General features: G+C 48.1%; 3 protein-coding genes and 1 pseudogene across 7 annotated transcripts; 1 reads left to right on the forward strand and 3 right to left on the reverse strand.

Moving 5' to 3' along the window:
• Positions 1 to 22996: 22996 nt before the first annotated feature.
• LOC125537187 (cysteine-rich receptor-like protein kinase 19) lies at positions 22997 to 28328 on the reverse strand. Its single transcript, XM_087543648.1, is given in 8 exon segments — positions 22997 to 23470; positions 23590 to 23743; positions 23899 to 24136; positions 24229 to 24442; positions 24669 to 24850; positions 24953 to 25070; positions 25907 to 25920; positions 27284 to 28328. Coding segments are annotated over 8 exon segments (1971 nt in total). The 5' UTR covers positions 28059 to 28328; the 3' UTR covers positions 22997 to 23194.
• On the forward strand, positions 28120 to 35407 carry LOC125537188 (uncharacterized). 4 transcript variants are annotated; one of them, XM_087543646.1, is made up of 4 exons: positions 28120 to 28167; positions 28250 to 28340; positions 30268 to 30306; positions 31117 to 35407. In XM_087543646.1, the coding sequence occupies exon 4, from the start codon at positions 32558 to 32560 to the stop codon at positions 35405 to 35407; it is 2850 nt and encodes a 949-aa protein (XP_087399772.1). In that variant the 5' UTR covers positions 28120 to 28167; positions 28250 to 28340; positions 30268 to 30306; positions 31117 to 32557. The 4 variants fall into 4 exon arrangements, with proteins under 4 accessions (XP_087399772.1, XP_087399771.1, XP_087399770.1 ...); XM_087543645.1 differs by lacking the exon at positions 28120 to 28167 and having other exon boundaries at positions 28248 to 28370; XM_087543644.1 differs by lacking the exons at positions 28120 to 28167; positions 28250 to 28340 and adding an exon at positions 29624 to 29761.
• On the reverse strand, positions 28380 to 42621 carry LOC125535768 (uncharacterized; annotated as a pseudogene). Its single transcript, XR_015616122.1, has 9 exons — positions 41713 to 42621; positions 41484 to 41620; positions 41230 to 41403; positions 31089 to 31199; positions 30767 to 30942; positions 30467 to 30675; positions 30146 to 30383; positions 29905 to 30061; positions 28380 to 29730 (listed from the first exon to the last, which is right to left on the reverse strand). The product of XR_015616122.1 is annotated as an uncharacterized LOC125535768 (transcript).
• A 1974-nt stretch (positions 42622 to 44595) lies between these two features.
• LOC125536803 (antimicrobial ginkbilobin-2-like protein) lies at positions 44596 to 45978 on the reverse strand. The gene is made up of 2 exons (XM_048700072.2): positions 44841 to 45978; positions 44596 to 44731 (listed from the first exon to the last, which is right to left on the reverse strand). Exons 1-2 carry the CDS (start codon positions 45808 to 45810, stop codon positions 44700 to 44702), a joined length of 1002 nt encoding a protein of 333 aa, XP_048556029.2. The 5' UTR covers positions 45811 to 45978; the 3' UTR covers positions 44596 to 44699.
• Positions 45979 to 71697: the final 25719 nt, after the last annotated feature.

Genomic DNA, 71697 nt, shown 5'->3' on the forward strand with positions numbered 1-71697 from the left:
ATAATCAAGTGATTCCAAAAGCCCATCAGCATGGAGTTTCTTCATGCGCTTCACACCAATATGACCTAAACGGTAGTGCCACAAATAAGTTGCACTATCATTATTAACTTTGCATCTTTTGGCTTCAATATTATGAATATGTGTATCACTACGATCGAGATCCAACGAACCATTTTCATTGGGTGTATGACCATAGAAGGTTTTGTTCATGTAAACAGAACAACAATTATTCTCTAACTTAAATGAATAACCGTTTTGCAATAAACATGATCAAATCATATTCATGCTCAATGCAAACACCAAATAACATTTATTTAGGTTTAACACTAATCCCGAAAGTATAAGGAGTGTGCGATGATGATCATATCAATCTTGGAACCACTTCCATCACACATCGTCACTTCACCCTTAACTAGTCTCTGTTCATTCTGCAACTCCTGTTTCGAGTTACTACTCTTAGCAACTGAACCAGTATCAAATACCGAGGGGTTGCTATAAACACTAGTAAAGTACACATCAATTACATGTATATCAAATATAGCATTGTTCACTTTGCCATCCTTCTTATCCGCTAAATACTTGGGGCAGTTCCGCTTTTATTGACCAGTCCCTTTGCAGTAGAAGCACTTAGTCTCAGGCTTAGGTCCAGACTTGGGCTTCTTCATTTGAGCAGCAACTTGCTTGCCGTTCTTCTTGAAGTTCCCTTTCTTTCCCTTTGCCCTTTTTTGAAACTAGTGGTCTTGTTAATCATCAACACTTGATGCTCTTTCTTGATTTCTACCTTCATCGATTTCATCATCATGAAAAGCTCGGGAATCGTTTTCGTCATCCCTTGCATACTATAGTTCATCATGAAGTTCTACTAACTTGGTGATGGTGACTAGAGAATTCTGTTAATCACTATTTTATCTGGAAGATTAACTCCCACTTGATTCAAGTGATTGTAGTACCCAGACAATCTGAACGCATGCTCACTGCTTGAGCTATTCTCCTCCATCTTTTAGCTATAGAACTTGTTGGAGACTTCATATCTCTCAACTCGGGTATTTTCTTGAAATATTAACTTCAACTCCTGGAACATCCATATGATCCATGACGTTCAAAACGTCTTTGAAGTCCCGATTCTAAGTTGTTAAGCATGGTGCACTAAACTATCAAGTAGTCATCATATTGAGCTAGCCAAACGTTCATGACATCTGCATCTGCTCCTGCAATAGGTCTGTCACCTAGCGGTGCATCAAGGACATAATTCTTCTGTGCAGCAATGAGGATAAACCTCAGATCACGGATCCAATCCACATCATTGCTACTTACATCTTTCAACTTAGTTTTCTCTAGGAACATATCAAAAATAAAACAGGGGAGCTAAACGCGAGCTATTGATCTACAACAAAGATATGCTAATACTACCAGGACTAAGTTCATGATAAATTTAAGTTCAATTAATCATATTACTTAAGAACTCCCACTTAGATAGACATCCTTCTAATCCTCCAAGTGATCACGTGATCCAAATCAACTAAACCATAACCGATCATCACGTGAAATGGAGTAGCTTTCAATGGTGAACATCACTTATGTTGATCATATCTACTATATGATTCACGCTCGACCTTTCGATCTCAGTGTTCCGAGGCCATATCTGCATATGCTAGGCTCGTCAAGTTTAACCTGAGTATTCTGCGTGTGCAAAACTGGCTTGCACCCGTTGTAGATGGACGTAGAGCTTATCACACCCGATCATCACGTGGTGTTTGGGCACGACGAACTTTGGCAACGGTGCATACTCAGGGAGAATACTTTTATCTTGAAATTTAGTGAGAGATCATCTTATAATGCTACCGTCAATCAAAGCAAGATAAGATGCATAAAAGATAAACATCACATGCAATCAAAATATGTGACATGATATGGCCATCATCATCTTGTGCCTTTGATCTCCATCTCCAAAACATCATCATGATTTCCATCGTCACTGGCATGACACCATGATCTCCATCATCTTGATCTATATCAATGTGTCGTCACATGGTCGTCTCGCCAACTATTGCTCTTGCAACTATTGCTATCGCATAGCGATAAAGTAAAGCAATTATTTGGCGCTTGCATCTTATGCAATAAAGAGACAACCATAAGGCTTCTGCCAGTTGCCGATAACTTCAACAAAACATGATCATCTTATACAACAACTTATATCTCATCACGTCTTGACCATATCACATCACAACATGCCCTGCAAAAACAAGTTAGACGTCCTCTACTTTGTTGTTGCAAGTTTTTACGTGGCTGCTACGGGCTGAGCAAGAACTGTTCTTACATACGCATTAAAACCACAACGATAGTTTGTCAAGTTCGTGCTATTTTAACCTTCTCAAGGACCGGGCGTAGCCACACTCGGTTCAACTAAAGTTGGAGAAACTGTCACCCGCTAGTCACCTGTGTGCATAGCACGACGGTAAAACCAGTCTTGCGTAAGCGTACGCGTAATGTCGGCCCGGGCCGCTTCATCCAACAATACCGCCGAACCAAAGTGTGACATGCTGGTAAGCAGTATGACTTATATCGCCCACAACTCACTTGTGTTCTACTCGTGCATATTACATCAACGCATAAAACCTGGCTCGGATGCCACTTTTGGGGAACGTAGTAATGTCAAAAAAATTCCTACGCACACGCAAGATCATGGTGATGCATAGCAACGAGAGGGGAGAGTGTTGTCCACGTACCCTCGTAGACCGAAAGCGGAAGCGTTATAACAACGCGGTTGATGTAGTCGTACGTCTTCACGGCCCGACCGATCAAGCACCGAAACTACGGCACCTCCGAGTTCTAGCACACGTTCAGCTCGATGACGATCCCCGGATTCCGATCCAGCAGAATGTCAGGGAAGAGTTCTGTCAGCACGACGGCGTGGTGACGATCTTGATGTTCTACCGTCGCAGGGCTTCGCCTAAGCACCGCTACAATATTATCGAGGATTATGGTGGAGGGGGGCACCGCACACGGCTAAGAGATCAATGATCTATTTTTGTGTCTCTGGGGTGCCCCCTGCCCCCGTATATAAAGGAGCAAGGGGGAGGAGGTGCGACCAGGCAAGGGGCGTGCCAGGAGGAGTCCTACTCCTACCGGGAGTAGGACTCCCCCCTTTTCCATGTTGGACTAGGACTTGGGGGGAAAGAGAGAGAGAGGGGAAAGGAAATGGGGGGCGCCGCCCCCCTCCTTGTCCAATTCAGACTTGGGGGGCAGGGGCGCGCGGCTGCCCCTTGGCCTCCTCTCCTCTTCCTCCACTAGGCCCATTAAGGCCCATTAGGTTACCGGGGGGTTCCGGTAACCTCCCGGTGCTCCGGTAAAATGCCGATTTCACCCGAAACACTTTCGATGTCCAAACATAGGCTTCCAATATATCAATCTTCATGTCTTGACCATTTTGAGACTCCTAGTCATGTCCGTGATCACATCCGGGACTCCGAACAACCTTCGGTACATCAAAACATATAAACTCATAATGAAACTGTCATCGTAACGTTAAGCGTGCGGACCCTACGGGTTCGAGAACAATGTAGACATGACCGAGACACGTCTCCGGTCAATAACCAATAGCGGAACCTGGATGCTCATATTGGCTCCTACATATTCTACGAAGATCTTTATCGGTCAGACCGCATAACAACATACGTTGTTCCCTTTGTCATCGGTATGTTACTTGCCCGAGATTCGATCGTCGGTATCTTAATACCTAGTTTAATCTCGTTTCCGGTAAGTCTCTTTACTCGTTCCGTAATACATCATCCCACAACTAACTCATTAGTTCAATGCTTGCAAGGCTTAAGTGATGTGCATTACCGAGAGGGCCCAGAGATACCTCTCCGACAATCGGAGTGACAAATCCTAATCTCGAAATACGCCAACCCAACAAGTACCTTCGGAGACACCTGTAGAGCACCTTTATAATCACCCAGTTACGTTGTGATGTTTGGTGGCACACAAAGTGTTCCTCTGGTAAACGGGAGTTGCATAATCTCATAGTCATAGGAACATGTATAAGTCATGAAGAAAGCAATAACAACAAACTAAACGATCAAGTGCTAAGCTAACAGAATGGGTCAAGTCAATCACATCATTCTCCTAATGATGTGATACCGTTAATCAAATGACAACTCATGTCTATGGTTAGGAAACATAACCATCTTTGATCAACGAGCTAGTCAAGTGGATGCATACTAGTGACACTTTGTTTGTCTATGTATTCACACATGTATTATGTTTTTGGTTAATACAATTATAGCATGAATAATAAACATTTATCATGATGTAAGGAAATAAATAATAACTTTATTATTGCCTCTAGGGCATATTTCCTTCAGCTATGGTGGGTTGTAGCGCTTGCAACACCCCAGCATGTGCTCCCTGGCAACGTTGGCCTTAATCATTGATGCGGTAGGCCAAAAACTCTTGCTGCTTCAAGTGGAGCTTGGCGGGCTATAGGGAGAAAGGATTTGCGAGAGAAGGGAATGCCTAAGAAGGCAGAAGATGGATAACGTCGCTTGGGTGAAATTCATGTGGACTAACACGTTCAGTTGGGGATAAAGGTGGAGAGAGTGGAGCATGTTTTCTCTGCAAAAGACCTCGTCCCCCTGTCGCACTCGGTAAGATTGCAACAAGACCTAAATTGCAAAAGCTAAACTATGGGCAGGGTTCTGCGGGTCATTCGATCAAACGAAGATCTAATGGGCGAGGAGGTGGTCGACGTGCGCAAGGTGGTCCGTCGGGTGAGCGCAGTGTTCATTTTTTTTATTCCATTCACATGTTAGAGCACAAACCTCGCCATATGGGTCATGCCCCGCGGCAAGCCGGTGGGCATGGATTTTTGGGCCTAGCATGGGCCCAACACTACACACGAATAAAATGGGTCAGGCCGACCTTCACCTACCACATAACCAGGCCGATCCTCTAAACCAAATCTTATTCATGAGCCAACATGGCCTAGGCCAGCGCGGCACACGAGCAAGGAGGGGGACAAAGGGTTCATGCCCGGCATGTGAGGCATGTGAGAGAGATTGGTGGCCAGGAGGGGCATCCCCAGCGCATGGCATGCGAACGGAAACAAGGGACTGCCAGGCTGTGCCCGGCACATGAGGTATGTGGCCCAAGTCAACCTTTTTAGGGCTGCTTGGACTTTTTAGCAATGTTTGGCCTTTTAAACTTTGAATTTCAAATTTGGAGGGGTTAAATGGTCTGAAAATTGTTGAATTTTTACAATAAGTGCCCCCACCTCATTTCCCACACACAAACACCACATCTCATATGGCATTCACCAACCTTCTCATGGGTGATCCCAACCCGTTCCCTAGCTTTGAGCCACACGATGGGATTAACATACCCGAGAATCTCGATCTACATAGTTTTTCTCCTATCCCCCGGTCACAACAATAACTGGAATTTATCTAATAACAATAACTTGTTTGGCTCTCTATCGTGGTACACATCCTTGGGGAAAAGGTACGGGAATCTTCTACTACCCAAACCGGATCTCAAAGGGCATCATAGGTTTAACCTGGTTGCGGGAATCTGCATGTCTTACCGAAAAAGGCTTTCGCCCCGCTTTATATATAAAGAAAATCGCCCGAGCCAAGCATCCAACAAGGTTCACACCAACACAAGCACACACGAACACACACAAGTTCCACCCACCACAAAGTCTCACATAGGGTTAATGCTGAGGGCATAGCTCAACAAGCCCTGAAAACAAAAGAACACACGCACACGCAAAGCCGCGCATGGCAATAAGCCTAGTCGGGCTCTGGAGGAGTGGGCGGAAGCGGAGACGCCACACGGAAGGCCATCGAGCGAAGGCCAGTGAGGAGGTTGTTGATGGCGTCCCGGTCCTGGGTGCGGCTAAGCGGCCGCCAAAGCTGCAGGTAACCACACATTTAAAAGATTGCGCCAGTCGCACGTCGCAGAGGCACCCTTTGAATAACATGCTTGTTGCGGATGGTCCAAAGTGTCTAGGCTAGGACCCTAACGCACAGCCACCTAATATGGCGGTGTTGTAGGGCCGAGGCTTGAAGTTCGGCGAACAGGTCCGGGAAAATGGTGTTACACCAATGTCCCCCAACCGTCTCGCGGAAGCAAGCCCAAAGGAATTGTGCCGTAGAGCAGGAGAAGAATATGTGGTTAGCATCCTCCACGGTTCCGTAGATAGGGCACATCCCATCGCCAGGGCCATTGCGCTTGAGAACCTCCACCCCAAATGGGAGGCGTGAATCCACTGCCATAAGAAGATCCGGATCTTCAGGGGGAGCCGTATGTCCCAAAGTAGGCTAAACGGCTCAGGGGCCGATGAGGGGGCGATGGCCGAGTATAGGGATTTTGTGGAGAAGCTACCGGAGGACTCCAGCCGCCAAGACAAGGAGTCAGGGCCACCGTCCATATCGATCGGAAGAAGGGCGATGTCCTAGAGGAGGGAGTCCCAGGCAGTCACCTCGTGGGGGCCAAAGGGGCGCCGGAAAGCGAGTCGCCCTGAGTCAATAAGGGCTGTCTCGACGGAGACCCGAGGGTCTACCGCAATGGAAAATAATTCCAGGAATCGCGCGGCCGGGGGGGAGTCCCCTAGACACCGATCGAACCAGAACAGCGTCGCGGAACCGAAGCCCACCGAAATGGACGTGCCAATTCGGAGGACGGGCATCGGCTAGATCACAGCCTGCGAGAACTGGGAGCCACTGGAGCGCTGGCAGAAGGCTAGAGGTTGGCCTCGTAGGTATTTATTCTGGATGATGGATAGCCAGAGTCCCCATCCCCATTGGCAATTCTCCAGAGCCAGCGGGTCAGGAGGGTGATGTTCATGCAGCGAGAAATCTGCATGTCTTCACAAACATCTCTTCTTCGTTGTGCTGTTGTTCCCAGGGTTTTGATCAAAGGCATATTTTTTTGGGTACTATAGTACCCAACACCTAGTGGCTGCAATGTATCATATTGCAATTATGTTAAAGAGTGGTGACCTTACTTAGGGTTACACACCTTCACTCGACATACCTCACATGTGGCATAGTTGGAGCTCTATCAAGATTTGTTTATACTTTCCACTGCATTGAACTATTGGTACGTACTATATTTGGTAATAAAATACTTCACTTAGAGTTGTAATTAATTATGTTATTTCTGGTCATTTCAATGTAATAGAATGATGCGTTGTGTTTGGTATTACATCGATATTGTGTATTCTGACAAATCGATCTATGGACTAGTATGATAAGCACGAAGACTTAAGCCTTATTGGCATTACTTAACACATACCCTAGCCCTACCCTTAGTTCTTGCTATAAACTATGAGTAAAATGCCTACCGCACATCATAAAACTCATACAACCATTCCACCATTTTTGCAATGAATTTAAGAGAAATCACCAAAACTAGAGGTTGCTTAAAATGAACAATGCTATGAAATAAGATGATTCCAACCAATCAAAATGGTGAGCGATGGCAGAGGCCACATCAAAGGATGAAACATTCGATTCACCGAACAAATAGAACCAATTTGTCTGTGTGTGTGTGTGTGAGAGAGAGAGAGAGAGAGAGAGAGAGAGAGAGATGGCCAAGGTTTGGCTATGAGAAAAGGAAGAAGATTGAGGGTTGAATGGATTGGTTGGTGCGCCCGAACTACTTACCCTTTAGAAGTATATCGCTGAAACCCCCAACGATAAGGTATGTGCGCTATCGTTGATTACTGTAGTTATCACGTTAGAGGTGACTAGACGTTAACCAGAACCCTACCGCTGAAGAGCCAGTAGTAGAAAAAATCATCTTGCTTTAATGTTGAGCAGTAAAAAAAAAGCTAAATTTTATTTTTGAGAAAAAAGCTAAACTTTTAAAGTGGGACAAAAAAAAAAGTCAAAACAGCGATTTTGGCCCAACGAGGGGCCGACCCTGCGTTCCAGCCCACCGGAGCGCCGCAGGTTCCTTCCCGATGATAGACGCACTTGCGCCGGCGGAGCACCCTACTGGCGGTGACGGCGAGGGCTGCAGCGTGCGGACCGACAAGTCTCAGCCATCCTTTCCCGGGATCCTTTCCCGGGCGACCTGACTTCGCTTACCTGAGCAAACGGGAGCCCAGATTCGTCTCTACAACTCTATACCCGATCTAGTTTTCCTATGTAGAATCGGCATCGCAATTCCACTTTTAAATTCGCTTCATAGGGTTGCTGCGTACTGTTGTCCGCTCTTCATATGGATGGGGTGGGGGTGAGATAGAATAATACTAGGAGAAAATGTGGTTCTTAATGCTTGGAGTGCCGGGAAACAGCTTTGCGGCTATCTGGAGTTCCTTGTCAGTTCTGTAGTATTAGTAATTTCATTTTGCTGGCGTACTTGAATTGTCAACTGGGACTGCAGTGTTAGCAATTACTGTGCTTCCAAGAGCATATAGGTTTCGCTTGAATTAGTACTCTTAATTTTGCGGAGTCCTGTGCTTCACCTCTATTGTTCTACGTATATACTTTATTATGGCAGGAGTGTGTAAGAGCATCTCCAGACGCGTCCCCAACAGGCCTCCCAGGCCACTTTTTTGGCGCCGGCGCGAAAAAAACGGCTCAGCCGCGTCCCCGGGACGCCGAAAATCGCCGGCTCGGCCTTTTTTCCGCCCGGCGGTCACAGGCCGAAACCGGCGCACCGGGGAGCAGTTGGAGGCTCCGGCGCAAGGGAAAAGCGCGGCTGGCCCACGCCGTCAGGGGAAAAGTCAAGGTTTTCTTCCCCGACTTGCCTCCCACCCCCCGCGCCCTCGGCCACCACTAGCTATATCCCGGCGCCGCCCGCCGCCCTTCACCGCTAGATAACCATTCCCCGCCGGAAAAATAGCAGCGCTTCGCCGCGGCAGCCCCTCCAACAGCAATTGGGCGTTTCCGGCCGCCGTTCCCGGCCGCGGAGGAACAGTTTAACGGCGGGTACACGCCTAGCGGGCGCAAGGTGTTCAGCGATTTGCCTGCCTCGGCGATGGACTCGGATGACGAGGAAGCGCTCGCCGCGCTGCTGGAGGAGGAAGCCGAGACCGACGTCCAGGAAGAAGAGCATCTCATGGTGCTCGCCGCCCTCGCCCAGTTGCTGGCGAGCAATGAAAAGCCGCGGCGAGGCGGCTCGGCGCCTGGGCGGGTGAAAGCAAAGAACCAACATCGTCTCGAAGGCTACTGCATGCTCTACTCTGACTACTTCGCCGATGCTCCACTTCACGGCGAGAAAACATTTCGGCGCCGTTATCGGATGAGCCGAAAGCTCTTCCTCAGGATTGTGAATTCCATCCGAGAGTTCGACAACTACTTCAAGTGCAAGATGGATTGCACCGGCGCTCTTGGATTCACCTCCATCCAGAAGTGCACGACAGCGATGAGGATGCTTGCATACGGAGCTCCCGGTGATTCACTCGACGACTATGTGCGCATGGCCGACTCCACCAGCTTAGAGTGTTTCTACAAGTTCTGTCGGGCAGTGGTGGCAGTGTTTGGACCACAATACTTGAGAACACCCAATGCGGAAGACACTGCTTGGATCCTAGCACAAAATGCAGCAAGAGGATTTCCTGGGATGCTTGGAAGCATCGACTGCATGCATTGGAAATGGAAGAATTGCCCATTTGCTTGGCAGGGGATGTACAAAGGCGCCAAAGGCGGTTGCAGTGTGGTGCTTGAGGTGGTGGCCACACAGGACCTCTGGATTTGGCACTCCTTTGGTATGCCAGGAACTCACAATGACATCAACGTGCTGCAGTGCTCTCCTGTCTTTGCCAAGCTTGTTGAAGGTCATTCTCCTCCGGTGAACTTCAAGATCAATGGGCGGCACTACAACAAAGGGTACTATCTAGCTGATGGCATCTATCCGAGATGGTCGACATTTGTGAAGACCATCTCAAACCCTGTGCCAGGAGGCAAGAACGCCTGGTTTGCGAAGATTCAGGAGGCGTGCAGGAAGGATGTCGAGCGGGCATTTGGTGTGCTCCAATCTCGATTTGTTGTTGTCCGGTACCCTGCTCAGACGTGGTCCAAAGATCAAATGTGGGAGATTATGACTTGCTGTGTCATCTTGCACAACATGATCATCGAGAGCGAGCAAGAAGACCCAGTGTTTGACACTGAACCATACTACAGGCAGGGTCCTCTAGCCGAAGTTGATCACCAGCTACCGGCAACTTGGACTGCCTATCTCAGTATGCGTCAGGAGATCCGAGACCCACAGGTGCATCATCAACTGCAGAAAGATCTGATTGAGCACCTATGGAGGCTCAAGGGGGACGCTGTGTGATGAAATACGAGTTTTTATTTGTTGAACTATATAATTTGTATTGAACTATTTGTTGTTGTACTATTTTGAAGTATTTGATTTTTCTGTGATGAAATATGTGGTAAGAAAAAATTGTGTTGATAATTGAACGCCGAGACACGGCGAACCACGCCGAATATGGGCCTATTCTCGCCCATATGGGCCCTTTATTCGCTGAAATGGGGTTGCAAAGTGGGCCAATTTCGGCGCCTGGGGGCGAGCTGGGGGCGACGACTGGGCGCAAAACCGCCCCCAGCGCCGATTGTATCGCCGGCTCGCCCCCAGGGGGCGATTTTTATGCGTCCTGGGAGGGCCAACTGAAAGGATCGAGATGGACCTAGAGGGGGGGTGAATAGGTACAACTATAAATTTTAATTGTTATTTAACAATTTTTAGGCAATAATGCGGAATGTGAAAGTGAGCCTAACAATTGCAAGTGAAGTACTAAGTACTAAGCAGGTAACACAAGTAGTAACTAGGCAAATACAAAGTGATGAAGTAAGTGCTAAGAGACAAGTAACCACAAGTAGAGAGTTAGGGTTAGGGATAACCGCAACTCCGGGAGACGAGGATGTATGCCGATGTTCACTTCCTTGGAGGGAAGCTACGTCACCGTTAGAGAGGTGGATGTTACCACGAAGGCACACCAACGCCACGAAGGCTCACCCTATTCTCCCTTTGAGACAACACCACGAAGGCGTTTCTCAACCACTAGTGGTAGACCTTGGGGTGGTCTCCAAACCCTCACAAACTTTTCGGGGGTAATCACAAAGATCGATTCCTCTCCGAAAGACTCCTACCGCCTAGGAGTCTCCAACCTCCAAGAGTAACAAGATCGATGGGGAAAAAGCTCAAGACTTGCTCAAATCACAAATTCCTTTGGTGCAAAGATGGAGTAGGGGTGGATCTATCACTTGATTGGACAACTTCTCTCGAATGCTCTCAAATCCCTTGGGGATCTAAGATTTGGTGTGGAGGTGTAAGAGAGAGAGTGAGATGTGTTCTAGGGTTTGTTCAAGAGTGAATGGTCAACCCTCTCCCGTGGAGAAGAGGGGCTATATATAGTGTGAGCTTGAATATGGCCATTGCAGTGTAAGTGAGTGAGCAGGCCGGACATCCGGGCTAGGGGCCGGATATCCGGCATGGTAAGCTGCGAGAACAGAACAAAAACAGAAGAAGAGAACAGAGGGGCCGGACATCCGGGGCCCAAGCCCGGACATCCGGCATAACAGGAAGGCCCGGACATCCGGCAGGTGGCCGGACATCCGGCGCGCAGCCCAGCATAAACACGTCCTCTGGACAGCTATGCCCGGATATCCGGCCGAGAAGCCCGGACATCCGGGGAGCACTGGGAGCCCGGACATCCGGCGTAGAGGGCCGGACATCCGGCAGCAGCACAACACAAAACTGCATACTGGAATGGCTAGGCCCGGATATCTGGCGTGAGGCCCGGACATCCGGCAGCCCAGAAACAGAACCATGAAGATTTTATCATGAGCAAATATGGCAAGGATGTTTTGTGGCAAGAGCAAGCTTTTTTAACTATCCCAATCGATCCCCTCTTAATAGTGCGGGATCCTATACTCAAGAAAACAAAATATGTATTCAACTTTTATGCTTCATCCTTGAGTAAAATCACTCTGTATGCTCTTGATCCACACACTTCGATGAACCGGGGGCTAACACCTGAGATTTACTTGACAACCATTGTTAGACCCCCTACATGTACATTGTCATCAACATCAAAACATAATATAAGGACATGATTGCTCTTTCAATCTCCCCCTTTTTGTTTGTTGATGACAATCACACATGTAGTATCATAGATGTAATAAATAATCTTAGCATTTGACAAACATGAGAGCAAAAAAGGTACAAAACATGTAGATGTTTCTATTTACTTTTAGCTCCCCCTCATTGTGAGCATGAGATGAATATGTTAGGGTACTCAATATAATACTTCGTATGGTAGCATATGTAGCTTCAAGAGATATACATGTGAGAAATATGCACATATGAAACCATAATAACTCATAGACTAAAAACATTTCATAATCACAAGATAATTCATAGCCACACGATAATAACATAGTACCAGATGTAGCACATTAACACAAATAGCCAACACATAACATAGTTTCACATGATCAAGGTAGCACATTAACACAAATAGCATGACCATACTAAGATACTACTTCTCCCCCTTTGACATCAACAAGGAAAAAGGGGTGAAAAAAAACGGGTTGGGTCACTCCTGGCGGATGTCATCATCAGTAGCAAAGAACTCGGGGTAGTCAGCGTGAGACGGGAATCCGAAAGTGGAAGTGGATGGAGCCGCGGGAATGGGATCATCCTCACTCACGGGGCTCCCACAGTCATGGAGACGCTGCTTGAGCTGATTCTTGGAGATGATGAGGCGCTTCTGAACATCATGATTCTGTTGACAGCTGAAGGTGATTGCCCTCATGATAGCAGACTGAGCCTTGCCAAAGAACGAGGCAAGGCGTCCATGAGGGGCAGACGAAGAAGATGGAATAGACGAACTAGTGGGCTGAGTAGGAGCAGCTGTCTGCCCACCAGCAGACCTCCTAGGCTGAGTAGAAGCAGCAGCCACTGCACGCATATGAGGAGGAGGTTTCCAAATGGAGTGCACAGCTATCTTAACCACCTCAAAGGGAGCAGTGTGATCAATTAAAGCCTGAATAAATGGAGCATGAGGGAACTGGCGAGTCTGAATGAAACTGCAAAGACGGATCTCATGCCAAATGAAATTTGCTATGTCCAGAGGCTCAGTGGGTTTGTCATGCATACGAACCATCAAGTCAATGCAATAGTTGCGAGCCCTCGAGCGATCTCCCTTTTTAGGGTAGAGAGTGCGAAGCACACACTGATAGAGGATGTAGAAGGGAGCACGGAAGATGGAAACCTCATTGACTGGATATTCTTTTTCTTCGTCAGTGAGCTGAGAGGTAGGTTTGACAAGTGGCAAGCAAGCATCAATCCCTTTGGGCTTGTACTCTGGATCCATACTGTGGATGCAGTGGCCAAACCCGAAGAGACCCAAAATCTGAACAAACCTGTCATAGGTAATGCTCAGTGTAGTGTCATCGGTCATCCAAGTGAGAGTGTTGTTCGGACCAAAGAAACGGGTGGCATAGAACTGTAGAATGGCAGCTTCACTCCAATCACACTTGAAAGTCATTGCGGAAGCAAGAGTCATATCCTCAATGATCTTGACCGGATTGTTAGGGAACATGGCAGGGTTATCACGCAGAAAGTTGAGATCCACATATGAGTGAGGAGCAAGACCACGCCCATGGGCAAAACTGGAATAGAGGTCCTGCTGCATACGAGTTCGGAACCGAGGATCTTCGGAATCAGCCACCATCTCATATTGATTGACATCCCGACGGAACAGAAGATATGGCCCCGCCCCCACAGCTGTGAAGTCGTGAGTGGGACGACCTCTACTGTCAGGAAGCTCCATGGAGATGTGACGACCATGGACAATGGGCATTGCAGAACCACGAACTTGAGGCACCGGTGCCCTCCTAGTACCGGGCTTGGACTGTCCAACAGACTGTCTTGGTGCACTGTCATCTTCTTCCTCGCCAACATAGTCCACATCATCTGGATCCGAGGCCGACGGACTTGTGGATGGTGCCCGCTTCTTCTTCTTGGTGGCGGTCTTCTTCTTCTTAGGCCGAGCATGCTCATCGGAGTCGGTTGAGCCTTGCCGGCGATCAACTGGAATGGATAATGAATAGGTTCCGATGAGAAGAAGCCAACAAGTAGGAACACGGATAAAACAATTTAAACAATGGGATGAGCATTTTTGATCATGATCATAGAACAAGTCCAGTGATAGAGCAAAAATTGCGACATATCCATGATTTAAAATGATTAGCCGAGTACATAGGAAGATTTCTAGGCTGAGGCAAGAGACACCACAACACTAGCAAGATATAGATGACAGGATTTGCACGAGAGAATGAAACCCTAAGATTTTTCGGTCACCATTCAAGTAGGCTGGAGTAGAGATAGCATCCATACCCCGGGAAGAAGGTGCGGGGCGCTAGGGACCGCAGTTCTTGGTTCGTGCCATGAGGAACTCCGGCGGTGAATCCCATGATACACCGGTCCCTCCCGAAATATTCACTCAACAACCCAAGAAATGGATTGGATAGGATCGTAGATCGGGAGGAGAGGAGTCCGTGAGCAGGAGATCGGGGCCGGAGGTCGGTGGAGATGGCCGGGGCAGCACCGGAGTGATGACCCGCCGGCGGCGGCTGTGAGGAGAGATGAGGGGAGGAATGAGAGAAGTGAGGAACTGCCCCCAAATCCCACACTCCTCCCCAGGGATATGCGACTGCGGGCGACGGGCCGGACATCCGGGGCGAGGCCCGGATATCCGGCGAGTGGAAAACACAGAACAGAAGAAATAGCACCAATGGGCCGGACATCCGGGAGTATCCCCGGATATCCGGCGTGAGGAAATCAGCAGCATGGGTACAGGGCCCGTATGTCCGGCTGAGGCCCAGATGTCCGGCCACTGTAAGTGGTTGATGATCGTTTTGAGTGGCAAGGGGTTTTTCCCAGGGCCCGGATGTCCGGCTGAAGCCCGGATGTCCGGCCACTGAATAGAGGAGGGGGCCAACAAGTATAAGTTGATATAGACTCCGCCAAGGAGTTTACATGAGACTAATAAGAGAGAGAACCAGAGACATCTAAGGCCATACTAAGATGCATTAACAAACCACACATTATTTAAGAAAGAAAGGTCCATACAAGCATTGTACAAGCGGTGACCGAGGTCACCATGTTTGAGCATATGGAACATAGTACCGCAAAGATGTAAACTTTGAGCACATGGTCACGACTCCATCATGTTAAAGTACCCTAGTTTGAAAACTATGATAACTTTGAGAGTGTTTGTTCTATTTATGCATTATGTAAGGTGAGAGTACTCATGAATTGAGTGTCTCCCCCTAAATATATGCCTACATCAAGACAAGACATTAAGTTTAAGTATGAATGGGCACTAGATTTCACATAATGTTGTCAAGCTCCAAGATACCAAGTTCACGCCTAAGTTGACAAAACCTTGCTTCATCCAATGGCTTGGTGAAAATATCTGCAAGTTGCATATCTGTACCAACATGAGCAATGTCAATATCACCCTTCTCCACATGATCTCTCAAGAAGTGGTACCTAATGTCAATGTGCTTGGTGTGGGTATGATCTTTGGGGTTCTCAGCAATATTAATGGCACTTTCATTATCGCATAGAAGGGGCACATGTCTATAGGTGATACCGTAATCCTTCAAAGTTTGCCTCATCCATAATAACTGAGTTGCACAACTGGCAGTTGCAATATATTCAGCTTCGGCTGTGGAGAGGGCAACACAATTTTGCTTCTTCGAGGACCAACTTACCAAGGAGTGTCCAAGAAATTGACATGCACCGGAGGTGGACTCACGATCCACTTTGTCTCCAGCCCAATCCGCATCCGTGTACCCAATGAGATCAAACTTAGCATCCTTGGGGTACCATAGACCCAACTTTGGGGTGTGAACAAGGTATCTAAGAATATGCTTAACCGCCTTATGATGGCTTTCCCTAGGGGAAGCTTGAAATCTAGCACACATGCATACACTAAACATGATGTCTGGTCTAGATGCACAAAGATAAAGCAATGAACCAATCATAGAGCGGTACTTAGATGGGTCAAAGGGGATACCGTTTGAGTCTTCAGTGAGTACAATTTTGGTTGGCATGGGTGTCTTACATGGGCTAGCATCAGTCATGCCAAATTTTGCTAGGATATCCTTGAGGTATTTCGCTTGAGACAAGAAAATTCCTTCTTGAAATTGTTGAATTTGAAAGCCGAGGAAGAACTTCAAATCCGCATTGAGTGACATTTCAAAATTCTTGGTCATTGATGTCGCAAACTTCTTGCATAAATGAATGTTAGGAGAACCAAAAATGATATCATCTACATAGATTTGGCATAAGATCAAATCACCTTTGTCCCTCTTAGTAAAAAGAGTGGGATCGATCACCCCTCTCACAAAACCATCATCGAGTAGAAACTTCTTAAGATGATCATACCAAGCACGAGGTGCTTGTTTGAGGCCATACAAAGCCTTATGAAGTTTATACACATAGTCTTTGTGATCAGGGTCAACGAACCCAGGTGGTTGTGATACATATACTTCTTCTTGTAGAGGACCGTTAAGGAAAGCACTCTTCACATCCATTTGATGTAATGTAAATCCATTGAAAGCAGCATAAGCAAGTAAGATGCGAATGGATTCAAGACGGGCAACGGGGGCAAAGGTCTCACCAAAGTCCAAACCTTCAACTTGTGAGTACCCTTGTGCCACTAACCTTGCCTTGTTGCGGATGATTACGCCATTCTCATCTTGCTTGTTCTTGAAAATCCACTTTGTTCCAATGACGTTGTGTTTCATAGTTGGCCTCTTGACTAATGACCACACTTGATTGCGCTCAAAACTATTCAACTCTTCTTGCATAGCAATGAGCCAATCGTTGTCTATCAACGCATCTTGTACCTTGAGAGGCTCAACACTAGACACAAAAGAGAAGTGAGCACAAAAGTTTGTCAATTGTTTACGAGTGACTCTACCTCCCGATATGCCAGTGAGGATTTTATCAACATCAACACGACCGGCCACTCGAGGCATGATGGAGGTTAAGGTTTCGCGAGGTTCAACTTCATGTCCATCATCCACGTCCTCAACATATGGATCATTAATGTGTGGTGGAAAATCTTCTTCTTGCATTTGTTGAGGTTCATGGTCAATGATTGCACTTTCTTGTTCTTGCCCTTGAGGATGATCTTGTTCTTGATGATTATCATGAAGAGGAACTTGATCATCATCTTGTACTTGGACTATGGGCATTGATTGAGTGGTAGGGGCTTGTGGTGGTATGGGTGTGGAAGAAGTTTGATGGTGTGTGAGGCCTTCATCTTCTTCTTCATCATCATGAGGGTCTTGTTCCATTGGAAGAAGTGCACCAACACCCATCGTCAAGATATCTTGAGAAGAATCTTCTTCACCTACATCACTTAGATCAACTTGCTCCCCATGGGAGCCATTAAATTCATCAAACACCACGTCACAAGTTTCTACAACACATCCATTGGATTTGTTGTAGACTCTATAGGCGTGAGAGTTTGATCCATAGCCAACAAATATGCCCTCAATAGTTTTAGATTGAAATTTTCCTAACCGCTCTCTTTTGTTGAGGATGAAGCATTTACACCCAAATACACGAAAGTACTTGACATTTGGCTTGTTCCCGGTTAGGAGCTCATATGGAATCTTTTCCAATATCATGCGGAGGAAGAGCCGATTTGATGCATGACATGCAGTGTTGACGGCCTCGGCCCAAAAACTATGTGGCGACTTGTATTCATCCAACATGGACCTTGCCATCTCCACAAGGGTGCGGTTCTTCCTTTCTGCAACACCATTTTGTTGGGGAGTGTATGGAGCTGAATATTGATGCTCAATCCCTTCATCATTAAGAAATCCTTCCAAGGTGTAATTCTTGAACTCGGAACCATTATCACTTCTTATTGCCATGATTTCTTTGTCAAACTTGCGTTGTGCTTGCTTGGCAAAATCAATGAAGGTGATCTTCGTCTCGTCTTTGGACTTGAGGAAAAACACCCATGTGTATCTTGAGTAATCATCCACAATTACAAGTCCATACTTTTTCCCACCAAGACTATCCCACGAAGGAGGCCCAAAGAGATCCACATGAAGGAGCTCCAACGGCCTTGAAGTAGACACAATATTCTTGGGTAGGTGCTTTGATTGATGTTGCTTCCCGGCTATGCACGCACTACACACATGATCTTTCTCAAATGAGACATTTGTTAGTCCAAGGATGTGATTACCCTTTAAGAGATCTTGAAGATTTCTCATGCCGACATGGGCTAGCCGGCGATGCCATAGCCACCCCTTGTCGGCCTTGGCCATTAGACAAGTTGCATGGAATGTGCTCTCTTTCGAGAAATCAACCGTGTAAAGGTTGCCATCCAACTCTCCAACAAAGGCCACTTTAAGAGTATCTCTCTTAAAGACTTTCACATCCGTTAGTCCAAAAAGTGTATCATAGCCAACAGAAGCCAATTGGCGAACAGAAAGCAAATGGTTTTGAGGGATTGGACAAGCATCACATTTGCAAGAGACATGTCATTTGTGATGGACTTTGCCCAATCCGAGTACCTGTCCTTTTGAACCTCCACCAAACATAATGCTCATAAATGGTTGAATAGCTTTCATGAAATCGTAGAGCAACTTGCTATCTCCGGTCATATGATTGGTACATCCACTGTCAATCACCCATTTTACTCCACCGGAGAAAGCGACCTACACACAATTATGGCTTGGTTAGAGGCACCCATTTTGCAATTGGACCTCTCAGGTTAGTCACAAGGGTCTTAGGGACCCAAATAGCATAAAACCGAAATGCATTTCGAGGACCAACAAACTTAGCAAACACTTCTCCATCCCTAGTCTTACGAAGTACATAGGATGGAGGCATGAACACTTTTGGCTTGTTGAGAGTAGGCATGCCCCTTGTGGCCTTCCCACTAACTACCTTACCTTTCTCCTTGTGCCCTTCACGTACAAAAATTTCTTTTAAAGGAGTGGTGCACTTTTGAGAGGACGTCTTCTTCTTGCTTGTGCTTGGGTCAAACCCGAGTCCCTCTTTGGCAAACACCTCATTGTGTTGGCTCAACACCTCATTAAGGTTCTTTTGCCCTTGAGCACATGTCATGAGTCCTTTCTCAATTTGAGCTTTGAGAAAGCGATTCTCCTCAAGAATAGACGCTAGATCACTACTAGAGTTAGTAGTACAAGCATCAACATTGATAATAGGAGAAGAGTAAGCCTTGGCTAGAGTTTCAAGATAAGTAAGCTTGAGTGTCTCAAAACTCTTTGTAAGGAGGGTGAGCTCTTCTTCCTTGGTCTTGAGGGACACGGATAGGAGCTCACAATCCTTAGAGAGAGAAGCATTAGACTTTACAAGCTTACTTTTACCATTCATCAACTCTTCGCAAGAGTTGATAGCCTTTTTCAAGGAGGCAAGATCCCTAGTATGAACATCAATGTTTGCACCAATTTTTAAGCATAGTTCATCATTGCGTGCTTCCTCATATTGGACTTTCCGCTCAAGGATTTCATATTTTTCCTTTTCCTCGGTGACGAGGGTTTCGAGTTCCTTAATGGAAATGGTGTGCTTACTCACCATCTCCATAAGCATACGAAACATAGTGAGCTTCTTTCCTTTAAGGGAGCACATGAACTTATTTAATTTAGCAAGCATAGGATCATTTATATCATCATCCTCATAACTATCCTCCGCATCAAGATACTCATCACTAGAAGTAGGAGGAGTGAAAAGAGGAGGGTTTGATCGTGGGGTTACCTTGACCTTGTCAGGAGAGTGTTGGTCCTCTCCATCTTCTACCACGGCCTTCTCCATGAGGCACTTGTGAGCGTTGCCCTTGTAATCTTTCATGTAGTTGTAGGTGACAACTTCACCACTCTTGTTGACTAGCCTCAATGTGTTTTGAGAATCTTGAGCAACTCCGGCAACACCACTAACATCATCTGGATCGGATTCTTCTTGAGCAACCATTGCTTTCCCATCTCTCTTCTTGAGCTTGGAGTTCAAAGGATTTGGCAGCTTCTTCTTGGGAAAGGTCTTGGGAAACCTTGGTTTATCTTCTCTCTTCTCATAAGGGCACTCGTTGGAGAAGTGGTTGGTTTCTTCACAGTTGTAGCATTTTCTTACTTTCTTCTTTTGAAACCTACCCTTGAATTTTCCCGCGCTAAACTTCTTGACAAAGAGAGCCATGTCTTCATATGAAGGGCCCTCATCGGATTCAACCTCATCACCATCTTCTTCATCATCATCATCTTCTTCTTCACTTTGCTCATCTTCACATACATGCTTGGCCTTCAATGCAAGATTGATCTTCGACGATGGAGTACCATGCATGGCAAGATGTTTTGTAGCATTTGCCTTTGACTCTTCAAATAGTTGGAAAGTGGATATGATGTCATCTGTAGTCATTTCCTTGAAGGCATGGTGTTGTCTGATGTCCCATACCATCTGATGGTGATATGGAGCAAGAGCATGGAGCAACTTGTCCACAAGGAATCGCTTAGTCATGTTAAATCCATCTTGTGTCTTGTCACACTCACACGATTCAATATCAGTGGTGAGAGTCATGAGACGCTCAAGGAGTTGATTTGGAGTTTCACCTTTCTCCATACAGAAGTTTTGCAATTGTCCCTTGGCAATTTCATATTGAGCACTCTGGAGGGTGGAGGTACCGGTCTTGGATCTTATAATACTTTCCCATAATTCCTTGGCACTTGTGATGTGTATGAAAGGTCTCCTTTGCTTTTCAACCATACCTCTCCTTATACACATGATTGCAGTGTCATTGAGATTCTTGTCATAAATTTCTCTTGGTGTAGGATTCTTTGGATCAACCACATGGTAACCATACTCCAAGATCTCTAGCATCTCATCGTTTCCATATCGAAGATGATCCGGCATAGCAACTCTCCACAAAGCAAAATCGGAAGTGGCATCAAGTAAAGGAGGTTTGCCTTGAGAGTTATATTTTGGTTTCTCAACTTGGGGTCTTGCATAAAGCCAAGGAACACTAGAGTGTTCATTGCTAGGAGGTTGTTGACCAAGTGACGGAGTAGGCACAGTTGGCCTCGAGGCCGCACCACCCGAAAGTGGTGCAAGCACCGTGGACAATGTGGCTATCCTCATTTGGACCAAGGCCTCGACAGAAGCATCATGCTCCTCCTTTTGCTTAGCAAGGGCCCGTTCTAGATCCTCAGAAGTAAAGGTCTTGACTTCAGAAGAAGCCTCGCCTTTATCCTTCGGATCTACAACAAGGGGAGTCCCATCGGGGTTCATCTCGCTCTAGGGCGGTTAAGCCACAAGAATAGAGCACGAGGCTCTGATACCAATTGAAAGGATCGAGATGGACCTAGAGGGGGGGGGGGTGAATAGGTACAACTACAAATTTTAATTGTTACTTAACAATTTTTAGGCAATAATGCGGAATGTGAAAGTGAGCCTAACAATTGCAAGTGAAGTACTAAGTACTAAGCAGGTAACACAAGTAGTAACTAGGCAAATACAAAGTGATGAAGTAAGTGCTAAGAGACAAGTAACCACAAGTAGAGAGTTAGGGTTAGGGATAACCGCAACTCCGGGAGACGAGGATGTATGCCGATGTTCACTTCCTTGGAGGGAAGCTACGTCACCGTTAGAGAGGTGGATGTTACCACGAAGGCACACCAACGCCACGAAGGCTCACCCTATTCTCCCTTTGAGACAACACCACGAAGGCGTTTCTCAACCACTAGTGGTAGACCTTGGGGTGGTCTCCAAACCCTCACAAACTTTTCGGGGGTAATCACAAAGATCGATTCCTCTCCGAAAGACTCCTACCGCCTAGGAGTCTCCAACCTCCAAGAGTAACAAGATCGATGGGGAAAAAGCTCAAGACTTGCTCAAATCACAAATTCCTTTGGTGCAAAGATGGAGTAGGGGTGGATCTATCACTTGATTGGACAACTTCTCTCGAATGCTCTCAAATCCCTTGGGGATCTAAGATTTGGTGTGGAGGTGTAAGAGAGAGAGTGAGATGTGTTCTAGGGTTTGTTCAAGAGTGAATGGTCAACCCTCTCCCATGGAGAAGAGGGGCTATATATAGTGTGAGCTTGAATATGGCCGTTGCAGTGTAAGTGAGTGAGCAGGCCGGACATCCGGGCTAGGGGCCGGATATCCGGCATGGTAAGCTGCGAGAACGGAACAAAAACAGAAGAAGAGAACAGAGGGGCCGGACATCCGGGGCCCAAGCCCGGACATCCGGCATAACAGGAAGGCCCGGACATCCGGCAGGTGGCCGGACATCCGGCGCGCAGCCCAGCATAAACACGTCCTCTGGACAGCTATGCCCGGATATCCGGCCGAGAAGCCCGGACATCCGGGGAGCACTGGGAGCCCGGACATCCGGTGTAGAGGGCCGGACATCCGGCAGCAGCACAACACAAAACTGCATACTGGAATGGCTAGGCCCGGATATCTGGCGTGAGGCCCGGACATCCGGCCTTAAGCCCGGACATCCGGCAGCCCAGAAACAGAACCATGAAGATTTTATCATGAGCAAATATGTCAAGGATGTTTTGTGGCAAGAGCAAGCTTTTTTAACTATCCCAATCGATCCCCTCTTAATAGTGCGGGATCCTATACTCAAGAAAACAAAATATGTATTCAACTTTTATGCTTCATCCTTGAGTAAAATCACTCTGTATGCTCTTGATCCACACACTTCGATGAACCGGGGGCTAACACCTGAGATTTACTTGACAACCATTGTTAGACCCCCTACATGTACATTGTCATCAACATCAAAACATGATATATGGACATGATTGCTCTTTCACCAACGACTGGAGATGCTCTAACTGAACAACATAACAAAATGTTACCATTTCTGTTTTCGTTTGTTCAGTTATCTTGCAACTGGTGATATATATCTTCAACATGCTTCTTCCTTTTTCTGACGGGGAAAAGCATGAGCTCTACTTATGCATATTAATGCAAATAAAGAAGAAGAAAGCGATAAATTTTGCATGTTGAAAAAAAGTATAATATGTTTGGGTGAGAAAATAGGACAGAGAGATGTGCATAAACATCAAGCACATCGGCACCACTATAGTAAATTATTAATGCAAATAGTTCCATTTGGAGGCAAATAAACTTAATTAATGCAACTAGCATCTTTCTCAGCGCTGATGACTATGTTGTGCTACCTCTCTAATGTGATGCTTATAGTAATGTTGCATGATGAAACTTCTTCCTCACTTGGATTTACATGGAAGTAAGCTGGTTGCTTAGGTGGAGGTAAGCTCATGTTCTTGGTGTTTAGCATCATGACAACACGCTCCATAGCTGGTCGATCCTCTGCACTTTCTTGAACACATAAAAGTGCCACATGAACGCACCTCTCTATCTCTTGATTTTCGTTCTCTGGTGGACAATAAGTCATCTCACTCCACTTTTCATCTATCCAAAGTTGCCAGGCCTGTTGTCAAAATATTGTGATTTTATCAACGTTGAAACAAACAATATACACACTATATTGTAAAATGAAAATTGGTATGCATAGAAGTGTAAATTGGGGTCTAGGGTAACTTCACTCACGTATGCAATGAGATTGTATAGTTTCCCATTGTATTGATAGAACTGGGCTGTCTTCTTTCCACTTATTATCTCCAGAATCAATACGCCAAAGCTAAATACATCTGTCTTGGTCGAGCAAACCCCCTCAAAAGCATACTCCGGAGGTATATAGCCACTATATGGTGGAAGTAAAATCAATGCATGCCACTAATGCAAAAGGTAGAAATTCAAGATTAAGTTCATAGGATGCTTCAATGCATTTTCATTCCTTCCAAAAGAAGCAGACATATTTGATATTTACTAAAAGTGAACATGCTTTTATGTTCTTACTGTGTGCCCACTATTCTGGTGGTATTTGACTCTGCCATATTTGAGCAGAATATTCTGGCCACTCCGAAATCAGATATTTTTGGATTCATGACACTATCCAAGAGAATGTTACTTGCTTTGAAATCCCTAAGAACAATGCATATTCGTGAGTAGTTGTGAAGATAAAGAAGACCTTGAGCTGTCCCATCAATTATGCGCAAACGTTTTGACCAGTTTAATCGCCTTCCTTTAATGATATCTGAGAACATATATAATTAATCAAAACACGTCACCAAATTATAAATAATACCGTGCTCTAGGCTTCTGGCACATCAAAACTAGAAATGCTACCAAAGATGAAGTTGTCTAGGCTTTTGTTTTCCATATATTCATATACTAGCATTTTTTCTCGACCTCCTTGAGTGCAACATCCCAGCAGTTTCACGAGATTTTTGTGTTGAACCTTTGCTATGAGTTGAATTTCGTTTTGGAATTCCAGTAAACCTTGCAAAGAAGATGTTTGCAGTCTCTTGACTGCTATTTTGTGTCCATTTCTTAATCGGCCCTGAGATTGAGAAAAAAAGGAAAACAAGTTAATAAATGTACACAGTGTATCATGTTTTGGGGAAAAGTTAAATTATGCATAGTTGCAGAACACATATCTTTTCATGGGTGACTATAAGTAATGCAACTCACTATGAAATATGGAATTCAAAGAAAAGCAGTCAAGCAAGTTCACTTTGGATTTTGAGTAAGATAGCATTTAGTATGCCAGTACACAACACAATCACCTTATATACAGGACCAAAGCCACCTTGTCCCAGTTTGTTACCAATCGAGAAGTTATTTGTAGCTTCTTTTATCTTGGAGAAATCATAAACTGAAAATTCTGTGTTGGCTCCTCCCATCCTCCAAAGATTTATTGCAATTTGTATTGACAAATACAGCCGTCCTAGTTTAAATATTGTTTGTTCTGAAACATAATAATGAAATGTTATGCTATTAATATACGTACTTAGAAAAATAAAGTGGCAAATATTATCTTATGCAGTGGTGAATTGATGAGAATACATACCTCTTGGTCGTTGTGTTTTGACCCATATATGAAAAACCAAGCAAGAAATTGATATTACTAGCAGGAAACCTCCAACGCCAACCAAGACTGCATTGTTCCATCGAAAAGTGTGTTTTACCTGTACATTCACATAAATTCCAATGAAAATCTATTTTGATAAACCAATGACAAGTTATGTACTGCATTGTTGATACGTTATGTCTTTGCTATGACTAGTGCCATTCATCATAACTGAAGGATGGTAGGAACCGGATCCCTACCAGGGCGTGGGGTGGGGTTGTAGGGGTGGAAGGAGGGATGGCTTGTAGGAAGGCGTGGTCGCCGGCGCTGGGGTGCCGTCGTTGTGTGCGCGCGCGTGCGAGAGAGGGAGGGAGGGAGGGAGGGAGGGGGAGGGGGAGGGGGAGGGGGAGAGAGGGGCTGGTCACCGAGCCCGGCAGCGGCAGGTTCCTCAGCCTCCAGGTAGAAGAGTCGTGGGCAGACGTGGCCCGGTACGTAGGGTGAGCCGGCGGAACGGGCATCCTGCAGCTGCGGCGAGGGGCGCCGCGGAAGCCTGGGCAGGCCGACCCTGCGCGGGAACTTCCGGCCAGGGTGGCGGCCCGGGGCGGTGGTGCCTGCTGGATGGCCACCGCGTGATGCTCGAACGCAAGGGCGTAGTACATGGCCGTCTGGAGGTCCTGTGGCCCGCGCATCTCCACGTCCACGCGGATGTGGTCCGGTAGGCCGCCGACGAAGAGCTCAGCGGTTTGGAGGTGCGAAGTCTTGCACCGAGGTGAGGAACGAAAGATGCCCAAGCTCTGCCAGATGGCTCCCGCGTATAGGCGGACCGAAGCGCAAGAGGCACAAATCGCGGAAGCTCTCCCATGGTGGCATGCCGCCCTCGTCTTGTTCGAGGGCATAGTACCACGTCTGCGCGGCTCCTCGGAGATGATACGAGGACCGAAGTGCAAGAGGCACAAATCGCGGAAGCTCTCCCATGGTGGCATGCCGCCCTCGTCTTGTTCGAGGGCATAGTACCACGTCTGCGTGGCTCCTCGGAGATGATACGAGGCGATCCAGGTGCGGTCGTACGCGAGCGTGCGTTGTTCCCTGAAAAATTGGTCGCATTGGTTGAGCCAATTTAGGGGGTCGACGGTGCCGTCGTAGGTCGTGAACTCCAGCTTGGAGAATCTTGGCGGCGTCTGGACGTGGACGACGGGCGGGTGCGCCTCGTCAGCACGGAGCAGCGAGGATGACGGGGCCGAGTAGGCGGGCATCAGGGTGCCGCCTTGGAACAGGGGCCCGTCGACGCTGGTGAAGGGCTCGGCGGAGCCCGCGGACCCGCCAAACTGCATGGCTGGGTGCGTCGCCGGCGGGGGCAGCACGTGCGGCCCGACCGAGGCCGTTGTGTAGACCGGCTCAAGGGACCCAGTAAGCCAGGCCGATAACGGAGACGACGACGGGGGAAACCGGACCTGGTGGATGGGCACCCCCGGGCCCGTCGTTGGGATGCCCAGGGCCGCGGTCGCCGGTGGCGGCGGCTGCAGCTGTTGCCCCTGTTGCATGGTGGAGGCGCCAGGGTTCGTCGCTGGTGGCGACTGCCACGGCAGCTGCTGCATGGCGGCGGCGACGGGGGTCACCGAGGATGGCGGCTGCCATCCTCGGCTACTGTGGCGGCGGGGCGGTGGCGAAGGGCACAGGTGGCTGCGGCCCATAGGATCTCACGAGGAACGTGTAGATGCCTGTGACCGCCTGGGTGAGATACCGGATGGCAGCTGTCATCTCCTCCGGGGTGAAGACGACGAGGACGGGTGCGGCGGAGGTGACCGGCATCGGCAAGAGCGGGGCGCTGGCCGTGGTGGCCATCGGGGCGGTCGTTGCGGTCGGCAACGGGAGGGTCGGGGTCAGGGTCTCAGGTTGTAGGGGTGGAAGGAGGGATGGCGTGGTCGCTGGGGACTTCTTGGGAGCGCATTGAGGGGGTGTTTGTTTCCAGGGACTTTTTGTGTAGGGACTAGAAAAAGTCCCTCTTAGAGACTTTTTTACCAAACGGGAGGGATTTTTTAGGGACTAAACTAGGCATTTGGGACTAAATGAAGAAGACTCTTAAGGAGAGTCTTTTTTGGGACTTTTTGAGACTTTTCCAACAATGCCCCTTCATGCATTCAATTGCCCGCCATCCCATGGTATTGTTTGATTGTTATTTTTCTATATACTAGGGGCAACATGGTCATTTAATAACCTCTACGGAGGGACTAGGGACTTTTTAGTCTCTGGAAACAAACAGGAAGGGACTTTTTAAGGACTAGAGAATTTTTAGTTGGGACTAGAAAAATTCCTAGGACTTATGAACCAAACAGGACCCGAGTGACAGCATCTTGGTATCAGTAAAGAACTGTGTGTCCGTCTCATAACGCAATGTGCACCACACCCCAAGAAATGCTGCCCCTATCTGGCCAGCAATGATCTTACTCTGCATGTCAGAGATTATGCGATCCAGGCATGCCGCACAACTCTCATATGGCATATCCCGTATGCACTGCGCCAGCCCATACACCGTCTGTCCTGTCTCCTCAGACCTCACTTTCCTGACTGCATATTTTTCTGCTCGGCTCACCACAACATCAGCAAGCGCATGTATCAGCTTGTTGACAAGGTCTTCATAACGCTTGGCTACTCCAGTGGCCGTCACGGAGTTCAGGTTAGTATTCACGGTGCACCCGGGCATGTTGCTGAAGTTGGAAAGGAAGTCCTGGTCAGAGAAGCTTATCTGTGCCTGGTATTGGTCGTCGTAGTAGGTCACGTTGTTACTCTGGAGGGAGTAAGAGTTGCCAGCTTTGCTGTTGATTGCTTCATCAAGGGCCCTGGTTAGGCGCTTCCGACAGTCGGAGCCGTCAGAATCACCCCGACAAAGCACTGCACCATAGACCTTGTCTGGTCCTATGCCAGCCGTGCCAGTAGCTGAGTGCTCCTCTGTGGCTTTGGCAAACAGTAGTTCAGCGAGGGATACAAGGTTGGATTTGTAGGTGCTGTTTGGCATGTACATGCCGCCATTATTGTCGCTGCAGAGTGTCTGACCTTCTGACGAAGCCGAGAAGGAGAGGAAGAGAACTAAGAGAGATAATAGTGGCATCCTCCTTGTTTATTTCAGAAAATGGTCTTTGATCTATCTGCTTTGCAGAAGTACTCATGAAGCTGTAATGAATGAGTGGCAAATAACATCTTCTCTTTGTGTACAGGAGGTAAACATGTTGAAGGTTCTTGCAAAAATGACCTTTGGGACCAGACTGGTCTAAGTTTGACCTTTTCTCTTCAAATTGACAGGATGATTGATGGTGACAGTCACCATATCCTGCAAAGTAGGGCAGAGAAACATGCCTACTGGACGGGGTTTGACCTCCAATTTGGTCCAAGTGTAAGCATTGGACTTTATTTACACACACAGGTGTTGTCATACTTTTCAATCCCGTTATCTGAAATTGCGGTCTTTTTTCCTTCTAATCCTGCTATCATACATGTTAATTATTTGAATATTTAACACAGACACTATCTATTTGGGTTGGGACATATGTTGCCATCCCCGGTGGACTATACCACCTCTAATAAGATCGAGCCTTGAGTCACTGTTGTAGCATGTCCTAGTTTCACATCTTAGTAAAGTCAATTTTACAGTACCTTCATGTCTAAAACAAGGTCGGCATATGGTCTAGATTGCACTTTCACTTTATCATTAATTCATTTTCATGTCTAACATGCATATAACGGACGAGAATGTATGGAGTAATCCCGGTGTGGAATACTCCCAGTGCTCCCGAAAATTTTGGCCTATAAAAAAATTGCCAAAACTTATGAACAAAATCTCAATACTTATACTGTATGTATCTACTATGTCACAAAGTTCCAAAGTTTCTGTAGCTCAAGAAACAAAAAAGAAGAATCCGGCATTCTTATTGTTAGTGAGCCGAATTCACAGCCCAAATTGGATTAGTACTATTCACAGCAATATTTGTCATTTTTGTTTCTAGACGTGTGTTTCGAATCCATCGATCTGATTTTTTTTGTTATATGATTTATACATAAATTTGTCTATATTGCCAATTTTTGTTGAAATATTTCATGACTTCTAGAATGAGATTTCTAGAGTTGGGAGTACCGGGAGTGTAGAATACCTTCTCTATAATCAATTTTACAAGCTACAGTAGATATGTCTCAAAGGACGGCCTGACGGTAGATAGTTGGTGGTTTTGTTGATCTGCCCAGCAGCTCGCAGGTCTTGTGCTAGTTCCAGTGCTATGTAGTTTTGAAACAGATATGTAAATATTCTCACAGTCCCTTGTAAATATTGCTTATGATGGAAAATCTTGTTACATATGCAGGAATAGGATAAATGGGTGAAATTCTGAGTCACTAATGGAATACAAACAGTGCCCTGTCTAATTAATTTGTCAACACAAGAAGAACATCCAAAACCAGTAGTCACACACCTTGCAAATGAAATAAATGACCATTTATCTACCATCAGTAGTGGTGAGGGTTATATCATTTCTGGTGCATGATAAATTGATATTTACTGACACATCTACTCTGGTATAGGAGTAAGCTGGTTGCCTTGGCTCTGGTATGGTGATGTCGTCACTGCTAAGCATTGCAACAATATCAGACATAGTGGGACGGTCTACTGCTTTTACTTGGACACACATTAGTGCCAACCTGAGATATTTCATCATGTCTCCTGGTTCATATTCATCACCAATTGATTGATCAATGAATTCATGCCATGTTTCTTCTTCCCACATCTGCCATGCCTGAAAATACGGTCCTTACATAAATTTGACGGTAAGGGTAACCTTATATATCTGTATTAAAATTTGCACACAAAATTATAGCTAATAAAACGGGGAAAGAATGAAAAGACCCCTGCAATTCATGGAAATGAAAAATCGAGAATGCACCAATTTTACAGATATTAACTTGCTTACATATTGAAGAAGATTGTGAAATTCTCTTTCTCCATAATGCTGAAATCCTGCACTCCTCTTTCCACTTATAATCTCAAGAAGCAATACCCCAAAACTGAAAACATCTGACTTGATCGAAAGGAGGCCCTCAAATGCGTACTCAGGAGCCATGTAACCACTAGGAAAGATGACATGCAATAGTCAGAAGGAAAATGCTTGGGTAGAAATATTAATTGGTAATTTACTCGTGTGCTGTACTTACTATGTTCCAACAAGCCTGCTTGTTTTTGTTTGAGTGGCATCTGAGGGAAATATCCTTGCCATGCCAAAATCAGAAATCTTAGGATTTAACTCGGAGTCTAACAAAATATTGCTTGCTTTCAGATCTCTATGGATGATACGCAGCCGTGAATGCTCGTGAAGGTATAGAAGCCCTTGGGCTATTCCTTCTACTATTTTAAGTCGTATCATCCAGTTTAATGATGTCCTCCTGTTTGGATCTGCAAATATGACACACGGCCAAGTGTTTAGCACTACAGAGGGGCATACAATTGGACATTAGTAAATTACTCCAAAAACCTACCGAAAATGAAGTAGTCCAAGCTTTTGTTTGACATGTATTCGTAGATCAGTATCTTCTCTTCATCATGGATGCAACAACCCAGCAGCCTAACAAGGTGTCTGTGCTGAAGTTTTGCTACCACTTGGATCTCATTTTTGAATTCCACTAGACCTTGTCTTCCGTGCAGCAAGTTTTTTAATTGCTACTTCTTGTCCGTCAGGAAAAATTCCCTGCAAAAATCATGAACCATCCTCCATAACTTAGAATGGTTCGTGTTAATTATGTTTTTATTGAGGAAATATGAATACAACGGAAAAATACTTTGTAAACGGGCCCAAAGCCACCCTGTCCTAATATTTTGCGGGGTGAGAAGTTGTATGTAGCATCTGCAATTTGCGAGAAATCATACAGGGAGAACTCAGAGCCGGTATCTTCCATCTTCCAAAGCCTCAGGATTTCATCTATGTCCTTGGGCTGCTCCGTGGAATTTATCTTCCCTAAATGTACACCCTTCCATCAGTTATCAGTTATTACATGAAATTAGATCACTTGGTAGTGAGTTAGTTGCCACTATCATCATTAGCGCATGGAATTTTTTTTTTTTTTTTTGCAGATAGCGCATGGAATTTATTGAACTGCTTACCTCTTTTTCTTCGTCTTATGATGTATAGGACACAGAAAAGCAAACGTGTACAGACGACCGAGAGCGAGTACACTGTGGCAATAATCAGGAGTGCATGGCCCTTCCGTTGCCCTGAATAATGCAAGAGAGAAGTGACATGTAGCGAATGAACGATACTACTAATAGCCTCTCAAGGCTCCAGCTCTTTCATACTTTTAGAAGGGAAGTATGTCAGAAGGTGACTCAGATAGGTAAATTCATGTATTTTTCATGGTTGCTCCTTCCAGTATATGTACCCGATTTGATTAAGCAAACTGAACCTTTGTACTATTCCCCGTGTTCTGTTGGTCCCATTATAGACATATCTAGCAAAATAGCAAAACTGTATGATGTCTTACTTTTCATTTTTATAAGCTACCCAAAGGCACAGTTTTCAGTCTTATTGTCGGTGTACTAGAGTAGGGGTACTCTAGTATCCCGAACTTGTGCACGGGCAGTCGCAACATCCCGTGACAAGGCTTGCCGGGTGACCGCCAAGGTCCTCTATGGTTCCTTTGAAGCCATTCAAGAACAAAGTACACAAGCCAATGAGACAAGACCCCGGCAAAAAAAGCTGGCCGGGAAGACCAACAAAGGCATCTCAAGACCCTGGCAAGAGGAGCTTGCCGGGAAGGCCAACCAAGGCACCTTAAGGAACTTGCCGCGACGCGCCTCGCGTCCCGGCAAGGCCCGGTGAGCGACAAGCTCCCGGACGCGACAAGACAACAACCGCGGCAAGGCGCTTGCCGCGGCAAGCCACCACTCTGTGCCCGCGCTCCAGCATATCCACCAACGTGTCGCTCTGGGACCCTTCCAGGCGTGCGTGGCGGGAGGCTGTGTAGCCAGCGGTGCGCGGTGGCAAGCGGCGCTGACAAGTTTTCCATCGTGGCGAGTGGTGGCGTCCCTGACGGTCCCTTTTGCACTGTTTAGGCGACACAGACGGGCATTTAATACCCTTGTCTCCTGCCGTCAGGGCTAGGTATGATACACTGTAGCAGGTAGCTGTACCTACCGCAGCACCTTTCCGTTTTTACCCTTGCCTCCGTTGCCACCTGTGGGTGACCCCTTGAGCATATAAAAGGAGGCCCATGCGCAACGTAGAGGGGGGTTAGCTAGTTCAGAGAACATTCACGCTCGGTCTCGTTAGCTGCTGAAGTGTACTGTAGCACTTCGCGCTCCCGAGCAAGAAATCAATACAAACCACAAAGCAGGAGTAGGGTTTTACGCATCCGTGCGGCCCGAACCTGAGTAAATCGCTCGTGTGCTTCGCCTCGATCCGCTCTTTGCACGATCTCCGCCCCCGCCGAACCGAAAGGGACCCGGCCCGCCGGTCCCATAGGTGCCCGTGGATCAGTACCCCGGCATCTTTGGCGCGCCAGGTAGGGGGCGTCGAGGTTGTGTGAACCAGATCCGGAGTTCTCGCGAGCTAGATCTTCATCATCTTCATTGACATGCCGCCGAAGAAGAAGGTTTCGGAGGCGGCTGCTCCGTCCGCGCCGAACCCACCACCGCCGGAGCAAACGGCTGATGGGGCGGACGCCGGCGGAAGAACGAGCGTCGGCGAGGGAGCTCACGGTGCTGCCAGGTCCAAGGACAAGGCTGCGCTGCCCATCGGCGGCGTAGTCGGCTCCCACAATGACCGGGCGCACTCCAAGACCTCGGCGTCCGTACATGCACCGCGTCCATCTCAAGAGGCGCGGGACCGGCAGCGTCATGGTACTCACGATACCATGCGTTTGCTGGACCAAGATCGAGCTGGTGGATCTCGGAGCGCTCAGGACCACCATGCACGCCAACATGCTGACGCGAGCGAGACACGGTCGCCTGGACGGGATACTGCTCCTTCTAACATGGTTAGAAGTCCGAGCATATTCCGCTCCTCGCACCGTTCGCCACCACCACCCGCCACTGCAGCAGAAGCTTTGGCGCGAGCTCAACTGCTCCTAGACTATCCTCCAACAGCAGACAAGATCGACGACTGGAGGGCCACCATCCAGAGTCTCATCGGCTTCGCCAACAGCGACACTCAGCGGCAGCCGAGCACGTCGCAGCCGCAGCTAGTCAGCCAGGCACGAGCCGGTGGCGACAAGACCAGTGGGGGTGAAACCTCTGCGCACTCTCCATCCCGAAGGCCAAGATCGCCGACTCGCCGGATCCACCTCGACAGCGACTCCACCGCGTCATCAGATCCGCGAGCTCGTCGCGATCAGCGCCAAGTTCTTCAAGAACGACAACAAGAGGACGCTCGTACTCGTATCGAGCGCCGAAGAGAAGCGCGACGTCAATCAGACCAGCGCGCTGGGCCCTCTGTCGACATGCATGCGCCAGGGGAACCAGGCGACTTGCCGTACGCGGTAGGTTGCCCTGCGTTCACTCGTGAGCTGCGGCAAGTCCAGTGGCCCAACACGAAGAATTTCAAACCAGATGTACCAGAGAAGTACGACGGCAAGACGCATCCGCCGGAGTTCCTCAGCATCTACACCATCGCGGTGCAGGCTGCCGGGGGGCGGGACGACAAGATCCTTGCCAACTACTTCCCGCTGGTGCTCAAGCCCAACGTCAGGTCCTGGCTCATGCACTTGCCGGACAACTCCATATCCTCCTGGGCAGACCTATGCCATCAGTTTGTCGGTGCCTTTACAGGCGGCCACAAACCTCATGGCCAAGAGAGTGACCTTCATCTGCTCGTCCAAAAGGAAGGAGAGCCCCTACGCAAATACATTCAGAGGTTCAGCCGTGTACAGTACAACATCCCAGACGTTCACCCCGCCGCGGTCATCAGCGCGTTCCATCAGAACGTGCGTAACCGCAGGATGCGGGAGGAGATGGCGATGTGCAGGATTAGAGACGTCAGTGAGCTGTATGCCCTGGCCGACAAGTGTGCACGCGCTGAGGAAGGGAGGAAACTCCCCGGAGAGAATATCGGAGCAGAAGGATCTGACAGCGAAGATACTGCCCCGGCAAAGAGAAACCGGCGGCGGAACAGGAAGAAGAAAGGCAAAGAAGTGCTAGTCGTTGAGCAGTCCGGCAACGAAGTTGGCGCCAAGAAGGCCAAAGTTGGTAGCTCCGGCAAGGAGGTTGCCGCATGCACCAACTGCCAGGCTGTGGCGGTCGCCGACAAGCAGGAAGGCACCGACAAGCAGTACTGCAAGATTCACCGCACCAAGGGCCATGACCTCCAGAGCTGCAAGAAAGTTGAGCAGCTTGTTCAGCAGCAAAAGGCTGAATACGAGCGACGCGACAAGGAGAGGGCCCAAGGAGGTGCTGGAGAATCCGGCAATAAGCGCGCCGGCCGGGGAGGACGCCGCGGCAAGGCCAAGCAGCGGCAAGGAGACATACCTCCCCGCGGCCGTGGCAACGATGAAGACGACGACGACGACGAAGACATGGATGATGTCGAGACCAGTGAGCAGGAGTTCCAGAAAGCCACGGAAGTCTTGTGCATTGACGGCGGTGCTTCTCTGCATACTTCGCACCGCCAACTCAAACAGTGGGTGCGGGAAGTCAATGCAGCAGAACCACCTATCGAATCACGCAAGCTTCTGAAGTGGTCCAGCACGCCTATCATTTTTGACATTGAGGACCACCCTGATCGCACAACTGCGGTCGGGTGCTTGCCGATGTTGGTTTCACCAACTATCCGCAACCTCAAGGTCACTAAGATGCTAGTTGACGGCAGGGCCGGCTTGAACCTGATCTCCTCCGCTGTACTCCAGAAACTCCAGATCCCTGACAGCGAGCTTGAAGAGACCGGCACATTCCAAGGAATCAATCCGGGAAGGAGCAAGCCGAAGGGGAAGGTCACGTTGCCAGTTACATTTGGCAGCGAGCTGAACTTCAGGACTGAGAGGGTCACTTTTGACGTTGCCGATATTCCATTACCTTACAATGGGATACTTGGCCGTCCAGCACTCGCCAAGTTCATGGCAGCCTCTCACTACGCGTACAACATGCTGAAGATGCCAGGCCCGATAAGCGTCATCTCTGTCCCCGGTGACAAGAAGGATGCTCTTATCTGCGCCGACAAGATCTACCGGGAAGCGGCAGCCGCAACAGACCGCAAGTCACTTGCCGTTGAAGCTCCCGGGGGGAAGAAGACCAAATCCGGCAAGAGCTCTGATGCCCACTCCGGCAAACGCACCTCCTCGGAGTGCTGCGCTGCCGTCGAGGACGCACCATCGAGCTCCACCGGCAAGTGTAGGAAGACAATGGCAGCTCCGCCAGAGACGAAGAAGGTGTCCGCCAAGGAGGACGGCACTGGTGGTACCTTCACCATCAGTGCCACTCTCGACCCTAAATAGGAAAGCGCGCTCGTTGCTTTCCTGCGGGCGAATGTCGACGTGTTTGCGTGGCAACCGTCTGACATCCCCGGCGTTCCCAGGAAAGTAATTGAGCACCATCTTGCCGTTTGTTCTCATGCGCGACCCGTCAAGCAGAAAGTCAGGAAGCAAGCAGTGGAGCGCCAAGAATTCATCGCAGAAGAGATCAGGAAGTTGGATGCAGCAGGCCTTGTCAGAGGAGTGCTCCATCCTACGTGGTTGGCCAATCCTGTAGTCGTGCGCAAGGCGAATGGGGAATGGAGACTTTGTATCGATTTTACCGATGTTAACAAAGCTTGTCCCAAAGACCCATTTCCTTTGCCGCGCATTAACCAGATTTTTGACTCCACAGCCGGATGTGATTTGCTTTCATTTCTCGACGCATACTCAGGATACCATCAGATCTTCATGGCAGAAGAGGATGAGGAGAAGACCGTATTTATTACTCCATGTGGCACGTACTGTTTCGTACGGATGCCTTTCGGATTAAAAAATGCTGGTTCAACATTTGCAAGAGTAGTCCATGTCGCTCTTGAGCCACAAATACACAGAAATGTGGAAGCCTATATGGATGATATAGTGGTCAAGAGCAAGGACAAGGCAACTTTGATCCAAGATTTAGACGAGACCTTTACAAATCTGCGCAAGATCAGCCTCAAGCTCAACCCCGAGAAGTGTGTGTTTAGAGTCTCCTCCGGCAAGCTTCTCGGGTTCTTCATGTCTCAGCGGGGAATTGAAGCCAATCCCGACAAGATCAAGGCCATTGAGCAGATTGAAGCACCAAAGCACGTCAAGGATGTACAAAGACTTGCCGGTTGTGTGGCTGCTCTCAGCAGGTTTATCTCTAGGTCTGCTGAGCGCGCCCTGCCATTTTTCAAATTATTGAAAAAGGCAGGTCCAATGAAATGGACTCCGGAAGCGGAGGTTGCGCTGCAAGACTTGAAGAGATACCTGTCTTCCCCTCCAATACTTGTCGCACCTAAGCCACAGGAGAAGTTGCTACTATATATAGCGGCAACCAATCAAGTGGTTAGTGCTGCGTTAGTAGCAGAGAGGGAGGCAGATGACGAGTCAGCAACCACGGCAAGCGCATCCAGCGAAAAGCAGGGGGCTTCCCCGGCAAGCTCTGGTCCCGACAAAGATGGATCTGCGCAGATGCGTGAGGAGATACAGAAGAAGATGGTGCAGCGCCCAGTTTACTTTGTCAGTTCCCTTCTGCAGGGGGCTAGGTCAGGGTACTCTGGCGTGCAGAAATTGCTTTTCGGCCTTCTCATGGCCTCGAGAAAGCTGCGCCATTACTTTCAAGCACATGAGATAACAGTTGTCACTTGCTTTCCGCTGAAGAGAATACTACAGAATCCAGAAGCGATAGGCAGGATTGTTGAGTGGGCACTGGAACTGTCAAGCTTTGGCCTCAAGTTTGAGAGCACTTCAACTATCCAGAGCAGAGCATTGGCAGAATTTATAGCAGAATGGACGCCAACACCAGATGAAGAAATTCCAGAAATGAGCATCCCCGACAAGGAAGCAGGCAAAGAGTGGCTGATGTACTTTGATGGTGCCTTTTCGCTGCAAGGTGCCGGCGTTGGCGTGCTGCTTGTCGCACCCGCCGGAGAGCACCTCAAGTACGTAGTCCAGATGCACTTTCCCAAGGAGCAAGCAACAAACAATACTGCAGAGTATGAAGGCTTGCTTGCCGGTCTCAGGATCGCAGCAGACCTTGGGATCAAGAAGCTCATTGTCAGGGGTGACTCGCAGCTTGTCGTCCGCCAAGTGAACAAGAGCTATCAGAGTCCGTTGATGGAAGCTTACGTCGACGAAGTAAAAAAGCTAGAAGAGCACTTTGACGGCCTACAAATGGAACATGTTCCAAGAGCTCAGAACGCCATTGCCGATGGCCTGTCAAAGCGCGCCGCACTTAAGTTACCTGTGGAACCAGGGATCTTTGTGCTCAAGCTGATTCAACTGTCCGTAACGCCATCAACTGGACAGAGCAAGAAGAGGAAGTTGATTTCTGGTGACTATTTGCCGGCAGAGCTTCCCAAAGCCGCTGCCAAGAAGGCCCCCAAGATCAACGCCAAGAGTGCTGAGGAGCAGTCTGCTCCGGCAAGCCCTAGGGTTTGTTCCGTTGAAGCAGAAGCTCCCGACAAGTTTTGCTCCGGCAAGCTTGCCGGGAAACGTCAAGCTCCGGCAGAGCCGCAGGTTCTTGTCGTAGAAGCGGACGTTCCCGCAGCCGCAGATTCGCCTTTAGTCCTTGTTGTCGAGCCACAAGCTCCAGCATGGGCACAACAGATTGTCCGTTTCCTTCAGACAGGAGAACTTCCCGAAGAGCAAGAAGAAGCGGAAAGAGTAGCCCGGCAGTCAAGTATGTACCAGTTTGTCGACAAGACACTGTACAGAAGAAGACTCAACGGTGTGAAATTGAAGTGTATTCACCGGGAAGACGGACAAAAGCTGTTGGCAGAGATACATGGAGGCATATGTGGACACCACATTGGCGCAAGAGCACTTGTCGGTAAAGCATTCCGGCAAGGCTTTTTTGGCCGACAGCCCTCCAGGATGCAACTGCACAAGTAACCAAGTGTGAAGTGTGCCAGTTCCATTCCAAGCAGATACACCAACCAGCTCAAACTCTCCAGACGATCCCTTTATCCTGGCCATTTTCGGTCTGGGGGCTTGACATCCTCGGCCCCTTTCCCCGAGCAGTCGGGGGCTTTGAGTACTTGTACGTTGCAATCGACAAGTTCACAAAGTGGCCGGAAGTGGAACCAGTGAGGAAGGTGACAGCACAGTCACCAGTCAAGTTCTTTAGGTCGATTGTTTGCCGCTTCGGGATCCCTAACAGGATAATCACCGACAACGACACGCAATTCACGAGCCGCACCTTCATGCAGTACGTCCAAGACCTTGGCGCCAAGGTCTGCTTCGCTTCTGTTGCTCACCCGAGAAGCAACGGTCAAGCGGAGAGGGCAAATGCTGAAGTGCTGCGCGGGCTCAAGACCAGGACTTTCGACAGGCTGCACAAGTGCGGAAGAAACTGGATCGAGGAGCTGCCGGTGGTTCTTTGGTCGATCAGAACGACGCCAAATCGAGCCACTGGCCAGACACCTTTTACTCTAGTCTATGGAGTAGAGGCAGTTCTCCCCACGGAACTCGTATACGGGTCACCTCGAGTGCTCGCTTATGATGAGCTCGAGCAAGAGCAGCTGTGACAAGATGACGCGCTGCTCCTTGAGGAAGACCGTCTTCAGGCTGCTGTGCGAGCTGCTCGCTACCAGCAAGCTTTGCGCCGCTATCATAGCCGCAAAGTTAACGCCAGAAGTCTCGAGGAAGGCGACCTTGTTCTTCGGCGTGTTCAGTCCGCCAAGAATTCCAACAAGTTGACGCCGAAGTGGGAATGCCCTTACCGGGTGAAACGAGTCACTAGGCCTGGCGATGTCCGCCTTGAGACCAAAGATGCCAGTCCGGTGAGCAACTCCTGGAACATTGAGCATCTTCGTAAGTTTTACCCGTAAGGCGCGGTTGCCGGAATCTGTTCCGGCAACCACCTTTTGTACAAGTCTTGCCGCTGTTGCATGTAATCCTTTGTACAAAGCCGGGCTCAGACCCCGTGCATAAGTAAAGCTCATGTGCTTCGCACATCTTGTCAATTTCATGCATTTTATTTTTTACATATATGATCTGACACTTTGTGCAGCACCCACTCCCCGGTAAGCAATAACGAGCCGTAAGGCTCCATATCTTTATTTTCTCTTCTTTCTTTTTTCTCAAGAAAAGGAAGGTTCTCCTCGCCCACAAGTTTGCCGGGGGGAAAGAAGAAGATAATGGTATGGACCAGGCGTCGTTCAACAAAGTTTCGCCTTGCCAGGAAGCAAACAACAGAAAAGCTAAGTTGCTAGAGTTTGAGCAATCAAATTTTTTAAAATTTTAAGTTATCTCCCTTGAACGACCGCACTTTGTATGGAAAACCTGTGCGCGGAGGAACCAACTCGTAGCTAGTTGCGCCCTTATTTTGTTTCGAGTCCGCTCAACAACTTAAGTGAGCTGCAACTAGTTGCGACAAGGTTTCTTGCCGGTAGCGGCACCGCCAGCAAGCTGCTGACGTTCCGCACTCAGCGCTCGCGGCTCAGGTGCCTGCACCGGCAAGTTTCCTAAAAGCGTAGAGCAAAAACGTACAAAGGGAGGAATCAAGTAAAGGGAATAACATTGCAATCATTACCCAGAATAGAGTTATATTACAAAGATAGCTTGTCGCGGCTCTAATAGATTGTTTTCATAACATGACAAACAGCGACAAGAAAAGAAGAAATGGGTGGCCTAATCTACGCGATCGCCTTCGATCCTCTTGATCCCGCTCACCTTGTCCACAATGAGTGCGACAAGGGCCTTGAGCGCCTCCAGATCAGTATCCGGCGGCAGGGTCTTGAGGACGTTGGTGAGGTTGAGACCCGGATTGCGGAAGGCCACCTTCACCAACAATTTCTGGAGAGCTCCCGCGCAGATCTTGCGCGACTCGTCGGCCAGCTGCTTGGGGATCCTCTTCCGGAGTCGCTGGAGGGCTGTCGCCACGCCCTTGAAGAACAAGACGAGCTTGGCGCTGGGTTGGAGGTTCTCGTCGGAGGGATACCCGAGATCTTCCATTCCCAGCTGCGCCAACTCCCTGTCAATGTCTGTGGCAGCATTCACAAGACTCTCCGTCCAGTGCTCCACAGTTTTCCTGAAGGCATTTTGGGTGGCGGCAACACTCTCCAGCAACGCCTTGTCGGCCTTGATCTCTTCTTTCAAGGCCGCCTCCTGCTTCTTGGCGCCGTCCAGAGTCTTGGTCAAAGCGGTCAGCTTCAGCTCAAGACCCGTGTTGGAGTCCTTGGCGGCGCTGAGCTCTCTGCCCTTCTCGGCGAGATCGGCCTCCAGCTGCGCCACCTTCGTCTCCAGCTCTTTCTTGGCGGCCTCGGCGGCAGCGGCAGCGTCCTCCGCCTGCTTGAGGGCTCCGCCGAGTTTTTCCTCGCGCACGGCGAGCTCCTCCTCGTGGGCGTCGAGATTGACCTTCCGCTGCGCCAGCTCGCCCTCCTCCGCGGATAGCTTTACAGCGGCAAGCCGCTGTTACTCTTCGACTTCGGCCTTCTCGAGGAAGAAGACCTTCTGCGCTTCGGCAAGCTGCTCCCGCTCCTCCGCCAGGGACCGGAGGGCTTCCCGGTGGAAACCCCCGAGCTCTTCCGCGCGCTTCTCGATGTCTACTCCCGCCTTCGCAACAAGCGCCTCGCGGGATTCCAGCTTGGCTTGCCGCGCGCGGTAGAGCGACACCAGCTTCCGCAGCGGCCGCTCCTCTTCAGGCTCGTTGCTGCTGCTTGGCGCGTCAACCACCGTCAACCCAGCGGAGGCGAGCACCTCCCCGTCGAAGGTCTCTCCCTCGACCGGCACCCTGGAGCTTGACGCCCAGGGGAGGTTGATGAAGACGTCATCGCCGGCCTTCAAGTAGACGCCCGGCCGGGGCTCCTCGGAGCTTGGCGATGCGGCTTCGCCGGACGGGTCAGCGGTCGGCGTAGCGCCTGGCGCTCCTGCGGCCTTTGGGCCGTCAGTACGATCGCCAGACCCCTCGCCAGTTGCTGCGGCGGCAGCCTTGGCGGCCTCTGCGCCGGCGGGATCGCCAGCACCGGCTGCTTCGTCGGCGGCAACCTCGATCTCCATCTGCTCTGCAGCGGATGGGTCTGACGGCCGGAAAAGGGGGGAAGAGTCAAGCAAAAATCCAACAAAAAGAAGATCAAAAGAAGAAGAACCCAAGGGAAGTTTTGAAGCAAGAGGAGTACCTGCACCAGGTTCTGCAGTCGTGGTCTCCGCCGTCGGGGGGCCGCTGGTGCTGTCCCTTGCCGGAGAACCCTCCCTTGCCGGAGACTTCTCCCTTACCGGGAAGCCCTCCCTTGCCGGAGAGTTCTCCCTTGTCGGGGGATTCTCCCTTGGCTCCTGGTGGGGCTGCTCGGCTCCTACACAAATCAACAAGCAGATATCAGCAAAGACAAGTACCCGTGCGCGCCTCGCAGCGGAAAGTAAATCATACACTTACGCTGGGGGCTGCTCTGGAGAAAAGTCGCCAGGTCCGGCAAGGTTGTCTCGGGCGCGCCACCTGCTGTCGCAGTAGGCTCGTCCTCGATGACGATCACCGGGACCTTAGCTCTCTTTGCCGCTCTCTGGGCCAGAGTCCTAAAGAGGAACAAGTTCAGAAAGAAAAGCAAATGAGATACAAGAAAAACAGCAAGAATTGAAGAACTACAAGTACAGCAAGAGAAGCTTACTCTTCTTCTTCTTCCTCGTCGGAGCTGAACGCGGAGAAGTCGAAATCCGGCGCGCGCCCGGCGCGAGGAGGCGGAGGATAAGCTTCCCTTGGCCGCTTGGCGGGAGCAGTGGCGGTGGTCTGAGACGACCCCGCTCCAGCTGCTGGCGCGGCGTGAGCAGCGGCAGGAACTGAAGCGGTAGTCCGGCTAGATCCCGCTCCAGTTGCCGTTGCAGCATGAGGCGCTCCCGCGGCAACGGTGTTTGCCGCGGTGGAGCGTGTCACGCGGCGCGGCGACTGTTGACCCGCTTGCCGCTCCGCTACATCACCGGCCTTGCGGAGACGCCTTCTTGGTGGGGATGGAGGCTCTGCTTGCGGCGAGCTGCCCGAAGATGAGGAGGAAGAGGAGTCGATTTTCAACGAGCCGCTCGTGTCCTTGGCGGGCTCGCTCGGCTCGGCGTCACGCCCGGCAAGCTCCTTCCTGCCGGCGGGCTCCCCTCGCTCGGCACGGCTTGCCGCCTCCGCTGCATCTGCCTCCTCCACAGTGAACCCAAACTCGCCCGCGGCTGCGGCTGCCGCCGCCTCTTCCAGCCTGGAGGCGATGAGTGCCATCTCCGCATCCGTGGTGTCGCGGGTGAGGCTATCCTTCTCGTCGGAGCGGATTGGCATTTCTACCAAGTCATCGAAGAACTGCTGCACGACGTCGTCTGCAGGCTCCTGCCAAGTTGGCACAATTCCACGCGAGTCGCATTCCGGCATCATTGCACGGATGCGGTCGAGCGAGGAATTGTTGCACAGCGGAACGACGCCCCCCGGCAACCTAAAAACTTCGGGATGTTGGGGGTCATACTTGAGCAGCTCCTGCAGCATCGCGTTGAGCTCCAGAACTGTGAAGTTAAAATTGAGGCACGGCCGCAGCCTCATGATGTCTGCCGCGTTCTTGAACTCCCAAGTGGGCCTCCCCCGTTACTGCAGGGGGGCGATGCGGCGGCGAAGAAAGTCTGCGCCAACAGCGCCTATAGTAAGCCCGGCAAGCCTGAGGCGCAGGATCCTGGTGACGGCAATCTTCAGCCTGTCGTCTTCCGGGGCCACGTCACTCCAATCGCTGCCGCGTGCTACTGGGGTTTGGCGCCGGGTGGTGAATGGCTGCGGGTTCTCCTCGTCAATCCAGCACCAATCTGCTCTCCACTCCTCCCACTTGCCGCGGAACTCTCCCTCCAGATAGGTTTCTTTCTTGCCGGCCCTCGAGATCCAGGCGACTCTGCCGGATAATGGCTCCCCTCTCTCTACTCGGGGTATGAAGAAGTGGCGAAAGAGGGCTACGTTGGGATGGACTCCGACAGAGTTTTCGCAGAGATGTGCGAAAACTGCCATGGTCAGAACGGCATTGGGGGTGAAGTCAAGGAGGTGGAATCCGTAGGTATTCATGATGTCGCAGAAGAATTCAGAGAAAGGCGGGCAGAGCCCGCAGTAGAAGAACAAGGCGAAGAAAGGGTACCCGTTTGGGGCTTTCTTCCAAGCAGCGGCGGGGAGTACCTTCGTGCGCGGATGCGCTCGCGTCTCCACCGACCAGAAAAGGTAGTAGTTCTCCCTCAGCTCCTTCGCGCCAAGCTTGGGGGGGGGGGGGGAAGACGGCCCGCTCCTTCCGCAGCGCCGCTGCGCCTCGGTCAACTTTATGACCTTCCCCTTGTCGGCTTTTGGAGCCATGGCGGAAGCAGTGGAGGAGGTCGACGGCGTTGATGGTGCTGGTGGCGATGGGGGGCGGAGCGCTGCTCTCTCTCTCTTTCGACTTTGGGAAGACGAGGGAGCGGCGGAGATTTCTGAGATTGGAGCAGCAACGGGCGAGTGGGCGAACTGCCCCTGTTTCCCCTGCCTATAAAGAGGGAGGGGGCGGACGTTCCGCATTTCCGAATAAAGTAACCACCCACGATCTCTCCCACGACGCCGCATTCAACGCGTGCCATTTGGGGAGGGCGCGGTGGATACGGAGTGTGATACGACGTAACCTAGGCCGCGCGTGCCCGTGCCCTGTTTTGGGCCTGGCCCAACAACGCTCGGCACCGTGTATGGCCCAGGCCCGGGGGCTCCTGTCGGTGTACTAGAGTAGGGGTACTCTAGTATCCCGAACTTGTGCATGGGCAGTCGCAGCATCCCGCAGCAAGGCTTGCCGGGTGACCGCCAAGGTCCGTCGTGATTCCTTTGGAGCCATTCAAGAACAAAGTACACAAGCCAATGAGACAAGACCCCGGCAAGAGGAGCTTGCCGGGAAGGCCAACCAAGGCACCTCAAGGAACTTGCCGCGACGCGCCTCGCGTCCCGGCAAGGCCCGGTGAGCGACAAGCTCCCGGACGCGACAAGACAACAACCACGGCAAGGCGCTTGCCGCGGCAAGCCACCACTCTGTGCCCGCGCTCCAGCATATCCACCAACGTGTCGCTCTGGGACCCTTCCAGGCGTGCGTGGCGGGAGGCTGTGTAGCCAGCGGTGCGCGGTGGCAAGCGGCGCTGACAAGTTTGCCATCGTGGCGAGTGGTGGCGTCCCTGACAGTCCCTTTTGCACTGTTTAGGCGACACAGACGGGCATTTAATACCCTTATCCCCTGCCGTCAGGGTTAGGTATGATACACTGTAGCAGGTAGCTGTACCTACCGCAGCACCTTCCCGTTTTTATCCTTGCCTCTGTTGCCACCTGTGGGTGACCCCTTGAGCATATAAAAGGAGGCCCATGCGCAACGTAGAGGGGGGTTAGCTAGTTCAGAGAACATTCACGCTCGGTCTCGTTAGCTGCTGAAGTGTACTGTAGCACTTCGCGCTCCCGAGCAAGAAATTAATACAAACCACAAAGCAGGAGTAGGGTTTTACGCATCCGTGCGGCCCGAACCTGGATAAATCACTCGTGTGCTTCGTCTCGATCCGTTCTTTGCACGATCTCCACCCCCGCCGAACCGAAAGGGACTCGGCCCGCCAGTCCCATAGGTGCCTGTGGATCAGTACCCCGGCACTTATGATCTTATATTATTATTGATAGTCCAACTCTTGAGTCTGATGATAAAAAAAAGGGCGGAAAAATTTAATGCTCAAGACAAAGATGGTATTTATTTTAAAAAAATCTCAGTTTCTTTCTTGTGCTCTAAATTGTACAACGACTTGCCTGTGGCGGTCTCCGTAAAGAATTGGTTGCCGGTCTCGTACCGGAGTGTGCACCGCGCACCATGAATCGCCCCGCCCATCTTGCTGCTACCGATCCGCCGCCGTATCTCAGCGCCGACTCCGTCGAGGCAAGCGCGGCAGCGCTCCGGCGGCATGTCCTGCGTGCACTGCGCCAGCCCGTACACGGTCCGCTCGCTCTCCCGCGACGACCACGGCGCGTCGGCCGTTGCGTACCTGTCCGGCTGCGCTGCTGCGGCCTCGGCCAGGGATCTCGTTAGCTTGGCGACCAGCTCGTCGAACTGCCTAGCGTCGGCGGCCGGCACGAGGTTCAGGTTGGTGCCGTCAACCCACTCCGGCGCGTTGCTGAAGGCCGAGAGGAAGTCCTCGTCGGAGAAGCGAAGCTGGTAGAGCTCGGAGTAGAGCGCCACGTCCTTGTGGAGCGCGCATGCGGCGGCCCCGGTGCTGTCAGCGTTGATTGTCTTGCCGAAGGCCTCCCGGAGGCGCCCGCTGCAGTCAGCGCCGGTGGAGTCCCCTCGGCAGAGCACGGCGCCGTAGACCTTGTCGGAGCCCCCGCCGGCCGTGCCCGTGGCCGAGTGCGAGTTCATGGCTCTCGCGGTAAGTTCATCGGCGAGGGATCTAAGGCTGGCCTGGTAGGTGCTGTTTGGGCTGTACTTGTCGTTGGCGTCGGCGCAGAACAGCTGGTCCCCGGCCGATGGCACCGGCGAGGAGAGCAGCAGAACTACGAGGGCTACAAACATCGCACGGCCGGGATACAGGGACTGAAAAATGGAAAAATCGCGAGTGGACATGCCACCACGCGCGCGTCCGAAATCCACACCGCTCGCGATGCGTGCAGCTTTATAACCCTCTGACCGTATAAGGAATTCGCCTCGTAGTATAGTATTCGGTCTAGCGTGTGTATTTGCATCTGACACATGCAGTGCATGGCCCGCGAGGCGGCGCGCGTGCATTAATCCCACACCTAGCAGCCCAACGGCAATAATTCAACGATCTGGCAGCCCACATGCGGGCAACATATCTGATGATACCGCAACTCAAGTGATACAATGCTCCGATGAATCATGGGCCTTTTGATTATGTTGGAAAGGACACGATGAAGGCACACGTGATGAGCAGCCTCTCCACCGCAAAATATACAAAAACATTCTGATTCATGTATTCCCAGTGTCAATTACTGACCCTGGCCCACCGGGATGACAAGAGGAGTTAATCTCTCATTTATTTTAGCAGATGTCTGACGGCACCCTGCACATATTATCTGTTGCCCCTCTTCATCCCGCAGCTTCTCCCTTAATTATCCTCCCTAATTTTTGCAGTTTCTCCCCCCTGTTTATCCCACATTGGTTCATCAGCTCTACCCGTGGACAGCTGCTACCAATGGTAACATGCACCAAACTTTTTTTTACTCGTCCTCTCACCAGCAAGTGCTCATCCCCTCGCATTCGTCCTCCTCGTCGACTCTATTTGTGTTCAGCTTCTGGCCTTCCCTGCTTTGTGCTCTATCATGTGCTCTTTCATGTTCTAGTCTAGTTCATTAGCTCCTTCAACACGTATTCATTCAGACCAGGTAGCTCCCATTCTGTTCATCCGATGGCATGAATGGATTAGTTCGTGAGCTCCTTCAACACACCTTCTAATGATCTAATCCACCATGTGTCATTCGGTGCTCTCATCAACTCTGGGTATGCAACTTGTTCAGAATCAGCTGGTGGACATTTCAAGCTCCTTTTTTTTGCAAGGGACAATGCAAGCTCCTGTACTAGGTTCCCAACGAGCCTAGAAAATCAATAACAAAACCTCGCCTAAGCACATATTTTGAGCATAGCAACGGTATTCCTATAGTAGGAACATTAACGAACGGCTACCCTTCAGCTGTCACTTGAGCTTGATACAATGATCACCTTATCATTTTGTCTTCTCCCAACTGGCAGGTTGAAGAAGGTTGCACAGTGTAGGAGTATTACTGTTACCTTCCCATGAAATTTGTTATTAACGTAACATGCTATTTTACATTCATTCTTATGGGGATATCCCATCATCCACTAGGTAATACTGCAGCATTAAGATTTAAGATGAACAGTGGCAGTGCTTTGATGAACTGATACAACAGTACCCTCAATAATACACACGAAAAATGAAGTTGGGCAACACAAACTAAAACAAAACCGGCAGCTCCAGATTTGTTAAATGCCATTCAAGGCATACAGGTTTGAGACAACCACATTTAAACGTTGCAGACCAGTGTTTTAAATGGCCTGCACCACATTAACATGGCAGAACGGTCAATACTGTATTTTGGATGCATATTCGCTTGTGTCTAGTTCCATTTAAGATGGCTAGCCACCAACCCATGTACACGTAGTTGCTGAATTAACCTCCCGTATTGTTTGGGTATTCATTCAATTACTATATTAATTGCTAATCTTATAGCATAGATGGACCGCCCAGATTTCATCCTCGCGCGCCACCATGTCCCAAAAATCCGCGTCGCTGAAAAATGACCTTCAGTTTAGTGTATATCTATTCAAAACGTAACAGAGCATCATGGCAAAAGAAAAGGAAAATTAACGCAGCACACCAGGGGCAAGGTAAGAACCGAAACTGAAGTGGAACTGCATAGGTGATTACGACGTGTCTGCAAATCGATTGGCGACTACGGGACAACCGCGAAATAACATGCACGGACAACTGGTTTGATCTTTCCTCCTTTGCCGAGTGTATTGACTGCAGCTAGACTTCCAACACGGCACTGCAGTTTACACGTTGATCGCTACACGAGTCGTGCGAGAATATCAGGTACCGTCTCATGCTCAATGATACTAGAGCTCCTGGACCATTGGATCTCATACTTGGATGATACAGGTGCTCTTGAACCGTTGGATTCTGGATCCAACAGTTGGTGTTGGAGTCTCTAGATCCGCACGGAATTATGGGACTCTTCAGTTTGTTTGTTTTTTGCAAGTTTGGGCAAGGATCCAACGGCCCATGAGCTCCTGTATCAAGGGAACATGGGGGGTGTGGGAGCACATGATATTCTCATTGTGAGTCATTCGTGTTTCATTGATTGTATTTTGTAGGAGCATCTTCAATCACATTTATCTAATTTGAATCATGTTTGTGAATGTGTCCGCATATAGGAACGTACTGACCCTCATTTCCAGGCAACTATGCTCCCCATGCAAACCTTCATTCTTATGCAAATACATGCATGATGGATTATTGAACCGTACAAATAACAAAGAACAACCAAAATAACACATTGCAATTCAAAAATAAATGGTTTAGGTTTTAAAAAATAGTTAATATTATCCGGAGTGCATAGTGTAAACACACCTAATAAGAAATCATCAATTTAATGGTTTTCAATGTGAATCAACATATGCTTCATAGGATCATTGAGTAGTTGCACACGTGCATGTTGATCTCGAAGTTGTTGATGCATTTCTAAGAATTTAACAACATGCATTGCATCTTCTTCCGGGAGGCGGACATTTACTCCGAGCTTCTCAAAACAGAAGTACGGGAAGCTACACTGCCCTCCTGTGCAAGAGTACACCAAGCTCGTCAAATACCCTCTTCACATCCTTCATAATAGCTTCTTGCATTTGTGCAAACAGAAATTCTTCTTGCCTTGGGGCTCATGGATAGTCTTCACAAAAGCCAACCACTAATGATAGATATCATCGGCAAGGTAGTACCCATGATGTAGTTGTGCCTGTTAACAGTGTAGTTGCACGTTGTAGTACCCCATCGCAAAGTCTCTTGAGAATAACAGAGGTCGCTGAAGGACATCGATGTCGTTGTGAGAACCTAACATGTCAAAGAATGACAAATCCACGGGTCTTTTGATGCCAATGCTTCAAGTATGATATTTCCCACTTCTATTTCGCGCTCTAGCGCATCTTGCTGACACCTTGCACACACCCAAGGCGACCCCTAAGCACGACTTTGACCATGCACGAGCACCACCACCAACAATCGACATTTCTGGCGAGGGAAGAACATGCCCGACCTGTTGTCTTGTCCATTCACTTCGTCGCGCTGCAATGCACCTCACTGACCACTTGTGCAACACTGGGGAGCACTAAAGCTTAATCGTCGTCGAAACCTTAAGCTCGCCGTTGTGTCTGCATCTCCGGGGAGTGATTCCCAATGACTCTGTCCATCCTTGGTGCCACCATGGTCACCCTCTTGTTGTGTCGAGTCGGGATGTATAACGTGTGCATCCAAGGACTCCCTGTAGCATTGACCCCGAGCACCGCCATAGCGTCCCCGTCTCCAATGACAGATATTGACCCGCCAAAACCCTAGGGTGACATGGGCTCCTGTGAGCCGTTCATCCCCTCAGATTCATCGATCGCGTTTTAATTAACCAAATCGGTATGGCCTAATCTAAGTCGTCTTATGATCATAAAATCCAACACCATGTTATATTTCATGGGGCAACTGGTACCAACCAATCATGTTCCGCCACGTGTCCATTTCTGTCAAAGCCCAAAAATGCTGCCATGCAGAGTTTCCACTGATTTCAAAACGCTGCCATGGCAGAGTTTTTGGACAAAATCAAAATTGAATCTAGAGCTCCAAATTTAGAAAGTCTTTTTGCATTGAGTTCATGCTGATCCCAAGTATCCAGTAGAACCAAATTGGCACAAGTTTGGATTTTTTAAATTTATTTTTATTTAAATTTGGATTAAAACTTTATTTAAACCTAGTTTATAAACCACACGTCCATTTGAGATGATTTTTTGCGATTGATTCATATGATGAGCACTATCCATTCTCTTGGTCTTGGTTGGTATATGTGAAAAAGCATAGTTAGATAAAGATTCGACAAGTTAAGCTCATGCTCATTTGCCCCTGAAAAAGTGGGTTGACCATTTTCTTGAATTAGTTCCGAGAAAGAAATCCAAAGCAAATAAGAGCCAAATGAAATTCAGAAAAGGCATAGGTCAAAATTTTGAAAATTGGTCTGTGACAGAACACCGGCCAAAACACAACAAGAGAGAGTAGAAGCACCACCCCCACTCGACACAATCTCTCCAAGCGCACCGCAAGCGCAGCAAAAGGCCAACCTGGTATCTAACTTGGGGCAGTCCGATCTACACAAATCGAGCACCCTCCATAACAGTCTCCTCATAGGGCACACCTGGCGCACTGTGTTAGGGAGAAGCCGTGACAGACCAAGCACACGATGCATCATTTCTCGCGCACCGCAAAGAGCAGCGATGCGACATTTGCAGCTATGAATGAGGCGCAACCGACAAGCGGTGTCCAACCCAGCACCCATGAAGCATGTCCCAATGCAACATGCGAAAAATGGTGTATGCGTACCCGGGAAACTCTGACTCGCACGAACCAAGTACCCTCCTCGACGATTCCCTCAATGGGCGCACCTGGCGTTCAGGGCCCGAGAAACGACGGGACAACATAGACCGAGCAACCTGCATTCCCATCGATCTTGCACCCCGCAACGCCGATCCAAACAAACCGAGCAACCCCCTCGCCTCCCACTTGTTAGAATATATGTGTTGTAATCTCAACCTCCTTCCTTCTCTTGTATTCATTTCAAACTCCTTTTGTATCATCTTGTACGCCAAGCCAAGGGCTGCAGCCACATATCAATATAAACACCACGCGGCTCTCTCGATGGAGTAGGAATGCTTGATATCTTTCATGGTAATCAGAGCCACCTCTTCTCATACATCTAGCCACAAAACCAAAACCCTAGAAACCACATCATCGTCTCCATGGCTTCTTCCGCCGGCGTCTCCCTCAACCTCGGATCGTCGCCGTCTGAGAAGCTCGCAAGAGGCAATTTTATCCTCTGGAAGATGCAGGTCCCCCCAGCCCTGCGAGGCGCGCAGGTGACGGGGCACCTGGACAACACTGACGCCGCTCCGCCCAAGATGGTGGAGGTCACGAAGGCGGGCAAGACCACGGCCCTAGAGCCGAACCCCCTATACGGACCCTGGATCGCCAAAGACCAGCAGGTTCCTATCATACCTTCTAAATTCCATGTCTCCAGAAATCCTTGCACAAGTTGTTGGGAAAGATTCCACCTTCGAGCTCTGGACGACGGTGACAAATCTCTTCGCCTCACAATCTCAGTCTCGGATTACTAATCTGAGAATCGCCATCACCAATACCAAGAAGGGCTCCATGTCAAGCTCGGCGTATATGGCGAAGATGAAAAGTCTTGGGGATGAACTTGCTGCTGCCGGTCGTCCCGTATCTGATCCGGAGATGGTGGACTATATCCTGGCCGGACTGGACCGCGACTACGACTCCGTGGCGGCGGCGATCGACGCTGTCAAAAATACCATCACAGCCGACAATCTCTTTGCTCAGATCTCTGCCTTTGATCAAAGGATGGAGATGCTAGGCGATTCATCTTCAGGCGGGTTCCACTCATCCGCTAATGCAGTCTACAAAGGCCGTGGCCAGTCCCGAGGCAGATCTCGCGGGCGCGGAGGAAGATCGCGTGGCCGTGGTGATCGTGGTGACCGCCAGTCCTCTTCCTCCAATGGAGGCGGCGGATTCAGAGGCCGCCCTCGACAACAACAACAACAGCAGGTTCGTGATCAACAGCATGACTATCCAGAGTGCCAGATAAGCTACAGATACCATCTAGGAGGTGCACGAGTTTGTTGGTGGTGTTATGAAGAAAACGACCAGGAAGAAAAAGAGGCGCATGCAGTCTCCTATGGCGTGGACACCAACTGGTATGCCGACAGTGCAGCAACAAACCACATCACAGGTGAACTTGAAAAGTTGACGATGCAGGAGAAGTACAATGGAGGCGACCAAATTTGCACGGCAAGCGGTTCTGGTATGGATATCACACACATTGGCAGTTCAATTGTTAAAAACCCCGTGAAAAATTTACACTTGACCAATGTCTTGCATGTTCCTCAAACATCTAAAAATCTTGTTTCCGTTTATCGATTCACTCTTGATAATAATGTTCTCATTGAATTATATCCTTATTTTTTTCTTGGTTAAGAATTTGAGAACAAGGAGAGTCATTCTTAGAGGACGGTGCGTGGGAGGCCTCTACCCACTCATATCATCATCATCATCATCATCATCTTCATGGTCCAATAAACAAGCAAACATTGTCACCAAGCTATCTACATCAAGGTGGCATAGTCGTTTGGGTCATCCATTTTCAGTCATAGTTAGATATGTCCTTAGCAAAAATAAACTCTCTTATGAGCCTAGTGTTGGGTTAGTTTGTGATCCGTGTCAACAAGCAAAAAGTCATCAGTTGCCTTACCCAATTTCTACTAGTGTGTCTACTGCCCCTTTACAACTTATCTTTTCAGATGTATGGGGGCCAGCTCCTACTTCAGTTGGTAGATTTTCCTATTATGTAAGTTTTATTGATGACTATAGTAAATTTACTTGGATTTACCTATTAAAAAAACGATCTAATGTATTCCAAGGTTTCCTCAATTTCCAAAATCTTGTTGAACGCAAACTGAACTCTAAAATCATTGCTATGCAAAGTGACTAGGGTGGTGAGTATGAAAAATTAAATTCCTTCTTTCAAAAGCTTGGCATATCACACCATGTCTCTTGTCCTCATGCTCACCAACAAAACGGATGTGCTGAAAGTAAGCACCGCCACATAGTTGATATGGGGCTTGCATTGCTAGCAAATGCTTCCATGCCACTTAAATTCTGGGATGAAGCATTCTTAACTGCCACATATCTTATCAACTTGCTTCCAAGTAAAGTTATCAAATTTGAAACACCTATTACACAACTTCTTGGTGTCACACCTAACTACACATCTCTTCGTATCTTTGGTTGTGCCTGTTGGCCCAATCTTAGGCCCTACAACACACGCAAACTTGCTTTCCGCTCAAAACGGTGTGTCTTTTTAGGCTATAACCCCATGCATAAAGGGGTCAAGTGCCTTGATGTTCCTACTGGCCGGGTCTATATATCAAGAGATGTTGTATTTGATGAGTCTGTGTTTCCCTTTGCCTCTCTTCATCCTAATGCCGGTGCACTTCTCCGCAAGGAAATTCTTCTTGCTTCACATCTTCGGTCTTTGATCATGGGGGCGACAATTGTACTAACCAATGTGATGATATCTCTGCTGGTACTGGTCTCTCTCTTATGCCTGTGCAGGTCCCTAGAGAAAACGGTGCTCAAAATGACCAAGATTTCGAAAATATGACTAATTTTGACCCAATATTGCATGCTGAGTGATACGTCTCCATCGTATCTATAATGTTTGATTGTTCCATGCCAATATTCTACAACTTTCATATACTTTTGTCAACTTTTTATATTATTTTTGGGACTAACATATTGATCTAGTGCCCAGTGCCAGTTTCTGTCTGTTGCATGTTTTATGTTTCGCAGAATATCCATATCAAACGGAACCAAACGGGATAAAAACGGACGGAGCTTATTTTCAGAATATTTGGAAAATTTGAGAGAAAGATCAACGCGAAACGGTGTCCGAGGTGGGCACGAGGTAGGGGGGCACGCCCCACCCCCTGGGCGCGCCCCTGACCCTCGTGGTCCACCCGTAAGGCGGTTGATGCCCTTCTTTGGCCGCAAGAAAGCTAATTTTTGGTTAAAAAAAATCACGGCGAAGGTATCGGTCCAATCGGAGTTACGAATCTCCATATATATACGAAATGGTGAAAGGGCAGCAGAACAGAACGCAGAAACAGAGAGAGGCAGAGAGACAGATCCAATCTCGGAGGGGCTCTCGCCCCTCCCATGCCATGGAGGCCAAGGACCAGAGGGGAAACCCTTCTCCCATCTAGGGAGGAGGTCAAGGAAGAAGAAGACGAAGGGGCCCCCTCTCCCCTTCTCTTCTGGTGGCGCCGGAACGCTGCTGTGGCCATCATCATCATCACCGCGATCTACACCAACACCTCCGCCATCTTCACCAACATCTCCATCACCTTTCCCCCTCTATCTACAGCGGTCCACTCTCCCGCAACCCGTTGTACCCTCTACTTGAACATGGTGCTTTATGCTTCATATTATTATCCAATGATGTGTTGCCATCCTATGATGTCTAAGTAGATTTTCGTTGTCCTATCGGTGGTTGATGAATGCCTATGATTAATTTAATTTTCTTGTGGTTATGTTGCTGTCCTTTGGTGCCCATCATATGAGCGCGTGCGTGGATCAGACCATAGGGTTAGTTGTATGTTGATAGGACTATGTATTGGAGGGCAAGAGTGACAGAAGCTTCAACCTAGCATAGAAATTGATGCATACGGGATTGAAGGGGGACCAATATATCTTAATGCTATGGTTGGGTTTTACCTTAATGAACGTTAGTAGTTGCGAACGCTTGCTAATAGTTCAAATCATGAGTGCATAGAATTCCAAGTTAGGGATGACATGCTAGCAGTGGCCTCTCCCACATAATACTTGCTATCGTTCTAGTAAAGTAGTCAATTGCTTAGGGGCAATTTCGCAACTCCTACCACCACTTTTTCATACTCACTATATTTACTTTATTGTGTATTTACTTAAATAGCCCCTACTTTTTATTTACGTAATCGTTATTATCTTGCAAATATATCCAACAACACCTACAAAGTACTTCTAGCTTCATACTTGTTCTAGGTAAAGTGAACGTCAAGCGTGCATAGAGTTGTATCGGTGGTCGATAGAACTTGAGGGAATATTTGTTCTACCTTTAGCTCCTCGTTGGGTTCGACACTCTTACTTATCGAAAACTGTTGCGATCCCCTATACTTGTGAGTTATCACTAAGGAAGAAGACGCACCTGGCACAGATGACGAGGGAGATCCGGCGGCGCCTGCCACCCCTGCACGCGCGCAGTCCTCGGATCATGCAAGCGCATCCGCCTCGGATCGCGCCCCTGACGGCTCCAGTCCTAGATCCAGGGAGGTCCACTCCCGCGCGGCCGCGTCAGCTTCAGGCGGGGCCAGCGGCGGGGCTGAATCCCCCTCGCACCACGCACCAGCGCCAAGCGGGGCTAGATTCCCTTCACACCACGTGCGCGTCCAGTCGCGGTCGGGTGGCGGATCCTCTGCGCCGGGTCGGACGGGCGACGCCCATGTGCATGTGGGAGGGGCAGCCACACCAGCAGGCACAGGATCTCCTACGCACATGATGACAAATCAGCCCACTGCATCAGCAGATTCTCCTGGATCTTCTGTGGCAAGTATACCAGCGGTACAGCCAGAGGTTTCTTCACGTGTTATGACCCGGCTACAAAAAGGTATACGAAATCCTAAAATTTGGAAAGATGGAACTATACCATATGGAATGTTGTGTATTTCAGGAGAATTAACATCGTTGAACAGTGCACTTGATGATCCTAAATGGAGGAAGGCAATGGATGAGGAGTATTCTGCACTCATGAGGAATAAAACTTGGCATCTTGTACCAAATGAGAGAGGTAAAAATATCATTGATTGAAAATGGGTGTATAGAATTAAAAAGAAAGTAGATGGCTCCATTGATAGATATAAGGCACGTCTAGTTGCAAAGGGCTTTAAGCAACGTTATGGTATTGACTATGAGGACACCTTTAGTCCCATTCTAAAAGCTGCAACTATCAGACTTGTGTTAGCTATTGTTGTATCCAGAGGATGGAGTCTAAGGCAGCTAGATGTACAGAACGCGTTTCTGCATGGTGTTCTGGAAGAGGAAGTGTTTATGAGGCAGCCACCTGGTTATGAGAGTAAGAAATTGCCACATTATGTCTGCAAGCTTGATAAAGCACTCTATGGTTTAAAGCAAGCACCCAGAGTATGGTATTCCAGATTGAGCTCACAGTTGAAATATCTTGGCTTCATTGCCTCCAAGGCTGACACATCCTTGTTTATTTATAACAAGGCAGGAGTAGTCATTTTTGTGCTTATATATGTTGATGATATCATAGTTGTAAGTTCTTCACAAAATGCTACTAATGTTCTTTTGCATGATCTGAGTTCAGAATTTGCCTTGAAGTACCTAGGAGATTTGCATTTCTTTCTAGGTATTGAAGTAAAGAAAACTCAAGATGGTATTGTGTTAAATCAGGAAAAATATATCATTGAGCTTCTGTCTCGTATGGGGATGAAAAATTGTAAGCCAATGCCTACACCTTTATCCTCCTCAAAAAATCTCTCAGCATATGAGGGTGAGCCACTTCAAGAAGAGGAGAGTACAAGGTATATGAGTTGTTGGGAATATAGCTACCAGGTAAGACCTGCCTAGGAGGGGTCGGGTCAGCCCCAATGGCGGGTCACAAAAGAAGCCCAGTAACATTCAAGGTGATAGTTTATTAAGACTTATAGAAGGCCTAAGCCTAGAGGTGGCTTAAGGCCCAATATTGTATATCGTCGTATGTAAGAAAAGACTTGTAAAGAAAGGCATATAAAAGAAGTCACTGAGCCAGACACGTTTTATGAGCCGGCCGGGACTCTGTAGGCCGCCAGGCGTCAACCCGTGTATATAAGGGGACGACCTGGCAGCGGCTTAGGGCAAGAATCAACAGATCGATAACCAAGCCGGTGGATTTGCTCCTTGGTCATCGAAACACCAGCAATTCCAACACAACTAGACATAGGCTTTTACCTTCATCGTAAGGGGCCGAACTAGTATAAAACCTCTCGTGTCCTTTGTCCCGATTAACCCCTTTAAGCTTCCTAGTTGCGATGGCCCTACGACTAAGTCCTTTTGCTAGGACATCTGTCGTGATAATTCCACGACAGTTGGCGCCCCTCGTGGGGCCAGCGCACGGTGGATTTGAGTTCTTGAAGGGCAACTTCGAAGGACTCAAGGGATACGTTGTGGGCCGGATGACCAAGAGTCGCTGCAGCAAGCTCTACATCGACGACGAAGGCTGGGCCCCCGAGCTCAATTGAGTATGGGTACCGGGCCCCCTTTGGTGGGATTCATGTCTTCATTGGCCGGATCGGCGAATCAGGCCCTGAGCCGGACGTCTGCACCAAAATCATCGAGACGGCTCAGCGTGCGAGGCCCTCCCGGGCCTGACCTGTCGTAAAACGTGCCTTTGTGGGTTGCATCCATGGAGGTGAATACTCGGAAGGATCAGTGGATGGCGGTGACACGGCCATCTGTTCTGACACTACGTCATCAACAGGCGAGACGGATTCTCTGTATCAGCTACGGGATGGCATGCTTAGGGGTTGTTCCGATGGCAGCAGCATTCCGGACCCCTTTTGAGCCGCCGAATCGAGCCGGAGTCTTCATGGCAGGCACTCAGCCCGGGCAGAACTCCACGACCGCAGCAGCAACAACCACCGGGTCGGCAGCGGCCGGGTCAGGAGACCCCGCGAGCCCCCCGGCTCAGATGTTGATGGACCTCACGGATAAGCTGACGGCTCTGTTGACTGCCATGGTGGAACCAGCGGATAAAGTTCAGCATGACGCGGAGGTGGCACGGGTACGTGAAGAGATGGCACATGCCAAGGAAAATTTAGCAGCAGAAGAGGTCAGGATGGCCGTGGAGCGGGCGGCTTTGGACGTTCGTGCTCAGCAGCTTCAAGCGGAGACTTTCCGGCTCTCGGTGGATCTGAACGCGTCAAACGAGGTCATGAGGAGAAGGCATCAGAAAACTCAATCACGTCTACCTCTGACGCTCGATCCTAGGAACCTTTTCCATACACCCAGGGCCGGCCCAAGTAACCCGCCGGAGGCAAATCGGATCACGACACCCGGAGCACCGGTTCAGCCGCGGGCCATGGAACCACCTCGCATGTATACCGCTCCGCCTCATTATGCACCAACACCACCGGGTCACTTCTCCAATCCTTTGGAAAACCTCATTGCTGCGTTGGCTCGTTTGGCAGCTCTCCCGATGGAAGGCGACTCTCCGACAGCAATCGAAACACGAAGAGTGAGAGAAATTCTTCAGACGGCTCTGGCGCAGCGGGATGCGTACTCTTATAGTCAAGACAGAATCCATTCGACTCCTTGCCCGAGCCGGAGCCCGAGCTATAGCAGGCATATGGACTCAGCTGATATGTCAAGCAACGCTCAACGCCGCAACCAACCACGCATGCATGAGCCGGTGCGGGCTGGAGCCCTTAACTTAGCAGATTAGGAGAGGATCCGACAAGAGGCTGAGCGGGCAGTTCAACTGGTAGCTGAGCAGGCGGCTCATCAAACTTTTTCGGCTTATCCAGCAACCTCTGTTGAGGCAGGAGTAGCCACAAGAATAGGAGGTGTCCCTTGCCTGGTGTCGGCTATACGTAATGAGCGCTTGCCAAAAGACTTCAAGGGGCCTCGTAAGGTGCCTAATTACACGACCGACTTGCAGCCTGGGGCATGGATTGAGAGTTACGAGATGACAATGGAGCTCCTGGAGGTCAGCGATGCAGTAATGGCTAAGTACTTCACCATGATGTTGGATAGAACGGCTCGCACTTGGTTGAAAGGGTTGCCACCTAATTCCATCGGCTCATGGGCGGAGTTGAAGGCTCGATTCATTCAGAACTTCAAAGACACATGTAAGAAACCTATGTCAATCGTGGACCTGACTAATTGTAAGCAAGAGAAAGGGGAGTCCACAACCCATTGGGTGCGCCGGGTCAAGGAGATAATACATTCATCTGATAAGATGGATGCTGGCTCGACAGTCTTAATGTTGGAGAAAAAATGCCGTTTTGAACCTCTGAAGCAGAAGCTGGGGCGGCTCAAGCGTGACTGCAATGACATGGGCCAGTTGATGGCGGCTCTGATCAAGTATGCTGATTCTAACAATACCAAGGATCCCGTGTCTGATGAAGAAAAAACAGGGAAGGGAAAGAAGAACGGCAACGACAAGGGTCACCAGCATAACCAGGCAAATCAAGGAGGTAATAAACGTAAGGCTGACGAATTTGTGGCTAACACCAATACACAGGGCAACAATCAACGGTGCAAGGGTAGGCAACCCCCTCGGTCAGGCGGGTCAAGTCCCACCCTCGAGCAACTATTGAATGAACCTTGCCCAAGACACGGCACCCGGGAGAAGCCAGCCACCCATCTATGGAAGGACTGTACAATCATGAAGGCATTTAAAAATTCAAACATATTTGATGGAAGTCACGGGCCTGGCGGCGGTTCAGGCGGAGGCGGCTCTCATGGCCCGGGCGCCGGTTTAGGTGGAGGCGGTTTTCATGGTCAGGGCCATACGGGTAACCAGGGAGGTTATAATCCACAACCCGACCAAGGTAATCAGCAGCAACAGTCCGGATATTAGAGCAACCCAAAACAGTTGAATAGTGGGCACTACCATGTATTTACCACTAGTTTATGCAAGAGGGACCAGAAACTTCATAAGAGGGCTGTCAATGTCGTTGAGCCGGCAATTCCACATTATTTAAGGTGGTCAGAACAGCCTATTGTGTGGAGCAGAGAAGATCATCCTCCCCGGCTTGATAATCCGGGTCACTTAGCCTTGGTAGTGGCATCTCAGGTTGGTGGATATAAATTCACTAAAGTGCTCATGGATGGAGGCAGTAGCATCAACATCCTCTACTATGAGACGTTCCGTCGGATGGGATTGACTGATAAGAGTCTTAAGAAATCCAATACTATTTTTCACGGTGTTGTACATGGCAAGTCGGCATACCCAGTTGGTAAGATTGAACTGAAAGTAGCCTTTGGGGATGAATATGATTCCAGGGCTGAGAAGTTAACTTTTGAGGTGGTTAAGATCAAAAGCCCATATCATGCTCTGTTTGGACGGGCGGCTTACGCCAAGTTCATGGCTCGGCCGTGTTATGTATATATGCAGCTCAAGATGCCAGGTTATATGTAACATCCCAAATTTGCCTTTGGGGATGAATATGATTCCAGGGCTGAGAAGTTAACTTTTGAGGTGGTTAGGATCAAAAGCCCATATCATGCTCTGTTTGGACGGGCGGCTTACGCCAAGTTCATGGCTCGGCCGTGTTATGTATATATGCAGCTCAAGATGCCGGGTTATATGTAACATCCCAAATTTTCAATTTGGAATGTTATACATTAGTTCATCATGCATATCATATTTTATTTTGCTTTTGGTTTTGATCCTAGAAAATCCTAAGCAACTCAAGGACCCACGGAGAGAGTTGGGGATTTCATTATTTACGTATTTGAGTTTTCTCAAATTATGTAAACAGGATCATTTGATTTTATTTATTTTATCATCAATTATTTCTATTACAAAAATATGAGAGAGGGAATAAAATGACTTTCCCAAAATATAGAAATATTGAGGATTTAATAAAAAAATCAAATAAGTTTTATTTTAGAGTTTTTCGGTATTTTTATTTGAATTTAGGAAAAATGCGCGTTTTTCAAAGTTGTAGTTTGGGCCTAGATAAATGTTCACTTTATCGGGCTTGATTTTAGGAACCCGGCAAAATTTATTTCGTGATTTTTGAAGTCCGTTTAGTATTTCTTTTTATTTTTCTTCCGAACGGATTTATATAAAAAAACGGAAACCGACTTCGGGCCGTACCCGGCCAGGACTCCCTGGCCCGGCGCCTTTATATAGCGCCCGAGGCCCGGCCGAGAGCCCCAGCCCAGCCGAAACCCTAGCCGCCTCTAGCCGCCGCCGCCCGCCGGAGTTGCGCGCTTTTCGAGGTTCGCCGCCGCCCGTTTTTCCGTGCAGTTTTTTTTAAAAAAAAATTCTGTTCGTCGTTTTCTTTTTCGTCGGATTTTCCGCGGTTATTTTCTGATCGCGATTTCTGATCCGATTTTCGTTTTAGTATAACTTTTCGCTCGTTTATCGGAATCAGGCGATTCAAGCGCCTGGAGTTTCGTCTCGAAACCCTCTTTCCAAATAATCAACTTAAACAAGTTTTTGCTACTGTAAAATTTGCCCTAGATTCAGATTACTAGAACGAAGTTGTTTTCTTTCGCCGTTTGATTTCTTTCACTTCGTTCGATTTGATTCTTTTTGCCAACCAGGGTTCTTAAGTTGAAATTTCTGGTTAGATCTTCTATTTGAGTTTTACCTGTGCATTAGATGAGTACTTATTGTATGCTTGTTGTTTGTCTGCGATAGAATACCCGGAGTGCGCCGCCTGTTACGTTGAATCTCTAGGTTATGCGGATCATCAGCAAGGCAAGTAACACTTTGATCATACCTTTTCTACAACCCAGTTTTCTTGCATTAGATCAATCCTCACACATTGCATGATTAGGATCTAATTAAATTGTGGGATGGGAAGTAGATGAGGTAGTACCTATTACCTGTTTATTATTAAACCTTTGGGAGTTACTTCTACGTTTGCTTATTATGCCATGCTATGCTAGTAGACGTGGATTGGGTGAGTGATATCCATGACAGATGTGAGATTGTTAATTAATGGTTTATCTAAGGTGGAAACCTAACACACATTTGGGTGGATTGAGGCACCTGGGGTTTCCAGGACTTGCCTGTTTTCTTGGACCGCCACCCAGGCCCAAAGGGATCATGAGATTATTCATACTAGAAACTTCCGTGTGCAGCCACAAGCCAATATGGGCTCTGGCATAGTTGACTAAGTTGTGCGAACTCTTACAGTGGTAGACTAGCAGATGTAGGGGATGTAGGTGGTACGGTCTACCCGATCGTAAGGTGCTAGCGCTTCTGAAAGACTATGTCTCGGTCATCCGTCTTCTCAAACACCCTGTAGTGCGAGAAACCAAACGGAGGCGATCGAGTCTTGTGGGGAAAAGTGCGCAAACCTCTGCAGAGTGTAACAAACTAATCATGGTTAGCCGTGTCCCCGGTTATGGACATCTTGAGTATCTAGTACCTGGATTTTCATGTGAATCTCAACATGTTACTTTAAAATTAATATTGATGGGTTTTAATGATGTTATTTAATTGGGATTGAGAATGCTGTCAACCATTCTCAATGTTTCAAAACCACCATGATAGTAATAAATTTTATTCCTTTGAAGTAGGGAAAAATTGGCTTTACGCAAAAACAGTAACCATAGAGCTTTCCACCAGCCAAATATGCATATAGTATAGTTGTTGCATTCCATTACTCTCTATGTGTTACCTTGCCAGCATATTCCATGTGCTGACCCGTTTCGGGCTGCAACGTTAATGTTGCAGGCTTTTCAGACGACGATTAAGGAGTTTTTAGGTCGTGGTTCTATACTCAGTGATGCCGTTGGAGTTGATGGACTCACTTATCTTCCAAGCCTTCCGCTGTTATCGACACTAGATGGCCTTAAGCCATACTTATTGTAATAAGTTCTCTTTTGAGACACTCGATGTAATAAGTGTGTGATTGCTACTCTGCTATAAATCCTCCGAGTACTGTGTGGTGTCAGCATTACTGATCCAGGGATGACACCGGAGCACAGAGATCAGACTGTTTGAGGTCTGGTCGCTACAGAGATGGTATCGGAGCACACGCTGACTGTAGGACACGACCACTAAGCTAAAGACCTAGATCACTAGATCACTCTCTTCTCTTCTGACTTCTCATCTTTTCTACTCTTTAGGATGGCGGATGCAAGGAACAAGTTCACCCAACCAGATGAAGATACACCCTTTGGACGCCACTTGAAGGAAGTCACTAGATACCTGAACATAGGAATACCAAGCTTCACGGGAACCTACAACACCACTTTACTTGAAGAAGAGCGCTGGATGATTCAAGTTCAAGTTCCAGGAAGGACGTTCATGCCAGTCATTGAGCCTATAGAGTTTTCTTTTGATGCACCAACTTGGAGTCTAGGAAAGAGTATGGCAGCTCACATCGCCATGGGACGCATTGGAGAAGTCTACCGCAAGGATCTCAAGGATACTATCTACCAGATTTGCGGACGCCGAGATGAACACTGGGAGATGATCAGCACCAGGAAAGATAGATCAATAGCAGCTTTTGTTCAGGAGTTAAACCAGCACATTCGACGCCAGGAGAATCAGATGTGCGCCGACATGATAGATCTGAAGAAAGCTAAGACTAGAATAAAGGAACTAGAGGAAGAACTCAAGGCTACACGCGAAGATTATGAAGAAGAAATTGAAGTATTGGTGGATAAGAATGCCGACCTAACTATGAAGATTGGAATATTTATGGGAGGCCCAACACCAATAGATGAAGACGAAGAACCCAAGGAGATTAGCCCGGAGGACTACATCATCATTGACGGCACCGACTCGGAACAAGATAGTAGCGATGATGACTATGTGGATGAAGCAGGAGCAGATATCATGGAGTCTACAACCATAGAATATTTCTAGTAGACCACCTCATCAGTAGTAGTAGTCCACCATGTAAATATAGTAGTCCGAGCACTTTGCGATAGCTAGATCGATTGTATGCCCTTGTTTGATTGAATGAAGTGAATTGTTTGCTTTTGCCTCATGTGCATATGGGTAGTGTTTTCTCTTTAGATCCCCTCTATTCTTATATCTCATCTTTTCTAAACCCTCAGATGCCTCCGAGACGTGACCCCAGATTTGCCTTTCCGCCGGAGCTCACCCAGTTGATCCAGCAGCAGAACACCTTGATGCAGTTGCTAGTTCAGAATCAGAATCAGGGGAACAACAACAACCCACCACCACCACCACCTGTTGACCACTTAGCCCGTTTTCTTAGGCTGAATCCGCCGGTGTTTTCCAGTAGCACCGAGCCGATAGTAGCAGATGATTGGCTCCGCAAGATAGCTAGGGAGTTGACCACCGCAGGATGCACAGATGTGGAGAAGGTTAAGTTTGCCGCACATCAGTTAGAAGGACCCGCAGCATCTTGGTGGGAGAATTTCACAGCCACCTTCCCAGTCGACACTGTCACATGGGACCAGTTTCAGCAGGCTTTTCGTACTGCCCATGTTTCAGCAGGAGCAATGGCCATGAAGAAGCGTGAGTTTCGTAACTTGCGCCAAGGAGGACGGACAGTTGGCCAGTATGTGGAGGAGTTTAGTAAGCTAGCACGTTATGCCCCAGATGACGTTGCTACAGATGCAGCTAAGCAGGAGAAATTCCTGGAAGGATTGAATGATGAATTGAGCATGCAGTTGATGGTAGCCACCTTCAACAACTACCAGGAGTTGGTAGATCGTGCTCTTATGATTGAAGGGAAGCAACAGCAAATTGAGAACCGCAAGAGGAAGTATGGACAAGGAAAGTATAATTCAGGAGCTCAGCAGAAGCCTCGTTTTATCCCTAGACCAGGAGGACATTTTCAGCATACCCATGGAGTAGGTAGCTCGCACAATCACAATGGCACCAAGAATGGTAATGGGAATGGAGGAAGTAATGGACAGAACCGCAGCACCCCATCAACCCCAGCCAAGAAGGACTTGAGCCATGTCACTTGCTATAAGTGTTCGAAACCAGGACATTTTGCAAATGAATGTCCTGAAGGCCAAAATGGCAATGGAAGTTCTGGGAAGAAGCCGAACCCTTTCAACAGGGGACAGGTGAACCACGTTACCGTGGAGGAGGTTGAAGCTCAGCCCGATGCAGTAATAGGTAAGTTTTTGGTTAAGTCATTTACTGCACTCGTTCTTTTTGATACTGGTGCATCGCATTCATACATCTCAAGGGGATTTGTGGATAAGTATAACCTACCAACCCAAGCCCTTAGGTCACCCATGTTAGTAACCTCGCCAGGAGCAGAGTATGTGGCAAGTTTATAGTGTGATCGGTTACCATTAAGGATTGGTAACTATGTTTTTCCCTCAGACCTAATAGTATTGGAATCTCAAGGATTGGATGTGATATTAGGCATGGATTGGTTATCAAAGTATAAAGGGAATATTGAGTGTGCTAGTAAGTCAATTTTGCTTACCACACCATAAGGGAGAAGGATTAAGTATGTATCCCGGCATGTACCAAAAAGGACACAAGTGAATTGCCTAACAGGAGTTGTGCAGGAGGAAGTACCAGTGGTAAAGGATTTTCCTGATGTATTTCCCGAAGAGTTGCCAGGCATGCCACCGGATAGAGACATTGAGTTTTTGATTGAGCTATTGCCAGGCACTGGGCCAATATCGAAGAGACCATATAGGATGCCAGCAAAAGATTTGGTGGAAATTAAGAAGCAGATTAAGGAGTTACTGGATAAGGGATATATTCGCCCAAGTTCTTCGCCTTGGGGATCGCCAGTACTTCTAGTGGAGAAGAAGGATGGATCGTTAAGGATGGTTGTTGACTATCGAGGATTGAACGAAGTAACGATCAAGAACAAGTACCCACTACCAATGATCAACGATTTGTTTGATCGATTGCAAGGAGCTAAAGTGTTTTCCAAGATCGATTTGCGATCAGGATACCACCAGTTGAAGATTCGAGAACAGGATATACCTAAGACAGCATTCACCACAAGATATGGACTATATGAGTATACCGTTATGTCATTTGGACTGACTAACGCGCCTGCCTATTTTATGAACATGATGAACAAAGTGTTTATGGAGTTTTTGGATAAGTTCGTCATAGTGTTCATTGATGATATCCTGGTATATTCAAAGAATGAAGAGGAGCATAAGGAGCATTTGCGTTTGGTACTTGGAAAGCTCAGAGAACATCAGTTATATGCCAAATTCAGCAAATGTGAATTTTGGTTGAAGGAAGTAGGATTCCTCGGACACGTTATATCTGGAGAAGGTATAGCAGTAGATCCCGCTAAAGTTGAAACCGTGACCAAGTGGGAAGCACCAACAACAGTTGGAGAGATCCGGAGTTTTCTTGGACTCGCAGGATACTACCGGAGATTTATTGAGAATTTCTCAAGGATTGCAAAGCCTATGACGGAGTTGTTGAAGAAGGATACTAAGTTCAAATGGACTGAGGAGTGTGAGGCAAGTTTCCAGGAGTTGAAGAAACGTTTGGTTACCTCACCAGTGTTGATTTTGCCAGATCAAACCAAGGATTATGAGGTGTATTGCGACGCTTCACGTCGAGGACTTGGAGCAGTGCTTATGCAGGAAGGGAGAGTTGTTTCGTATGCTTCACGACAACTGAAGCCCCACGAATTGAATTATGCTACGCATGATTTGGAGTTAGCAGCCGTAGTGCATGCATTGAAGACATGGAGACATTTCCTCATTGGAAATCATTGTGAGGTGTACACGGATCATAAAAGTTTGAAGTACATTTTCACGTAGAAGGAGTTGAACCTCAGACAAAGGAGATGGTTGGAGCTTATCAAGGATTATGATATGAGATTACATTATCATCCCGGGAAGGATAATGTAGTAGCTGATGCATTAAGCCGCAAGAGCCATGTCAATATGTTAATGACGGGAGAAATACCCAAGGAGTTAGCAGATAATTTGCGTGAACTATGTTTGGAAATAGTTCCGAGAGGCTATGTAGCAGCACTAGAGATTCAGTCAACTTTGATGGATAGAATCAGAGAAGCTCAGAAAACTGACAAAGAGATTGCCGCTATAAAGGAGAAACTGAGCAAAGGAAAAGCTAAAGGATTTCGTGAGGATGAGCACGACACCCTATGGTTTGAAGACCGTGTTTACGTGCCCAATAACCCGGAAATCAGAAAGTTGATTCTGCAAGAGGCACATGACTCACCGTATTCGATTCACCCGGGAAATACCAAGATGTATTTGGATTTGAAGGATATTTTCTGGTGGACCGGAATGAAGAAGGATATTGCGGAGTATGTAGCAGTTTGTGATGTATGTCAGAGAGTAAAGGCAGAGCATCAGAAGCCAGCAGGATTGTTGCAACTATTGCCGATACCCGAATGGAAGTGGGATAAACTAGGCATGGATTTTATCACGGGATTACCAAGGACTCGTTCAGGCTATGACTTGATTTGGGTTGTAGTCGATCGATTGACGAAGGTAGCTCATTTCATCCCAGTAAAGACCACTTACACCAGTGCTAAGTTGGCAAAGATATACATGACCAGGATTTTATGTTTGCATGGAGTTCCGAGGAGCATCGTATCAGATAGAGGAACCCAGTTTACCTCAAAGTTCTGGAAGCAGTTGCATGAGACTTTGGGTACCAAGCTAGAGTTTAGTACAGCTTTTCACCCGCAGACAGATGGACAGACTGAGAGAGTCAATCAGAATTTGGAAGATATGCTAAGAGCTTGTGCGCTAGATTATGGATCTAGTTGGGACGATAATTTGCCATATGCTGAGTTCTCTTACAATAATAGCTATCAGACCAGTTTGAAGATGGCACCTTTCGAAGCTTTGTACGGAAGGAGGTGCAGGACACCGTTGTCATGGGACGAAGTTGGAGACCGCCAGTTGTTTGGACCAGATCTGATTAAGGAGTCTGAACAGAAGGTGAAGTTGATTCGTGATAGGCTCAAGGTAGCCCAGTCCAGGCAGAAGAGCTACGCAGATTCTAAATGCAAGGAAAAAGTTTACGAAGTCGGAGATAGAGTTTATCTTCAAGTATCCCCACTTCGAGGGATTAAGCGATTTGGAGTTAAGGGGAAGTTAGCACCACGATTTATAGGGCCATATCGAGTTTTGGAGCGTATGGGAGAAGTGACCTACAAGTTGGAATTGCCAGAAGGATTAACAAGAGTGCATGATGTGTTTCACGTTTCTCAGTTGAAGAAGTGTCACGCGGAGATGGCTGACATACCATTGAGAGACACCGTGTCATTAGAAGCAATTCAGTTAGATAACAATTTGACCTATGAGGAGAAAGCAGTCAAGATCCTCGAGTTTGCCAGCCGAGTTACTCGCAGCAAGGTTATCAAGTTTTGCAAAGTTCAGTGGAGCCACCACACGGAGGATGAAGCCACCTGGAAGCGAGAGGAAGATTTGCTCAAGGACCACCCTCACCTATTTTCTAGCCAACCCGAATCTCGAGGGCGAGATTCATCTTAAGGGGGGGTAGGTTTGTAACATCCCAAATTTTCAATTTGGAATGTTATACATTAGTTCATCATGCATATCATATTTTATTTTGCTTTTGGTTTTGATCCTAGAAAATCCTAAGCAACTCAAGGACCCACGGAGAGAGTTGGGGATTTCATTATTTACGTATTTGAGTTTTCTCAAATTATGTAAACAGGATCATTTGATTTTATTTATTTTATCATCAATTATTTCTATTACAAAAATATGAGAAAGGGAATAAAATGACTTTCTCAAAATATAGAAATATTGAGGATTTAATAAAAAAATCAAATAAGTTTTATTTCGGAGTTTTTCGGTATTTTTATTTGAATTTAGGAAAAATGCGCGTTTTTCAAAGTTGTAGTTTGGGCCCAGATAAATGTTCACTTTATCAGGCTTGATTTTAGGAACCCGGCAAAATTTATTTCGTGATTTTTAGAGTCCGTTTAGTATTTCTTTTTATTTTTCTTCCGAGCGGATTTATATAAAAAAAACGGAAACCGACTTCGGGCCGTACCCGGCCAGGACTCCCTGGCCTGGCGCCTTTATATAGCGCCCGAGGCCCGGCCGAGAGCCCCAGCCCAGCCGAAACCCTAGCCGCCTCTAGCCGCCGCCGCCGCCCGCCGGAGTTGCGCGCTTTTCGAGGTTCGCCGCCACCCGTTTTTCCGTGCAGTTTTTTTTTTTAAAAAAAATTCTGTTCGTCGTTTTCTTTTTCGTCGGATTTTCCGCGGTTATTTTCTGATCGCGATTTCTGATCCGATTTTCGTTTTAGTATAACTTTTCGCTCGTTTATCGGAATCAGGCGATTTAAGCGCCTAGAGTTTCATCTCGAAACCCTCTTTCTGAATAATCAACTTAAACAAGTTTTTGCTACTGTAAAATTTGCCCTAGATTCAGATTACTAGAACGAAGTTGTTTTCTTTCGCCGTTTGATTTCTTTCACTTCGTTCGATTTGATTCTTTTTGCCAACCAGGGTTCTTAAGTTGAACTTTCTAGTTAGATCTTCTATTTGAGTTTTACCTGTGCATTAGATGAGTACTTATTGTATGCTTGTTGTTTGTCTGCGATAGAATACCCGGAGTGCGCCGCCTGTTACGTTGAATCTCTAGGTTACGCGGATCATCAGCAAGGCAAGTAACACTTTGATCATACCTTTTCTACAACCCAGTTTTCTTGCATTAGATCAATCCTCACACATTGCATGATTAGGATCTAATTAAATTGTGGGATGGGAAGTAGATGAGGTAGTACCTATTACCTGTTTATTATTAAACCTTTGGGAGTTACTTCTACGTTTGCTTATTATGCCATGCTATGCTAGTAGACGTGGATTGGGTGAGTGATATCCATCACAGATGTGAGATTGTTAATTAATGGTTTATCTAAGGTGGCAACCTAACACACATCTGGGTGGATTGAGGCACCTGGGGTTTCCAGGACTTGCCTGTTTTCTTGGACCGCCACCCAGGCCCAAAGGGATCATGAGATTATTCATACTAGAAACTTCCGTGTGCAGCCACAAGCCAATATGGGCTCTGGCATAGTTGACTAAGTTGTGCGAACTCTTACAGTGGTAGACTAGCAGATGTAGGGGATGTAGGTGGTACGGTCTACCCGATCGTAAGGTGCTAGCGCTTCTGAAAGACTATGTCTCGGTCATCCGTCTTCTCAAACACCCTGTAGTGCGAGAAACCAAACGGAGGCGATCGAGTCTTGTGGGGAAAAGTGCGCAAACCTCTGCAGAGTGTAACAAACTAATCATGGTTAGCCGTGTCCCCGGTTATGGACATCTTGAGTATCTAGTACCTGGATTTTCATGTGAATCTCAACATGTTACTTTAAAATTAATACTGATGGGTTTTAATGATGTTATTTAATTGGGATTGAGAATGCTGTCAACCATTCTCAATGTTTCACAACCACCATGATAGTAATAAATTTTATTCCTTTGAAGTAGGGAAAAATTGGCTTTACGCAAAAACAGTAACCATAGAGCTTTCCACCAGCCAAATATGCATATAGTATAGTTGTTGCATTCCATTACTCTCTATGTGTTACCTTGCCAGCATATTCCATGTGCTGACCCGTTTCGGGCTGCAACGTTAATGTTGCAGACTTTTCAGACGACGATTAAGGAGTTTTTAGGTCGTGGTTCTATACTCAGTGATGCCGTTGGAGTTGATGGACTCACTTATCTTCCAAGCCTTCCGCTGTTATTGACACTAGATGGCCTTAAGCCATACTTATTGTAATAAGTTCTCTTTTGAGACACTCGATGTAATAAGTGTGTGATTGCTACTCTGCTATAAATCCTCCGAGTACTGTGTGGTGTCAGCATTACTGATCCAGGGATGACACCGGAGCACAGAGATCAGACTGTTTGAGGTATGGTCGCTACATTATAAAGGCACCATTACAGTACACGGAAGCCGGAAAATAGCCCTGGAGTGTGAAGAAGGAGATGTCGCTTATGTTGAGTCTGTTTGTGCAACAAAGGAGTTAAAGTTTTATAAAGATAATGTTGACCGGCAGACATGACGTCTTTAAAGAATCCTACAACGGAGCATGAACCGGTGTTGAAATTCAAGTCAGCTGATGACACCAAAACGGTTGATTTTGTGCTTGGCGACTCATCCAAGCAGTTCATCATCAGTGCCAACTTGGATCGAAAATAGGAAAGCACGCTCCTCTAGTTCATCCGTGAGAACCGGGACATCTTTGCATGGAAACCTTCTGACATGCCGGGTGTCCCGAGAGAACTCGCTGAGCACACTCTTAATATTGATCCGAAGTTTAAGCCGGTCAGGCAGTTTCTCCGACGGTTTAACGAGGAAAGGCGCAAGGCCATTAGAGAAGAGGTGGCACGGCTCTTGGCGGCCGGGTTCATTGTGGAAGTTTTTCACCCAAAGTGGTTGGCTAACCCGGTGCTTGTACTCAAGGAGAACGGCACCTGGCGTATGTGTGTGGATTACACCAATTTCAACAAAGCTTGTCCAGATGACCCTTTTGCTCTCCCTCGTATTGATCACATCATTGATGCTATGGCGGGTTGTGAGCGTTTGAGTTTTCTGGATGCTTATTCAGGTTATCATCAGATCAAGATGGCAGTCAAGGACCAGGAGAAGACAACTTCCATCACTCCGTTTGGAGCCTTCTGCTATCTGTCTATGCCTTTTGGGCTTAAGAGTGCCCAGGTGACTTATCAACAGTGTGTGCAGAATTGCCTTTACAATCAGATTGGGCGTAATGTTCTTGCTTATGTGGATGATATAGTGGTGAAGTCCAGAAAAGAGGAAACCTTGGCAACAGATCTGAAGAAGACCTTTGATAACCTCCGGATCTACAAGATGATGCTTAACCTGGCCAAGTGTGTTTTTGGAGTCCCAGCTGGCAAACTCTTGGGTTTTTTGGTGTCCAACTGAGGTATTGAAGCTAACCCAGAGAAAATTAAAGCAATCACATTCCTGGCCAAACCAGCCTGCATCAATGACGTTCAACGGCTGGCGGGTCGTGTTGCTACTCTGAGCCGGTTCATAAGCCGGTTAGGGGAGAAGGCGATGCCTTTGTATCAGATGATGAAAAAGATGGATGACTTTGTTTGGAGTGAAGTTGCAAATTCTGCCTTTGAGGATCTGAAGAAACAGCTTGCCGAGCCACCGGTTCTTGCTGCTCCGGTTGAGAAAGAACTGCTATTGTTATATGTAGCCGCTAACTCACGAGTTGTTAGTGTGGCGATTGTGGTGGAACACAAGGAGGCTGGCAAGGAACATCTGGTCCAACGGCCGGTTTACTACGTTAGTGAGGTGTTGATCGAATCTAAACAAAGATATCCACATTGGCAGAAGCTCGTTTATGGGGTATTCATGGCAAGCCGAAGCCTCAAACATTACTTTCAGGGTCACCCAATCACTGTGGTTAGCTCTGCTCCTTTGGGAGACATCATTCAAAATAGAGAAGCTACTGGACGAGTCGCCAAGTGGGTCATTGAACTTGGGTCTCATGGGTTGAAGTATGTGCCACGGACTGCGATCAAATCTCAAGCACTGGTTGACTTTATTAC

The sequence above is a fragment of the Triticum urartu genome, chromosome 2A, assembly GCF_056163025.1.
Source record: "Triticum urartu cultivar PI428250 chromosome 2A, HENAU_Tu73, whole genome shotgun sequence".
Classification (NCBI taxonomy): domain Eukaryota; kingdom Viridiplantae; phylum Streptophyta; class Magnoliopsida; order Poales; family Poaceae; genus Triticum; species Triticum urartu.

Excerpts from the sequence above, each read along its gene's own strand:
- LOC125537188 (XM_087543646.1), top strand. The coding sequence starts at position 32,558 with ATGCCGCCGAAGAAGAAGGTTTCGGAGGCGGCTGCTCCGTCCGCGCCG.
- LOC125536803 (XM_048700072.2), bottom strand. The coding sequence starts at position 45,810 with ATGCACGCGCGCCGCCTCGCGGGCCATGCACTGCATGTGTCAGATGCA. Across the intron at positions 44,732-44,840 it reads CTTTACGGAGACCGCCACAG|ACTCAAGAGTTGGACTATCA; the intron begins GCAAGTCGTTGT and ends TTTTATCATCAG.